The sequence below is a fragment of the Ovis canadensis genome, chromosome 15 (assembly GCF_042477335.2).
Source record: "Ovis canadensis isolate MfBH-ARS-UI-01 breed Bighorn chromosome 15, ARS-UI_OviCan_v2, whole genome shotgun sequence".
Lineage (NCBI taxonomy): Eukaryota > Metazoa > Chordata > Mammalia > Artiodactyla > Bovidae > Ovis > Ovis canadensis.
This window is the reverse complement of record NC_091259.1, coordinates 11,186,436-11,258,524: the sequence shown is the minus strand read 5'-3', so window position 1 is coordinate 11,258,524 and position 72,089 is coordinate 11,186,436.

Here is a 72,089-nt window from a genome sequence, read left to right as displayed (position 1 = left end):
ACCTTCAGAAAACTAAAATCATGTCATCTGGTCCCATCACTTCATGGCAAATAGATGGGAAATGTCTGGAAACAGTAGTAGACTTTGTTTTCCTGGGCTCCAAAGTCACTGCAGATGACTGCAGCCATGAAATTCAAAGACATTTGCTCCTTGGAAGAAAAACTGTGACAAACCTAGACAGAATATTAAAAACACAGACATTACTTTACCTACAAAGGTCATATAGTCAAAGCTATGTTTTTTCCAGTAGTCATGTATGTATGGTTGTGAGAGTTGGACATTAAAGAAAGCTGAGTGCTGAAGAATTGATACTTCTGAACTGTGGTGTTGGAGAAGACTCTTGAGAGACCCTTGGACTGCAAGGACATCCAATTAGTCCATCCTAAAGGAAATCAGTCCTGAATATTCACTGGAAGGACTGTTGCTGACACTCCAATACTTTTTGCACCTGATGTGAAGAACTGAATCATTGGAAAAGACCCTGATCCTGGAAAAGATTGAAGGCAGGAGGAGAGGCGGGGAACAGATGATATGATTGTTGTATAACATCACCTACTCGATGGACATGAGTTTGAAGAAGTTCTGTAAATTGGTGATGGACAGAGAAGTCTGCCATGCTGCAGTCTATGGGGTCACAGAGAATCAGACATGCTTGAGAGACAGAAGTGGACTGAGAAAAATGTCTTTGTCACTGGAGGTATCTCTGAGAATTATCCCTGCTCAAATTTAAAGGTTTATGACTGATTGGCTTCCCTGGTGGGTCAAGCAGTAAAGAACCTGCCTCATTGCAGGAGAACTGGGTTTGACCCCTAGTCAGGAAGATCACCTGTAGAAGGGAATGACAACCCACTCTAGTATTCTTGCCTGGAGAATTCCATGTAGAGAGGAGCCTGGTGGCAACAGTCCATGGGATCTCAATGAATCAGAGTCCACTGAATAACTAACACACATATGTGACTGACACAGAAATGAAAGTTTAGGAATGCTTAGTGTTTAAAGATTTAGTCATATAGAGTGTTGTGCATATAGGTATACTATATACCTATATAGTATACATATAGGTATATATATACCTATATGATATGCATATAGGTATACAGAGGAAAAAGACAGTGTTTTTCACAAGAATATATAAAACAAAAAATGTGCCTGGCTGAAGATAAAAATTCTGATAAAAAATTCCAGGAAAAAAAGTTTTAAACTTTTAGAATTAAATAACCATTAAGAGCTAGAGAGTTGAATGAATTGGGGCAGCAATTATTCCTCGGTTAAGTAAATTAAAGCGTTGTTCCAGAATAGGACCACTGCAGAAAATAGGCCTGAGAAAGACTGTTTTATTGATTAATCTTTATGTTTTGAATCCTCACAAGATTACTATGTTAAACAGAATACAATTCAATTTTGTATTTGCATCTTTAGAGATTCAGTCTAGTTACAATATTGCAGAACTAGAGAGTTTTATTGGGTCATCATTAGATCCACTGAATTTTGTCCTGTTGAATCAATGTACACCTCTGTCCTTTGATCAGTTTTCTCTCCTATGGCATTACATGGAACCATATGCTCCATATTCCATATGACAAGCCTTGGGTATTGAATCAGAATCAGACATGGGTATTGGAGATTCTCCCATATCTCCTCTTTTCCAAATATAATATTATTTCTCTTAATTTTTAATTGTAGTATAGATGATTTATAATATTTTGTTAGTTTCTGGTATACAACAAAGTGATTCAAATATGTATTTTCATATTCTTTCCTTTATAGATTATTACAAGATATTGACTATATATAGTTCCCTGCACTATGCAGTAGAGAATTGTCATTTATCTATTTTATATATAGTGATTTGCATCTTCAATTACTGTGGGAGACTAATATAAGAAAACATTGCTGTGATTTATGCCAGAGAATGTTTTGCCTATGTTCCCTTCTAGGAGTTTTATGGTATCATATGAATATTTAAACCTTTAAGAAATTTTGAGTTTATTTTTGTGTTTGGTGTAATGGCATGTCCTAATTTCATTAATTTACATGCAACAGTCCAACTTTCCTGACACCACTTACTGAAGAGACTGTTTTCTCTCCATTGTATATTCTTGCTTGCTGTGTCATAGATTAATTGACCATAGGTGTGTGGGTTTATTTTAATATTATCTATTCTGTTCAATTGATCCATATGTCTGTTTTTATGCAATATCACATTATTTTGATTAGTGTTACTTTGCAATATTTTCTGAAGTCTGGAAGGTTATACTTCCAACTTTGTCCCTTTTCCTCAGCTTTGCTTTAGTGTTTCTGGAATTTTTATGGTTGCATATAAACTTTAGGGGCTTCCCTGTTCGCTCAGACAGTAAAGATACTACCTGCAATGCAGGAGATTTGGGTTTGATCCCTGGGTCAGCAAGATCTCCTGGAGAAGGAAATGGCAACCCACTCTTGTAATTTTGCCTGAGAAATCTCATGGAGAGAGGAGCCTGGTGGGCTACAGTCCATGGGGTTGCAAGAGTCAGACATGACTTAGGATTACTTGTTTTAGTTTTATGAAAGCTAAAAAATTTAGGATTATTTGTTCTAGTTCTATGAAAAATGTCATGATAACTTGATAAGGGTCATATTAAATATGTAGAGTGCTTGGATTAGTACATACATTTCAACAACATTAATTCTTCCAAACAAGATTATGGGATGTCTTTTCATTAATTTGAATCATCTAGTTCAATCATATAGTTCTCAGCATATAAATCTTTAATACCTTTATTTAGGTTTGTTTCTAGGTATGTTAATTTTGGGGGGTGAAGTAAGCCAGAAAGAAAAACACCAATACAGTATACTAACACATATATATGGAATTTAGGAAGATGGCAATGACGACCCTGTATGCAAGACAGGAAAAAAGACACAGATGTATATAATGGACCTTTGGACTCAGAGGGAGAGTGAGAGGGTGGGATGATTTGGGAGAATGGCATTCTAACATGTACACTATCATGTAAGAATTGAATCGCCAGTCTATGTCTGATGCAGGGTGCAGCATGCTTGGGGCTGGTGCATGGGGATGACCCAGAGAGATGTTGTGGGGAGGGAGGTGGGAGGGGGGGTTCATGTTTGGGAACGCATGTAAGAATTAAAGATTTTAAAATTTAAAAAATAAAAAAACTAAAAAAAAATAAAAAAATAAAAATATTCCCTTTCTAATATCTCATTGTTTGTATAAAGAAATCCAACAGATTTCTGTGTGTTAATCGTCTATCCTGCTACCTTGCTGAATTTGTTTATCTGTATTAATAGTTTTTGTGTGAAGTCTTTAGGGTTTTCTATATACACTATTTTGTCACCTTCATATAATGACAATTTTACCTCTTCTCTTTAAACCTCTTCTCTTCGGATGGTTTTATTTATTTTTCTTCTCTTATTACTGTGGCTAAGACTTCCAATATTATATGTAATACAAGTTGTGAAAGTGGACATCATTGTCTTTTTTTCATATTTTAGCAAGAAGATTTTTAGCTTTTGAACATTGAATAATAGACTGGCTGTTGGTTTGTCATGAATACTATTTATGATGTTGAGATATACTGACTTTGGTGGTGCTAGGGGTAAAGAATCTGCCTGCTAGTGCAGGAGACATAAGAGACTTGTGTTTGATCCGTGGGTTGGGAGGATCCCCTGGAGAAGGAATTCTTGCATGAGTAATCCCATGGACAGAAGAGCCTGATGGGCTATAGTCCATGCAGTCACAGAGAGTTAGACATGACTGACTAAGTAGCAACATACTGACCTTGGTAAGTTTTTTTTTTTTTTCTTGTTTTTGACACTAATGGATGTTAAATTTTATCAAAGTATTTTATGCATCTTTTGAGAGGATCATGTGGTTTTTGTCTTTTATTGAAGTGGTATATCACATTGATTCATTTGCAAATGTTGAAATATTCTTGTGATCCTGGGAGGAATCTAACTTGATCAGGTGTAAGATCTTTCCTTTTTTTTTAAATTTTTTAAAATATTTTTAAAATTTTTTAATGTTATATTGTCATGTTAATATTTTTGTTGTGAATGTGCTTAGTCACTCAGTTGTGTCTGACTCTTTGTGACCCAATGGACTGAAGCCCTCTTGGCTCCTCTGTCTGCGGGGTTCTCAGGCAAGAATACTGGAAGGGATTGCTATGCCCTCCTCCAGGGTATCTTCCCAACCTAGGGATCAAACGTAGGTCTCCCTCATTTCAGGCAGATTCTTTACTGTTTAAGCGACCAGGGAAGTCCTTTGCTGAGAATATTGCCTCTGTATTCTTCAGAGTTACTGACATGTGACATGTCTTTGCCTGGCTTTGGCACCAAGGTGATGATAGCTTCATAGAATGACTTTGGGAGTGTTTCTCCTTTTAAAAGATTTTGAGAAGGATTGGTATAAATTATTCTATTTATGGTTGGTAGAATTCATTAATGAAACTATCATGGTGATAGTTTCCATTGGCCTGGAATTTTTATTGCAAGTTGTTTATTTTTCTTTTTAATTAGGGATTGTATTTCACTTCTGAAGATGTCTATTCAAATTATTTCATACTTCTTGATTCAGTTTTCATGAGCTATATTTGTCTGGAAACTTGATCGGGCCATTAGGGTGTCAAATTTCTTAGCATGAAATTGTTTCTAGTATTCTCTTATGATTTTTGTTTTCCTGTAGTATCAGTTGTTATTCCTTCTCTTTCCCTTATCATTTTGTTTATCTGGGCCCCCATTTTTATTTTCCTTCTTGGTGAGCTTGGCCAAAGGTTTGTTGACTTTGTTTACCCTGTTAAACAGAGACCTCTTGGTTTTATTAAGGTTTTATTGCTTTTTGAAAATTTTATTTTGTCTCAGATTTTCATCATTTCCTTCTGTTAGGTAGTTAAAATAGGAAAAAGGGGTCCCGAATGGCAGTGGCTAAAATACAAGGAAGGGAAAAGCCTGGAAAAATAGAACAAAGGAAGGTGTGAGGACCAGAGTGAGGACCTCAGGTAGAACAAACAGCACCCCTGATTAGCCTAATTTATATATGGCAGGCCCAGGGGAAGAGGAAAGAAAAAAAAAAAAAGAAGAGCTAAAGGGTGGGGGTCTCTTCTCTGCACCTTTTGGGTTGCCATGCCCTCACGCCTTGAGGATGTAGTTCCTTTATTTTCTAAATACAACTGAGCTGAAACACGGAGCTGTAACACTGATCCATCTGAGAGCTGTAACACTGGTATGTCAGAGGGCTGTAACACTGGTCCCTTGCTTCAAATTTTTGTTGTGATGAGACAGAACCAAGGAAATTACAAATTCCCCTGACACTTCTGTCTGATAATTTTAGGTTTGTGTCTTTCTAATTTTTTCAAGCGATAGTTCAAGTTGTCTATTTGAGATTTTTTTCTTTTCTTTTTTCTTTTTTTTTTTTGTGAACCTCTATCACTATGAAATTCCTACTTAGGACTGCTTTAGCTGCATCCCAAAGATTTTGTGTGATTGTGTTTTCATTGTCATTTGTCTTTTAATGTCCTTTTTGATGTCATCATGAGCCATTGGGTATTTATTAGCATGTTGTTTATTTTCCATGTAATTATTTTTCCTCGTTTCTCTTTTTGTGGTTGATTTCGTGTTTCATGCTGTTGTTGTTAGAACAGATACTTGAAGTAATTTCTATCCTCTTAAACTTCCTGAGGCTTGTTTTTTATACTAGTGTGTTGTCTATTCCAGAGAATGCTCGAATGTTCCTTGTGATTTGGAAAACACTGTGTATTATTATTATTTTTAATATAGTGTTCTGAAAGTATAAATTAAGTGTAACTGTTATAGTGTCAATCATGTCAATTAGGATCACTGTTGTTTTATTGATTTTCTGTCTGAAATATTTGTTCATTGATTTTAATAAGGTGCTAAAGTTTCCTACTGTAATTTCATACTGGTCAATTCATCACTTTATTTCTACTAATATTTGTCTATATATTTTGGTTCTCAAATATTGGGTGTTAACAAGTTTAATATCTTCTTGTATGGATGAATTTATCATTAACATGGTATCCTTTTTCTTTCTTTAATGTATATTTTTAAAGTATATCTTGTGTGATATAAGTATTGTTATCTCTATTTTCCTGTCATTTCCATTTCCTTAAATATCTGTCTCATCCTCACACTTTCAATATAAGTGTTTCTTTTGCCCTGAAGTGAGTCTTTTATTGACAGCATACTTCAGGTTATTGAATGTTTTATCCATTCTGTCATGCTATATATTTTTTATCAGAGAATTTAATCCATTGTACTGCAAGGTAATTATTGACAGATATGCACTTATTATCATTTTAAATTTTGTTTTTGAGATTAATTTGTACTTTTTCTTTGTTGCTTTTTTTTATCCTTTTGTGTTTTGATGATTGTCTTTTTACTATGCTTGAGATCTTTTATTTTTGGATTTTATGAGTCTATTGTGTATTTTTGATTTCTGATTATCCTATTTTTCACGAATGTTGACCCATTACTATATCTACTTGCTTCAGACTGGTAGTCATATAGGCATAAACATATTCTTAAAATAATCTCCATTTTTCTCACTCCATTCTCCCATATTTTATGATTTTGATGTCTTCTTTTACATTTTCATGTCTACCTTTTTTTTTAATTATAGTTATCCTCTCACAATTTAAACAAAAAAATTTTGCAGTGGTTTATTTAGTAACTTACTTTCCAATTGTGGTTTTCTCTTTCCTGTAGATGCTTGCTTCTTTCCTTTTTAGAGACTAGCTATCAATATTTCTTTTGCCCAAAGAAAGGCAATGCCAAAGAATGCTCAAACTACCACACAGTTGCAGTCATCTCACATGCTAGTAAAGTAATGCTCAAGATTCTCCAAGCCAGGCTTCAACAATATGTGAACCGTGAACTTCCTGATGTTCAAGCTGGTTTTAGAAAAGGCAGAGCAACCAGAGACCAAATTGCCAACATCAACTGAATCATGGAAAAAGCAAGAGAGTTCCAGAAAAACATCTATTTCTGCTTTATTGACTATGTCAAAGCCTTTGACTGTGTGGATCACAATAAACTGTGGAAAATTCTGAGAGAGATGGGAATACCAGATCACCTGACCTGCCTCTTGAGAAACCTGTATGCAGGTAAGGAAGCAACAGTTAGAAATGAATTTGGAACAACAAACTGGTTCCAAATATGAAAAGGAGTACATCAAGGCTGTATATTGTCACCCTGCTTATTTAACTTATATGCAGAGTACATCATGAGAAACGCTGGACTGGAAAAAACACAAGCTGGAATCAAGATTGGTGGGAGAAATATCAGTAATCTCAGATATGCAGATGACACCACTCTTATGGCAGAAAGTGAAGAGGAACTAAAAAGCCTCTTAATGAAAGTGAAAGAGGAGACTGAAAAAGTTGGCTTAAAGCTAAACATTCAGAAAATGAAGATCATGGCACCCGGTCCCATCACTTCATGGGAAATAGATGGGGAAACAGTGGAAACAGTGTCAGACTTTCTATTTTGGGGCTCCCAAATCACTGCAGATGGTGACTGCAGCCATGAAATTAAAAGACGCTTACTCCTTGGAAGAAAAGTTATGACCAACCTAGACAGCATATTCAAAAGCAGAGACATTACTTTGCCAACTGAGGTCCGTCTAGTCAAGGCTACGGTTTTTCGAGTAGTCATGTATGGATGTGAGAGTTGGACTGAGAAGAAGGCTGAGCGCCAAAGCATTGATGCTTTTGAAGTGTGGTGTTGGAGAAGACTCTTGAGAGTCCCTTGGCCTGCAAGGAGATCCAACCAGTCCATTCTGAAGGAGATCAGCCCTGGGATTTCTTTGGAAGGAATGATGCTAAATCTGAAACTCCAGTACGTTGGCCACCTCATGCAAAGAGTTGACTCATTGGAAAAAACTCTGATGCTGGGAGGGATTGTGGTCAGGAGGAGAAGGGGATGACAGAGGATGAGATGGCTGGATGGCATCACTGACTCGCTGGCCGTGAGTCTGAGTGAACTCCGGGAGTTGGTGATGGACAGGGAGGCCTGGCGTGCTGCGATTCATCGGGTCGCAAAGAGTCGGACACGACTGAGAGACTGAACTGAACTGAACTAATCAATTTTTATTTTAGGGTAATTTAATATTGCTGTATTTTCTAAACTTTTGCTTGTTTGAGAAATTCTTTATCTCTCCTTCTATGCTGAATGATTATCTTTCTGGGTAGAGTTTCTAGATTGCAGGCTTTTCCCTTTTATGACTTTGGATTCATTTTGGCACTCCCTCTGATCTACATTTCTGTGGAGAAATCAGATGATCACCTTATTTGTCCCATAGAACAAATAAACTATATTTATCGCTTGCTGCCTTTAAAACTCTCCTTATCTTTAAATTGAGGTATTTTAATTGCAATATCTTTGTGTGGGTCTGTTTGGGTTTATCTTGTTTGAGATATTCTGTCTTTTCTATACGGGGTTGTACAGTTCTGTCTTTAGGTTTAGGAAGTTTTCAGACATAAATTCTTCAAATATCTTTTCAAATCCCCTTTTATTTTTCTTCTCCTTCTGGAATCTTTATTATGAATAAATTGGTATACTTTGTATTATATTATGTCTTTTATATTTTTTTTTAATTTAACTTTCTGTCTGCTGTTCAGGTTAAGTAATTTCAGTTATTTTATCTTCTAGACCACTAATTTGTTTCTCTACATTATTTATTTTGCTATTTATTGCCATTAACTTGTTTTTTCTCAATCTAAAGACAATAAATTAGCTTCTCTTTATATTTTCTAGTTCCTTGTTTTAGTGATCTGCATTTCCATCAGTTTCCTTTATGAAACTCTTCAGCATTTTTATTAACTCCTTTTGAACTCTGTGTCTGGCAGATCAGAGACATTTATCTCTTTGCTTATTCTTTCAAGATATTTTTGTTGTTGTTCTTTTATTTGGGTGTGGCTCTTCTGCTTCTTCATTTTACATATATTTCTCTGACTCTATGAACTTAGGAGAAATAATTATCTGTTTTTGTCTCAAAGGTTTATCTTCTATGTGGGACCTTTCCTGTATAGCATGCCTAAGTCTAATAGCTTTAGTTCAATAAAAATATGGATGTTTGCCATGACCTCGCTTGATGTGTACTTGCTGTTATCTCTTTGATAGGGGCATGATTGATGTTGTGGTGACTAAAGTCTACACTAGATATTGAGTGGGACCTCCTCTTTTTTATGTGGTTGTCACAGTACTGCACACACAAGTTAAAGCATACCTCAGGCTAGGGTGTACTGTGAGATGTCCAGGACTGTCTGTGCTTGTCTTTTTCTATTTTGCCTACAGCAAGCTGACTGTTGCACCCTTCTCAGAGTCTCTGAAACTGTCTACCCTTCCTGGTTGATCTCCCAGCTGGTGAGAGGAGTTCCAAGGGTGAGGGAACCTTTCCTCTTTCACCACTCTCTCCCATGGGGCAGGTCTCAAAAATAGCAGGCATGGGTAGATAAAAAGTTTTTAAATAGCTATAGAAGACATAAAAAGGAATCAAGTTAAAATAAAAGAAACTACTGATCAAAATGTCCTTTGAGAAAGTCATTAGTAGATTCAAGGAAGATGAAGAAGGAATTTGTGAACTTGAAGAACTATCCAAAAAAAAAAAAAAAAAGAAATACAAAAAGAAAACAAGTTCAATAAAACAGAACAAAGAATATACAGTTAGAATAATACTGTGAAAGAAGTCAGAGAAAACTATTATTGTTTTAAAACCCACCCTAGGATTATAGTAGATTGGTTGTCAGAAACTACATAAGACAGAAGGTAGTTAAATAGCACTTTTAAAGTGTTGGGGGAAAAAATCATAAAATAAAACAAATATGCATGTAAACAAATAAAAGCAAATAACCCAGAATTCTGTGCTAATGAAAATGTCTTTGAAAACTTAAGGTGAAAACTATCTGGCCAGACAAAGAAAACTAATAAACTTCATTGTGCCATAAGAAATATTCAAGGAAAAAGTTCTGCAGGCAGAATGAACATGAAATCATACAAATAAAGGAATAACTCCAATAATGGTAAAATGAATCTATATATGAAAGATATTTTTTACTCCTTGGAAGGAAAGTTATGACCAACCTAGAATGCATATTCAAAAGCAGAGACATTACTTTGCCAACAAAGGTCTGTCTAGTCAAGGCTATGGTTTTTCCAGTGGTTGTGTATGAGTGTGAGAGTTGGACTGTGAAGAAAGCTGATCACAGAAGAATTGATGCTTTTGAACTGTGGTGTTAGAGAAGACTCTTGAGAGTCCCTTGCACTGCAAGGAGATCCAACTAGTCCATTCTAAAGGAGATCAGTCTTGGGTGTTCTTTGGGAAGAATGATGCTAAAGCTGAAATTCCAATACTTTGGCCACCTCAAGTGAAGAGTTGACTCATTGGAAAAGACTCGGATGCTGGGAGGGATTGGGAGCAGGAGGAGAAGGGGATGACAGAGGATGAGATGGCTGGATGACATCAGTTACCCGATGGACATGAGTTTGAGTAAACTCTGGGAGTTGTTGAGGGACAGGGAAGCCTAGTATGCTCCAATTCATGGAGTTGCAGAGTTGGACATCACTGAGTGATTGAACTGAACGGAACTGAACTGAATCCCTTGAAATGACTACACAATGTTTTAAAAAATAAGAATAATGTACTTTGGAGTTTATAAACTAGTAAAACCTAAAGTGTGTGACCAAAATGATACACAGAATGGCAGGGACAATTTGGAAGTATGTTTTTATACAGTTTTGCAACTCTGTAAGAAATTTGGTATGTCCTATAAACTTGTTATAAGTTATGTATGTATACTGAAGACCATAAAGTCATCTCTAAATTAAAGAAAAATTTTAAAACATAGTAAAATAAATAAACCAAGGGTGTAAATACATTTAAGTCTATAACTTTGTGTTTTCCAGGTGGCACTACTGGTAAAGAACCCTCTTACCAATGCAGGAGACATAAAAGATACAGGTTTTACCCTTGGGTCAGGAAGATCCCCTAGAAGAGATGACAACTCACTCCAGTAAGCTTGCCTGGAGAATTCCATGGATGGAGCCGCTTGGCAGGCAACAGTCCATAAGGTTTCAGAGTCAGATATGACTGAAGCAACTTAGCATATATGCATGCATGCTATAATTTTGGTGGGCAAACCAGAAATAGGAGAATAATTACTATTTTCAATTGAAGTTTAGTCAATGTATAATATATAAATTATAGACATAAAATATAGTGATTCATGAGAATATATTCTATTACAGAGTTTCTCTCAAAGGAATCAGAAGTTCAAGCTTCACATTTGGCTCCCCAGCATGGGGCTCCCAAACTTGAAAATTAAACCCCAGAACATTAGGCTTCAAAGGACAGCTGGGTTACTTTCTAGATTCTCAGAGAGCTGGAAGAAAGAGATTTCATTCTTAAAAAGTGGACAAAAAAACCTCACGTACTCTGGAAACCAGATAGGCTAATGATCTGATAGGAGCCAGAGTCAGACCTTTGTTCACATTAATGGTTCCTACTTCTTCCCAGTGGTCATATATGATTGTGAGAGCTGGACTGTAAAGAGGCTTCACTGGTCTTCCCAGCAGTCATGTACAGTTGTGAGAGATGGCTATAAAGAAGGTGGAGTGCCAAAGAATTGATGCCTTCAAATTGTTGTACTGGAGACAGCTCCTGAGAGCCCCTTGGACAGCAAGGAGCTCAAAAGAGTCAATCTTAAGGGAAATCAACCATGAGTACTCATTGGAAGAACTGATGCTGAAGCTGGAATTCCACTATTGGTCTTTTGATGTGAACAGCTGACTCATTGGAAAAGTCCCTGATCTTGTGAAAGATTGAGGGCAGAAGGAGAAAAAGGCATCAGAGGATGAGATGGCTGGATGGCATCACAGATGCACTGGACATGAACTTGGACAAACTTCAGGAGGAGTGAGGGACAGAGAGACCTTGAATGTTGCAGTCCATGGGGTCAAAAAGAGTCGGACACAACCAGGGAACTGAACAATAGCAATGCTTCCTATGGCCAACCTGACTTCACACTCCAGGATGTCTATCATTAGGTGAGTGGCCACACCAATATGGTTATTTGGGTCATTAATTTTTTAAAAAATATAGTTCTTTTGTGTATTTTTGTTACCTCTTCTTAATGTTTTCTGTTTCTGTCAGGTCCTTTCCATTTCTGTCCTTTATTGTGCCCATCCTTTTAAAATCTTCCCTTGATCTTTCCAATTTTCTTGAAATTTCTAGCCTTTCCAATTCTATTATTTCAAAATTGGAAAATAAGTATGACAAGGCTATATATTGTCAGCCTGCTTATTTAACTTGTATGCATGGTACATCATGCAACATGCCTGGCTAGATGACTCACAAGTTACAATAAAGATTGCCAGGGGAAATATCAATAATATCATACAGGCAGGCAATACCACCCTAATGACAGAAAGTGAAGAGAAACTAAAGAGCTCTTGATGAAAGATAAAGAGTAGAATGAGAACATAGGCTTGAAACTCACCTATATAAAAACTAAGATTACGACATCTGATTCCATCACTTTGTGGCAAATAGTAGAGAAAAAAGTGGAAGCAGTGACATATTTTATTCTCTAGGGCTCCAAAATCACTGCAATGGTGACTGCAGCCATGAAAACAAAAGTTGCCTGCTCCTTGGAAAGAAAGCTATGACAAACCTAGAAAGCATATTAAAAAGCAGAGACATCTTTTTGCCGACAAAGTCTGCATAATCAAAGCTATGGTGTTTCCATTAGTCATGTTTGGATGTGAGATTTAGACCACAAAGAAGCAAAAAGCACTGAAAACTTTATGCAACCTATGGTGCTGGAGTCCCTTGGACTGCCAGGAGATCAAACTAATCCATATTAAAGGAAATCAACCCTGAATATTCATTGAAAGGACTGATAAACAGGATCCTCTATGACCCACTGCCCAGAATATTGGAAATAAAAGCAAAAATAAACAAATGGTATCTAATTAAAATTAAAAGCTTCTGCACAACAAAAGAAATTATAAGCAAGGTGGGAAGACAGCCTTTGGAATGGGAGAAAATAATAGCAAATGAAGCAACTAACGAACAACAAATCTCAAAAATATACAAGCAACTCCTACAGCTCAATTCCAGAAAAATAAACGACCCAATCAAAAAATGGGCCAAAGAACTAAATAGACATTTCTCCAGAGAAGACATACAGATGGCTAACAAACACATGAAAAGATGCTCAACATCACTCATTATCAGAGAAATGCAAATCAAAACCACAATGAGGTACAAGTTCACACCGGTCAGAATGGCTGCGATCCAAAAGTCTATAAGCAAATGCTGCAGAGAATGTGGAGATAATGGAACCCTCTTACGCTCTTGGTGGGAATGCAATCTAGTACAGCCACTATGGAGAACATTGTGGAGATTCCTTAAAAAACTGGAAATAGAACTGCCTTATGACGCAGCAATCCCACTGCTGGGGATACACACCAAGGAAACCAGAATTGAAGAAGACACGTGTACCCCAATGTTCATCGCAGCACTGTTTCTAATAGCCAGGACATGGAAACAACCTAGATGTCCATCAGCAGATGATTGGATAAGAAAGCAGTGGTACATATACACAATGGAGTATTACTCAGACATTGAAAAGAATACATTTGAATCAGTTCTAATGAGGTGGATGAAACTGGATCCTATTATACAGAGTGAAGTAAGCCAGAAAGAAAAACACCAGTAAAGAAAAACTACAGTATACTAACATATATATATATATAGAATTTAGAAAGATGGTGACTATAAAACTGTATGCGAGAGAGCAAAAGAGACACAGATGTATACAACAGTCTTTTGCACTCTGTGGGAGAGGGAGAGGGTGGGATGATTTGGGAGAATGACATTGAAATATGTATAATATCATATAAGAAACGAATCGCCAGTTTAGGTTCGATGCAGGATACAGGATGCTTGGGGCTGGTGCACTGGGATGACCCAGAGAGATGGTAAGGGGAGGGAGGTGGGAAGGGGGTTCAGGATTGGGAACACGTGTACACCCGTGGTGGATTCATGTTGATGTATGGCAAAACCAATACAGTATTGTAAAGTAAAATTTAAAAAAAGGAAAAAAAATAACAATTTTTTTAAAAAAGAAAGAAAGGACTGATACTAAAGCTCAAGCTCCAATATTTCAACTAATTGATGTGAAGAGCTGACTCAGTGGAAAAAACCCTGATGATGGCAATGATTGTCAGCAGAAGGGGAAGAGGGCAGTGGAGGATGAAATGTTTAGGTAGCATCGCCGACTCAATGGGCATGAATTTCAGCAAATTCTGGGCAGTAGTGGAAGGCAGAGGAGCCTGGCATGCTGTAATCCAGGGATCTGCAAAGTGTCAGACAGGACTTAGTGACCAAACAATAACAAAAACAAGAGTTAGACCTACTTTTTCATATTGGAGTTCCTCCCAGAAAGGCAGTAGGCAAGTGCAGACACAAGCGGTATCCATTTAAGGGAGCTCCTTTGACTGTGTGGACACTGATACTGGTGAGTGCCAGTCCACCAAAGGGCCAAGGACCCTGCCCCATACACTACTGTGCAGGCCCCATACTTGGGGCTCTCAAAGACTTCCAGTCAGAGACTCTGGGGAAGAGTCCACAGAGGCCAGGTGCCAGGCACCAGCCTCAGAATCACCTGGCCTTTGCCTTGCCCACCAATGAGCCTGATCTAGCATTGGGTCCAGCCTTCCCCACAAGAGGGTATGTACTGTTGCTGCTGCTGCTGATAAGTCACTTCAGTCGTGTCCAACTCTGTGCAATCCCATAGATGGCAGCCCACCAGGCTCCTCTGTCCCTGGGATTCACCAGGCAAGAATACTGGAGTGGGTTGCCATTTCCTTGTCCAATGCATGCATGCATGCTAAGTCACTTCAGTCGTGTCTGACTCTGTGCAGCCCCATGGACAACAGCACACCAGGCTCCTCCATCCACAGAATTCTCCAGGCAAGAGTACTGGAGTATGTTGCCATTCCCTTCTCCAAGGGTATGTACTAGCAGCAAGAAAATCACAGTCCCATAACCTACAGTTTTGACCCAAACACTAGCAGGCCAGATCCTGTCTTGGGACTATTTTGGCCCCGAATCTTCCCATTAGTAGGTCAACAGAGCCCAGACACCATAGCCAACTGTGTCAAGAACCATTTCCATCCACAAGTGATCTGAAACCAGTTTTGGGATCTCTGGACCCAGCAACAAAACTCCAGGACCTGAGTAATCAATAGACCACCACTGGCCTCAGGGACTGGCTTCATCCACCAGTGGGCAAGGAACAACTTCAGTATCTCTTGGATGTTGACTTCATCCACCACTAAGTTAGCATTAGTTCCAGAGCCCTCCAGTTCCTGTAGTCAGCTGCTTCCTGACGTGGTCCCACCGATCAGTAACTAGCATCCACCACATGAGGCAGGGCCTAACAGTCAGCTGGACTGAGTGCTAACCAAGCCTATTAGACTGCCTACATAGTTAACTGATCATGGTAGAAAGACCCATGCAGTCATCATAGGTGGAAGCCCTAGGGCATATACCACTCTTAATAAGAGAGAAGTGCTAGAACACATAGGATATCTCCTACAAAACATCACTTGTCTAAGGTCAGGAAACATAACTCATCTATAGAGTAATTTAGGCAAAATGAGGCAAAACAAGAAACAAGTTCCAGATGAAGGAACAGTATAAAACCAATGAAGAAGAACTAAGTCAGGTGAAGAAAACCACTCTACCCAAGAAAGAGTCAGGTTAATTATTGTAAAGATGGTCAGAGAAATTGAATGGTTTGAAAAGTGAATGGATGCACAGACCAAGAAGTTAGATGTTTTAACAGAGTTAGTATATATAAAGAACAAGGAAACAGAGATAAAGAATACAATAATTGAAATGAAAAAAATAAACTAGAAGGAATCAATAGTAGACTAAATAATTCAAAGGAATTAACCAATGAGCTAGAAGACAGAGTAAGAACTGTGAAGAGAAAAAAAGAAAGAATAATGAAAATAAATGAGGTCAGTTTAAGAGAAATATGAGATAAAATTAAGTGCACAGATATTTCCATTATAAATGTTCCAGAAAGAAGAGATAGAGGGACTGAAAACATAATTAAAGACATAGAAGCTGAAAATTTCCCTAACCTGGAAAAGGAAATAAAACTTTCAAGTTCAGCAAATATAGAGCCCCAGATAAGATCAACCCAAAGAGAAGCACACTAAAAGCCACATAGTAATTAAAGTGGAAAAAGCTAAAAATAAGGAGAATATCAAAAGCAGCAAAGGAAAAGTGACAAGTTACATAAATGTGATACCAGAAACAATTAGCTTGAAAGTAGAGAGCACACAATTAAGATTGTTAATGAATTTGGAGAAAAGAGATTAGCAATTTAAAACAATTAAATATATGTATAGTTTGCTATAAATGAACTTCATGGTAACCACATATCAAAAATTCCATAGTAGAGAATGCTAAAACCTATCCTTTTTAAAATAGCCCAAAAATAGTGGAGGAAGAAATGCTTCTTAATGCATTCTGTAAGGCCAGTGTCACCCTGATATCAAAATCAAATAAAATATAACAAAAAAATGGAAAATATCAGTGATGATCATAGATGAAAAAATCCTCAACAAAATATTAATAAGCTAAATTCAACAACATATTAAAAGGATCATACTCCAGGATAAACTGCAATTTATCTCTGGAAGGTAAGGATTTTTCAATATCCACAAATCTTTCAATGTGATACATTAACAAATAAAGTGAAAGCCAGTCCTCTCCAACTGTTTGTGACCCCATGGACTATACAGTCCATGGAATTCTCCAGGCCAGAATACGGAAGTGGGTAGCCTTTTCCTTCTCCAGCAATCTCTCTGATCGAGGAATTGAACCCAGGCTCTCCTGCATTGTAGATGGATTTGAGCTATGAGGAATGTCCTCATAGCTCAAAAAGAATAAAGCTATATGATTTTCTTAATATACACAGAAAATATTTTGACAAAACTCAACATCCATTTATAATAAAAAATCTCTAGAATGTTGGCATATAGGGAGTAAAATTCAATTCGATAAGGGTCTTATATGCAAGCCCACAGCTAAAATCATACTCAAGCAGATATACCATGTTCATGTATTGGAAGAATAAATATTGTTAAAATGATCATACTACCCAACGTAATCTACAGATTGAATGCAACCCCTGTCAAAAGACCAAGAACAATTTCACAAAACTAGAAAAATTTTGATTATATAAAACTACTTCCTGAAATAAAGATTATATCTTTTACTTGAAAAGATATCTCAAGGATTTTGACGACAAATACAGACTGATAATATTTCTTAAGTTAGGAATAAAAATATAGCTATACAATCAGAGAAATTGGGAAAAAATGGGTGATGTATAAGAAAAAATAATTGGGCTTTCTTCAGACATCTACAGCACAGTGAAATTAATGCCGAACATGTATACTATCATGTGAATTGAATCGCCAGTCTATGTCTGACGCAGGATGCAGCATGCTTGGGGCTGGTGCATGGGGATGATCCAGAAAGATGTTATGGGGAGGGAGGTGGGAGGGGGGTTCATGTTTGGGAATGCATGTAAGAATTAAAGATTTTAAAATTTAAAAAATAAAAAACTAAAATTTATAAAAAAAAAAAACCAAAAATGTCTGCAGATTTCTGAAATACAAAAACTGTGTCATATACATAATATATATAAATATGTATATATTATATATATTAATATATAAAATATATATAAATATACCAATGCTGATTCATGTTGCTGTATGCCTTGCATACATATGTTCGCCTCCCGCTTGAACCCCTTTCCTACCTCCCTTCCTATTCCAACCCTCTAGGTTTTCACAGCACTGGCTTTGGATTCCCTGCTTTTACACTGAACTCCCACTGGATATAAAAAAGAAAAGATCATTCAAAGAGACAATATCTTTAATACATTCAAGGGAATTTGAGTTTGGGGTTTGTGATTTCAGCTATTTCTTTAAGGTGCTATGCTCAGTCACTCAGTCATGTCCAACTCTTTGTGCCAATATGGAATGTAACCCTCCAGGCTCCTCTGTCCATGGGATTTTCAGGCAAGAATACTGGAATGGGTTTCCATTTTTCTCTCCAGGGGATCTTCCTGACCCAGGGATCAAACCCATGTCTCTTGCATTGGCAGGCAGGCTCTTTACCACTGAGCCACCAGGGAAGTCCCATTTTTTAAGGTAAGTGTGTCTAAACACACACACACACACATACACATGTGCAAACAAGTATCAGTAGAAACAAAAGCTACAGATAAATGTGAAAGGAAGAGGATGGGGAGCTTCTTGACAATGTGATAGACTGACATCCTTACTTAGGAGGCTTAACAGGATGAGATAGAAATTTTAAAAATTAGTCTAGAAAGAATAAAGATAATTTTAGAAAAAAAAAAAAAACAACAACTTTTTTCCCCCCCTGAGGCAGGAAGAAATTTGGGAGTATCTTGATATGACATAAAGATACAGAAAATTGAGGGAAATAACACAGGTAAGGTTTACAAATGACCTAATTATTATTATTATTATTATTATTTACAAATGACCTAATTATTTTAAGAGAGAAGGATGTGGACTTGTGTTGGAAAAAAATTGTTTTGAAGAAGTTTTATAAACTGAAGGATTTGCATATGGAATCTGGAAAGATGATACTAATGAACTTATTTGCAGGATAGCAATGGATATATAGATATAGAGAACAGACTTGTGGACACAGTGGAGAGGGGAGGGTGGAGCAATATAAGGAAGGGGAGGGTGGAGCAATATAAGGAAGGAGAGGGTGGAACAAATTGAGAGCAACACTGCAACATATACATTACCCATGTAAAATAGAGAGCTACTGTAAATTTGTTGTATGATGCAGGAAACTCAAACCCAGTGCTCTGTGACAACCTAGAGGGCTGGGAAGGAGTGGACAGTGGGAGGAAAGTTCAAGTGCGAGGAAAGTTCAAGTGGGAGGAAAGTTCAAGTGGGAGGAGGCACAAGTATGCTTATGGATTCATGGTGATATATGGCAGAAGCCAACACAATATCATAAAACGATTATACTCCAACTAAAAATAAACATTTGCAAAATATTTAATAAAAATAAAAACAAAGGATTTGTTATTTGCAGTGAAATCCATTTTGTAGTTAATATTATTGTGAGTCTCCTTGAAAATGCTCCGATTATATCACACAGAAGTAACTACTCAAGAAAAAGAAAATCCTTCTATAAAAATCCACTCTTCTGAGTAATCAGTTCCATCTGTCAACTAGTTATAACTTTAAATTTACCAACCCACTTTTGCAGAAGTTTTCTAAGTTCTTTTTCTCTTTCTTTTTACTTAGTTATTTCAAAATTAGAGAAGTTAAAGAATAAAACAAGGAGCTCCTATATATATACCTCCCCAGACTTACCAAAAATTTAGTGTGTATAAGAATTTTTTTTCTTTTTTATCAATTAACCCTTTTCTTTTAAATTAATTTATTCATTTTAATTGGAGGCTAATTATTTTACAATATTTTGCTGGTTTTGGCCATACATTGACATGAATCATCCATGGCTATACACATGCCCTCAATCCTGACTGCCCTCCCAATTCCCTCCCCATCCCATCCCTCAGTGTTATCCCGGTGCACCTGATTTGAATGTCCTATTTTCATGCATCAAACTTGGACCTTACATCTATTTCACATATGGTAGTGTACAGGTTTCAATGCTATTCTCTCAGATCATCCAACCCTAGCCTTCTCCCACAGAGTCTAAAAGTCTATTCTTTATATCTGTGTTTCTTTTCTTGTCTCGCATATAGGGTCATCATTACCATCTTTCTAAATTCCATACATATGTGTTAATATACTGTATTGGTGTTTTTCTTTATGACTTCTTTCATTCTGTATAATAGGCCTCAGTTTCACTCACCTCATTAGAACTGATTCAAATGCATTCTTTTTAATAGCTGAGTCACCAGCTCAATGGACATGAGTTTGAGTGAACTCCCTGGGAGTTGGTGATGGACAGGGTGGCCTGGGGTGCTGTGATTCATGGGGTCGCAAATAGTTGGACACAACTGAGCGACTGAACTGAACTGAATATTTCATTGTTTATATGTGCCACAACTTGCTTATCCATTCATCTGCCAATGGACATCTAGGTTAGTTCCATGGCGAGCTATTGTAAACAGTGCTGTAATGAACACTGGAGTACATACATGTGTCTCTTTCAATTCTGGTTTCCTCAGTGCGTATGCCCAGCAGTGGGATTCCTGAGTTGTATGGCAGTTCTATTTTCATATCTCTAAGGAATCTCCACACTGTTATTCATAATGGCTGTACTAGTTTGCATTCTGACCAATGGTGTAAGAGGGTTCCCTTTTCTTCACACCCTCTCCAGCATTTATTGTTTGTAGACTTTTTGATAGTATCCATTCTGACCCACGTGTGGTTTTGATTTGCATTTCTCTGATAGTGAGTGATGTTGAGCATCTTTTCATGTGTTTGATAGCCATTTGTATGTCTTCTTTGGAGAAATGTCTGTTTAGTTCTTTGGCCCATTTTTTAAATTGGGTTGTTTATTTTCTGGTATTGAGCTGCATGAGCTGCTTGTATACATTTGAAATTAATTCTTTGTCAGTTGCTTAATTTGTGATTATTTCCTCCCATGCTGAAGGCTGTCTTTTAACCTTGATTATAGTTTCTTTCATTGTACAAAAGCTTTTAAGTTTAATTAGGTCCTATTTATCTTTGCTTTTATTTCCATTGCTCTACGAGGTGGTCATAGAGGATCCTGCTCTGATTTATATCAGAGAGTGTTTTGCCTCTGTTTTCCTCTAGGAGTATTATAATTTCTGGTCTTACATTTAGATCTTTAATCCATTTTGAGTTTATTTTTGTGTATGGTGTTAGAAAGTGTTCTAGTTTCATTCTTTTACATATGATGGACCAGTTTTCCCAGCACCACTTGCTAATGAGATTGTCTTTTCTTCATTGTATATTTTTGCCTACTTTGTCAAAGATAAGGTGTACATAGGTGGGGAGATTTATCTCTGGGCTTTCTATTTTGATCCGTTGATCTATATTTCTGTCTTTGTGCCAGTACCATACTGTCTTGATGACTATAGCTTTGTAGTAGAGTCTGAAGTCAGGTAGGTTGATTCCTCCAGTTCTATTCTTCTTTCTCAATATTGCTTTGCCTATTTGAGTTTTTTTTTTAAATATATATTTCCATACAAATTATGAAATTATTTGTTCTAGTTCTGTGAAAAATACTACTGGTAGTTTGGCAGGGATTGCATTGAATCTATAGATTGCTTTGGGTAGTATACTCATTTTCACTATATTGATTCTTCCAATCCATGAACATGGTATATTTCTCCATCTATTTGTGTGATCTTTGATTTCTTTCATCAGTGTTTTATAGTTTTCTAAATTTAGGTCTTTTGTTTCTTTAGGCAGATTTATTCCTAAGTTTTTTATTCTTTTTGTTACAATGGTGAATGGAGTTGTTTCCTTAATTTCTCTTTCTGTTTTCTCACTGTTAGTGTATAGGAATGCAAGAGATTTCTATGTATTAATTTTATATCCTGAAACTTTACTATATTTATTCATTAGCTCTAGTAATTTTCTGGTGGTATTTTTAGGGTTCTCTATACAGAGGATCAAGTCATCTGCAGTGACAGTTTTACTTCTTTTCCACTCTGGATTCCTTTTCTTTCTTTTTCTTCTCTGATTGCCATGGCTAAAATGTCCAAAACTATGTTGAATAGTAGTGGTGAGAGTGAGCACCCATGTCTTGTTACTAACTTTAGGGAAAATGCCTTCAATATTTCTCCATTGTGGATAGTGTTTGCTGTGGGTTTATCATATATCACTTTTATTATATTGAGGTAAGTTCCTTATATGCTTGGTTTCTGGAGTGTTTTTTTTTTTTTAATCATAAATGAATGCTGAAGTTCGTCAAAGGTTTTCTATGCATCTATTGAGATAATCATATATTTTTTATCTTTCAGTTTGTTAATGTGGTATGTCATATTGATTGATTTGCAAATATTAAAGAACTTTTGCATCCCTGGGATGAAGTCCACTTTTTCATGGTGTATGATCTTTTTAATATGCTGTTGTATTCTGTTTGCTAGAATTTTCTTGAGGATTTTTGCATCTATGTTCATCAGTGATATTGGCCTTCAGTTTTCCTTTTTATGTGTCATGATTATTTATTTTCTTGTTAAGCTTATTCCAGATGTCATCAGAGAAAGTCCTTTCAAAAGGGCTGGTTTTCCCAGGTCCTTTTAGGTTTCCGTGCACTACCTTACTTTCTGGTATAAGATAATCCAGGCTTTTCTTGAAATTTTCCTTTCCCAGACCTATAAGCAAACATTCCTACCAAGAGTTGGTTCCTTTCTGGGTTGAATATTATGTACAAAATAAGATGTGTGTCCCTAATGTGCTCATGACCATGGTTGTGCCACTGCTTCCAAGTCTTCTCATATAAGAGAACAAACATATGTTCATTTCAGTTCAGTCACTCAGTCATGTCCAACTCCTTGCAACCACAAGGACTGTAGCAGGCCAGGCTTCCCTGTCCATCACAAATTCCCAGAGCTTACTCTGATGTCCATATACTATTCATGTTCACTCTAGTATTCTGGCCTAGAGAATTCCGTGGATAGAGGAGCCTGACAGGCTACAGTCCATGGGGTTGGAAAAAGCCAGACAAGACTAGTGACTTTTATTTTCACTTTCACCCAAGCTTTAAGCTTTTCTTTCTTTCTTTCTTTCTTTTTACCAATTTATGCCAGATAGAACTTCCAGTGCATTTTTGGTTTTATTTTGATTTGTTTTTGCTGTTGTTGTTGTTATTTTTGTAAGAAAGTGAAAGTGAAATCACTCAGGTATGTCCAACTCTTTGCAACCCCCTGGACTGTAGCCTACTAGGCTCCTCTCTTCATGGGATTCTCCAAGCAAGAATACTGGAGTGGATTGCCATTTCCTTCTCCAGGGGATCTTCTCAACCCAGGGATCGAACCTGGGTCTCCCGCATTGCAAGCAGATGCTTTAACCTCTAGGCCACCAGAGAAGCCCTTTTTTGTTAGAAGAATTGCTGAATACTAACAATCTTACTTCATTCCAGATATTACCGGGGAAAAATTCAATATTTCACCAATAATTATTTCTCTTAGCTTCAATTCTTCTTTGATTCCCTTTAGTAGATCAAAATTTTGTTCCTAGTTTCCTAAGACATTTTCTCTCCTTCAGCATTAAAACAAACAAACAAACAAACAAAAACTATTAGTTCAGTTTAGTTTAGTCGATCATTCGTGTCCAACTCTTTGTGATTCCAAGGACTGTAGCAGGCAAGGCTTCCCTGTCCATCACCAATTCCTGGGGCTTGATTAAACTCCTGTCCATTGAGTTGGTGATGTTATCCAAACTTCTTGTCCTCTGTCATCCCTTTCTCCTCCCACATTCAATCTTTCCCAGCATCAGGGTCTTTCCCAATGAGTCAGTTATTTGTGAAAGAGGGACAAAGTATTGGAGTTTCAACTTCAACATCAGTCCTCCCAATGAATAATCAGGACTGATTTCCTTTAGGATTGACAGGTTGGATCTCCTTGGTGTCCAAGGGACTCTCAAGAATCTTCTCCAACACCACAGTTAAAAAGCATCAGTTCTTCAGTGCTCAGCTTTCTTTATAGTCCAACACTCACATCCATACATGACTACTGGAAAAACCAAAGCTTAGACTAGATGGACCTTTGTTGACAAAGTAATGTCTCTGCTTTTTAATATGCTCTTTGGATTGGTCATAACTTTCCTTCCACGGAGTAATCATCTTTTAATTTCATGACTGCAGTCATTATCTGAGATGATTTTGGAGCCTAAAAGTATAGTCTATCATTGTTTCCACTGTTTACCCATCTCTTTGCCATGAAGTGATGGGACCAGATGACATGATTTATTTTTATGAACGTTGGATTTTAAGCCAACTTTTTCACTCTCCTTATTACTTTCATCAAGAAGCACTTTAGTCCTTCTGCGTTTTTGCCATAAGGGTGGTATCATCTGTGTATCTGAGGTTATTGATATTTCTCCCAGCAATCTTGATTCCAGCTTGTGCTTCATCCTGTCCAGCATTTCTCATGATGTACTCTGCCTATAAGTTAAATAAGCAGGGTAAGGATATAAAGCCTTGTCATACTCCTTTCCCAACTTGGAACCAGTCTGTTGTACCATGTCCAGTTTTAACTGTTCGTTTTTGAATCTGCATACAGATTTATCAGGAGGCAGGTCAGGTGATCTGGTATTTCCATCTCTTTAAGAATTTTCCACAGTTATTTTGTGAGCCACACAGTCAAAGGCTTTTGCAAAGTCAATAAAGCAGAAGTAAATGTTTTTCTGGAACTCTCATGCCTTTTTGATGATCCAACGGCTGTTGCTATTTCATCTCTACTTCCTCTGCCTTTTCTAAATCCAGCTTGAACATTTGGAAGTTCACAGTTAGCATACTATTGAATCATGGTTTGGAGAATATTGAGCATTCCTTTGCTGGTGTGTGAAATGAGTACAATTGTGCAGTAGTTTGAGCGTTCTTTGGCATTGCCTCTCTTGGGATTGGAATGAAAACTGATCTTTTCTAGTCCTGTCTCCACTGATGAGTTTTTCAAATTTGCTGGCATATTGAGTGCAGCACTTTCACAGCATCATCTTTTAGGATTTGAAATAGCTCAACTGGAATTCCATCATCTCCACTAGCTTTGTTTGTAGTGATGCTTCCTAAGGCCCACTTGACTTCACATTCCAGGATGTCTGGCTCTAGGGGAGTGATCATACTATTGTGGTTATCTAGATTGTGAAGATATTTTCTGTACAGTTCTTCTGTGTATTCTTGTCACCTCTTCTTAATAGTTTCTGATTCTGTTAGGTGCATATCATTTCTGTCCTTTATTGAGCTCATCTTTGCATGAAAATTTCCCCTGGAATGTATAATTTTCTTATAAAGATCTCTAGTCTTTCCCATTTTGTTGTTTTCCTCTATTTCTTTGCAGGGATCACTGGGGAAGACTTTCTTTTTTCTCCTTGCTATTCTTTGGAATTCTGCATTCAAATGGGTATATCTTTCCTTTTCTCCTTTTCATAGCTATTTGTAAGGCCTCCTCAGACAATCATTTTGCCTTTTTGCATTTCTGTTTCTTGAGGATTTTCTTGATCCCTGTCTCCTGTACAATGTCATGAACCTCTATCCATAGTTCCTCAAGCACTCTATCAGATCTAATCCCTTGAATCTATTTGTCACTTCCACTGTATAATTGTAAGGGATCTGATTTAAGTCACGCCTGAATGGTTTTCTCTACTTTCTTCAACTTAAGTCTGAATCTGGCAATAAGGTTTTCATGATCTGAGCCACAGTCATCTCCTGGTCTTGTTTTGCTCACTATATAGACCTTCTCCATCTTTGGTTGCAAAGAATATAATCAATCTGATTTCGGTGTTGACCATCTGGTGATGTCCATATGTAGAGTCTTCTCTTGTGTTGTTGGAAGACGATTTTTGCTATGACCAGTGTGTTTTTTGGCAAAATTCTTCATTCTGTACTCTAAGGCCAAATTTGCCGGTTACTCCAGGTATTTGTTGACTTCCTAGTTTTGCATTCCTGTCCCCTATAATGATAAGGACATCTTTTTTGGGGGTGTGAGTTCTAGAATATTTTGTAGGTCTTCATAGAACCATTCAGCATCATCTTCTCTGACATTAGTTGTCGGGGCATCAACTTGGATTACTGTGATATTGAACGGTGTGCCTTGGAAACGAACAGAGATCATTCTTTCATTTTTGAGATTATATCCAAGTACTGCATTTTGGACTTTTTTGCTGACTATCATAGCTACTCCTTTTCCTCTAAGGGATTCTTGCCCACAGTAGTAGATATAGTGGCCATCTGAGCCAAATTCACTCTTCCCAGTCCACTTTAGTTCTCTGTTTCCTAAAATGTTGATGTTCACCCTTGTCATCTCCTGTTTGACAACTTCGAATTGTTCCTGATTCATTGACCTAACATTCCAGGTTTCTATGCAATATTGCTCTTTACAGAATCGGACTTTACTTCCATCACTAGTCAAATCCACAACTTATAGACACTGCATTTTCTCAAATCTTTTGTTCTTCTTCTATTGAGATGATTTGGCATGTACTTTTCACCTTTATTATATTAATGTGTTAATTAACTTTTAATAGGTTTAATTAAGCTCTGATCCGGTAAGCTCTGATCAAAGGAGGCTGACAAGCACCCTTTTGCCCCTCCTCAGGACCCACCTGTTGCTGCTGCTGCCAGAGAGCTATTGAAGCCAGGCCACACCCAGAACTTACAGTGGATGATCACTTCCTGATGGTAGACTGGTGGAAAAGGAGTCAGGAGGGCTTGTTTCCCTTTAACATCTGTTTTGTGAAGTTTGTTAAATGTAAAGAAAGCTTAAAGTCTTTTTTCTTTGAAAGAGAAACTCTTATTTAACTCTTGTATTTTAGATTTACTTATATACAGAATCTAGTGCTCAGTTTTCGTTTTCATATTATTTAAATATTAAAAGACTCTTATAACCTTATTCTTTTTTCTCCTGCTGGAAAAAAAAATCATATAAAAATGGTTTTGTTTTAAAACTTTCTCATAATTTTTTACATGCTTATAAGGTCTAATTCGTAACAATGAATGAGTCTATTATATATTATTGTATTTTAGTTGCTAATATTTTCTTAAAGATTTCTAAACCTATATTTTTTTTTAGAGAGAACTTTACCTTCTTCACAAATGGTATGGACCTAACAGAAGCAGGAGATATTATGAACAGGTGATAAGAATACACAGAAGAACTATACCAAAAAGATCTTAATTAATCAGCCACAAAGGTGTGATCACTCACCTAGAGCCAGACATCCTGGAGTGTGAAGTCAAATGGGCCTTAGGAAGCAAGTGGAGGCAATAGAGTTCCAGTTGAGATATTTCAAACCCCCAAAGATGATGCTATTAAAGTGCCTCACTCAATATGCCAACAAATTTGGAAAACTCAGCAATGGCCACAGGACTGGGAGAGGTCAGTTTTCATTCCAAACCCAAAGAAAGACAATGCCAAAGAATGTTCAAACTACCATGCATATGCATATCTTACATGCTAGCAAAATAATTCTCAAAATTCTCCCAGTTAGGCTTCAACAGTACATAAACTGAGAACTTTCAGTTGTTCAAGCTGGATTTAGGAAAGGCAGAAACACCAGAGATCAAAATGCCAACATCCTTTGGATCATAGGAAAAGCAAGAGAATTTCAGAAAAACAACAACAACATCTGTATTTCTGCTTCATTGACTCTGCTAAAGCCTTTTACTGAGATGAATGGATAAGAAAGTTGTGGTACATATACACAATGAAGTATTATGTAGTCATTAAAAAGAATACATTTGAATCAGTTCTAATGAGGTGGATGAAACTGGAGCCTCTTATACAAAGTGAAGCAAGCCAGAAAGAAAAACACCAATACAGTATACAAACTGTGGAAAGTTCGTTAAGAGGTGGGAATACCAGACCACCTTATCTGCCTCTTGAGAAACTGTTGCAAACCAAGAAACATCGGGAACATTTTTGCATGTTCCTGACATGGAACAACGGACTGATCGAAAATTGATAAAGGAGGATGTCAAGGCTGTATATAGTCACCTTGCTTATTTAAGTTATATGCAGAGTACATCATATGAAATGCCTGGCTGGATGAAGCACAAGCTGGAGTCAAGGTTGCTTGGAGAAATATCAATAACCTCAGATATGCAGATGTTACCATACTTATGGCAGAAAGTGAAGAGGGACTAAGAGCTTCTTGATGAAAATAAGGATGAGAGGGAAAAAACTGGCTTAAAACTCAACATTCAGAAAACTAAGATCATGGCATCTGGTCCAATCACTTCATGGCAGATAGACAGAAAAACAATGGAAACAGTGGCAGACTTTATTTTCTTAAGCTCCCAAATCACCTCAGATTGTGACAGTAGCAATGAAATTCTAAGACACTTGCTCCTTGGAAGAAAAACTATGACAAACCTAGACAACATAGCAAAAAGCAGTGACATTACTTAGCAAAGATTCAAATAATCAAAGCTATGGTTTTTCCATATAAAGACAGGAGAGCTGGACCATAAGGATGCCCGAGTACTGAAAAACTGATGCTCTCAAACTCTGGTATTGGGGAAGACTCTTAGAATTCCTTGGACTGCAAGGAGATAGGTTCAATCAATCCTAAAGAAAATCAACCAGAATATTCACTGGAGGGACTGATGCTTAAGCTCAAGCACCAGTAACCAATGACGTGAGTTTGAACAAGCCCAAGAGATGGTGAAAGACAGGGAAGCATGGCATGATGTAGTCCATGGGGTCACAAAAATTGGACATGACTGAGAGACAACAACTACAGAGTACTCAAAACTAGTCAAGATCCTATCAGAAAACATCAGACTAAGGAAAATGTTCTCACTCACTATTACATGGTGAGAATTTTCTTTGCACACTGTTTACATAATTATATATCTTTGTTGTTCAGTCCCTTCGTCAGGAGAAACTCTTTCAGAACCCATGGACGGTATCACGCCAGGCTTTCTGTCCTTCACTCACTTATGGATTTGGCACAAATTCATGTCCGTTGAGTTTCTGATACTATCTAACCATCTCATCCTCTGCTGCATCCTTCTCTTTTTGCTTTCAATATTTCCCAGCATCAGGACCTTTTCCAATGCATTGAGTCTTCTCATCAGGTGGCCAAAATAATGGAGCTTCTGCTTCAGCATCAGTCTTTCCAAGAACATTAGGAGTTGATTTCCTCTAGAATTGACTCATTTTATCTCATCGCAGTCCAAGGTACTCTCAAGAGTCTTCTCCAGCACCACAATTCAAAAGTATCAGTTCTTTGGTGCTCAGCCTTCTTTATGGTCCAAATCACATTCATACATGACCTTGTAAAAATGTAGCTTTGACCATTGGGATGCTGTCAATAAATTGATGTCTCTGTTTTATAATACACTGTCTAGGTTTGGTGTAGCTTTACTTCCAATGAGCAAGTGTATTTTAATTTCATGACTACATTCATTGTCTGCAATGGTTTGGGAGCCCAAGAAAATAAAATCTGTCACTGTTTACACTTTTCCCCTTCTATTTTCCCTGAGGTGATGAGATCAGATGCTGTGATTTTAGTTTTTTTAAGCGCTGAGTTTTAAGCCAGCTTTTTCACTGTTCTCTTTCACCATCATCAAAATGCTTTTCAGTTCTTTTTCATTTTCTGCCATTAGAATGGTATCATCTACATATCAGAGACAGTTTATATTTTTCACAGAAATTTTGATTCTAGTTTGTAATTCTTGCAGCCTGCCATTTCACATGATGTACTCTGTGTATAAGTTAAGTAAACAGGGTGACAAGACATAATCCTTTTCCAATTTTGAACCAGTTCATTATTCCATGTTCAGTTCTACCTGTTGCTTCTTGACCTTGACATAGCTTTCTCAGGAGAAAGGTAAGGTATTCCCATCTCTAAGAATTATCCAGTTTGTTTTGATCCACACGAAGACTGGTTTTATCAATGAAGTAGATGTTTTCTGAAATTTTCTTGCTTTCTCTATGATGCAAATAATGTTGGCAATTTGGTCTTTGTTCCTCTGTGTTTTCTAAATCTAGCTTGTATATCTGGCAATTCTAGGTTCACATACTACTGAAGCCTAGCTTGAAGATTTTTGAGCGTAGCCTTGATAGCATGTTAAATGAGTGCAGCTCTATGACAATTTGAACATTCTTTGGCATTGTCCTTTTTGAGATTGAAATGAAAACTGACCTTTTCCAGTACTGTGGCCATTGATAAGTTATCTACATTTGCTGACATATTGAGTACTGTACTGTTATAATATAATCTTTTAGGATTAGAATTAGTTTAGCTAGAATTTCATCACCTCTACTAACTTTGTTTGCAGTAATGCTTCCTAAGGCCAACTTGACTTCACACTGCAGGATGTCAGGCTCTAGGTGAATGGCCACAACATTAAGGTTATCTGAATCACTCACACCTTTTTCATATAGTTCTTTGGTGTATTCTTGACATTTCTTCCTAATCTTTTCTTCTGTTATGTTGTTAGAAAGGACATTTCTATCCTTTATTGTACCCGTCCTTACATAAAATATTTCCTTGATCTCTGCAATCTTCTGGAAGAGATCTCTGGTCTTTCCCATTCTATTGTTTTCCTCTATGCTTGTGCATTATGTTCTTTATAAAGTCTTTTTATCTATACTTGTTATTCTCTGGATCTCTTTATTTAGTTGGGTATACCGTCCCCTTTCTCCCTTCCTTTTGCTTCTCTTCTTTTCTCAGCTATTTGTAAGACTTCCTCAGAAAATCTCTTTTCCTTCTTGCACATATTTTACTTTGGGGTAGTTTTGGTCACTGCATTTTCTACAATGTTATGAACCTCTGTCCATATTTCTTCAAGTACTCTGTCTACCACATCTAATCCCTTGAATCAGTTCATCACTTCTACCACAGAATCACAAGGATTTGATTTAGGCCATACATGAATGGCTTATTGCTTTTCCTTACTTTGTTCATTTTAAACCTGAATTTTGCAATCTGAGCCACAATCAACTCCAGATCTTGCTTCTGATAACTATAAAGATTCTCCATTTTTGGCTGCAAATAATAGAATCAGTTTCAAGTGTTGACCATCTGTTAATGTCCATGTATAGAACCATCTCTCATATTGTTGGAAGAGGATGCTAGCTATGAACAGTATGTTCTCTTGCCAAAACTCTGTTAGCCTTTGCCCTGCTTCATTTTGTACTCCATGGCCAAATTTGCTTGTTACTCCAGATATCTCTTGACTTAGTGTTTTTTCATTTCAATCCCTTATGAGAATCAGAAAAGGAGATCTTTTTTTGTTAGTTCTAGAAAGTCTTGTAGGTCTTCAATGTAGGTCAACTTCAGTTTCTTTGGCATTAATGAAGGGTCATATACTTGGATTACTATAAAATTGAATGGTTTGCCTTAGAAACAAACCTAGATCATTCTGTCATTTTTAAGATAGCACCCAAGTGCTGAATTTGGACTTTCTATTAACTATTATGACTACCTCATTTCCTCTAAGTGATTCTTGCACACAATAGTACATATAATGGTCATCTGAATTAAATTCACCCATTCCTATCCATTTTAGTTCAGTGATTCCTAAACTGTTGATGTTCATGCTTGCCATCTCCTGCTTGACCACTGCCAATTTATCTTGATTCATAGACTAACAGATTCCTATGCAATATTGTTCTTTTCAACATTGGACTTTACCTTTACCAGCAGTTATTGTTATAGAATCACCCAGTTGTGTCAGATTCTTCACGACCCCATGGACTGCATGCCAGGCCTCCCTATTTCTCACCATCTCGTAGATTTTGCCCAAGTTCATCTCCATTGCATCAGTGATGTAATCCAGCCATCTTATCTTCTGCTTTCTCATCCAGCACTCTTCTCCTTCTACTTTCAATCTTTCCCAGCATTAGGGTCTCTTCCAATGAGTCAACAATTCATATCAGATGACCAAAATATTGTTTCTCCAGTCTCAGCATCAGTCCTTCCAATGACTATTCAGGGTTGACTTCCTTTAAGATTGATTGGTTTGATCTCCTTGCTGTCCAAGGGACTCTCAAAACTTTTATCCAGTACCGCAGTTTGAAGGAATCAATTCTTCAAGACTTTATCTTCTTTTTGGTCCAGCTCTCACAACTGTATATGACTACTGAAAAGGCCGTAGTCTTGACTGTATAGACCTTTGTCGGTAAAGTGATGTTTTTGCTTTTTAACACACTTGTCTAGGTTTGTTATACCGTTCCTGCCGAGAAGTAATTGTCTTCTAATACCATGGCTGCAGTCACCATTTGCAGTGATTTTACAGCCCAAGAAGAAGAAATCACTCACTGCTTCCACTTTTTACCCTTCCATTTGCCAATGATGCCATGATCTTATTTTTTCTTTTTTTAATATTTAGTTTTAAGCCAACTTTTTCCCTCTCCTCCTTCACCCTCAGCAAGAGGTTCTTTAGTTCCTCTTCACTTTCTGCCATCTGCATATGTAAGGCTGTTGATGTTTTTCCTGCCAATCCTGATTCCAGCTTTTAACTCATCCATCCCAGTATTTCTCATGATGTGATCAGCATATAAGTTAGAGAGTGACAGCAAACAGCCTTGATGTACTCGTTTCTCAATCCTGAACCAGACACATCCACAACTGAGCATCATTTTCAGTTTGACCCAGTCTCTTCATTTTTTCTGAAATTATTAGTAATTGCCTTCAACTCTTCCCCAGTAGTATATTGGACACCTTCCAACCTGAGAGGCTCACTTTCCTCATATCTTTTTGGCTTTTCATACTGGTCATGGGGTTCTTAGGACAAGAATACTGAAATGGGTCTCCATTCCCTCCTCCAGTGAACCACACCATGTTTTATCAGCACTCTTCACTATGACCCATTCTTCTTGGATGGTGTTGCACAGCATGTTTCATAGCTTCACTGAGTTATGCAAGCCCCTTCACCATGAGAACATTTTGATCCATGAGGGGATATTATAATCTATGTAATACAATTGTCAGTAAATTGTATGAAGAGAAAATTTAAGAGACCTGGAAGGGCTCTACAAAATTACCTAATCCAACTTACAATTATGTATTGTTAGTGTGAAGACAAAAATTAAGTCCTTTGATATTTAGTCCAGGTGCTTTCCCGCTGTACCATCCTACCTTTGCTTTTTGCTTTGCATAATGCTATATATGATTATATACATGCATATGTATATATATTTCTGAATCAGCTTAAATATCATTCTGGCAATATTTTGTCAAAACAGAATTATTTCAATGCATTGTTCTTTTCACTTTGAAACATACTCCCTCACTGCTGGTTTATTTTCTCATTTTTTTCTGAATGTACAGTTTTATTATATTGTAGCTAGTCCCCAAAGAATATGTCTTTGATAGCACAGCAGTAAATTCCATCATGCTGGAAATGATGATTTTTATGGTTTGAATTATATACATGAATATTCTTCATCATAATTAGGCTTTGAATTAAAAACAATGTTCCCAATAAGACACAAATCAAAAACATAAAACTATTAAAGCAGCTAAATTCATGCTGGAGATTTGCCTACTTGTACCGTTAGATTATCTTTTTGGATTCACTAATTTTGTGGTTCAGAACCAAAAATAAATAAATAAATAAACAAACATATAAGTGGATTATCACATGAATGAGATAAAGCCTAAGAATTTGTTTGAATTTCCAAGATTAACATGGCAAATCTTACTTAAGATTTAATAAGATACACAGACATATCAGATGCTTCTATTTTTCAACAAGGACATGATGACACTCTTTGACCAAATATAGCTGCATTTATATAGCTTATGCTGGCATTTTGAATCATCAATCATTTTGGAACAAAAGGCTGAAGAAAGTGTTCAAATGACCATTTTCAAAAATCTACCACCAAGTACCGAGACTGTTATAAATATTTTTTATGAACCAAGTGACTTTTAAAGTGAAAAAATATTACCTCCAGTAGTCTGGGGTATAAATAAATAAAATGAGAGTTTACTTATCTTAAACAATTTTATAAGGAGCCAGTTACACACATGTGCACACACACACAGTTTTTAAAATGGCACTGTACAGAGAAAGAGATGTACATTTCCCAGAGGTTAGACTATGTGCAAAAGTACAGACAAGGTGAGTAGAAAGGGTGATTAGGGTTAGCATCCATCTAAGGATTTAGAATAGGGATTGACAAACTTTTTATGTATAGGTCTAGGCAGTAAATATTTTAGGCTGTTTGGTTTTTGAAAATGCTCAACCCTTCCATTATAATGCCACAGATAATGCACAAAAAAATTTATTAACTGCATTTCAAAAAAACTTTATTTACAAAACATGCTGTGGACCTGGTTTGCCTTATGAGCCTAGTTTGCGGGCCCACCTTGATAAATAGCCTAAGGGCCAGAGGACTTTAAGTGAGAACATGTGGATTCAAATCAATCATATTTAAGTTTTTTGAGCTGAGCCAAACACGTTGTGTGCATATGTGCTAAGTTGCTTTAGTTGTGTCCAATTCTTTGAGACCCTATGGACTGTAGTCTGCCAGGCTCCTCTGTCCGTGGGATTTTCCAGGGAAGAATGCTGGAGTGGGATGCCCTGCCTTCCTCTAGGGGATTTTACCAATCTAGGGACTGAACCTGATTTTTTTGTGTCTCCTGCATTGGCAGGCAGCTTTCTTACCACCAGCACCACCTAGGAAACAGAAGCCAAACACGTTATATTTCTAAATTTCCCATTTTAGTTTATTGCAATATAATCAGTTAAGGGACAGAATTGCTACAAAGATAAAAGGAATGAACCTAGACATCTTAGCAATAACCATATAATGCCTAATTTATAAAAATCCATCCCGTCACATGTCCACCCCCTACTGAAATGTGAAATAATGGAAATGAAAAGTGTAAATTCATGAGGGGAAAAAAAATGGTAGGAGAAAATATGCCAGAGACAAGAAAAATTGACACAGAAAAAAAATTAATTTGGAAAGCTGGAATTTGAGTAGCAACGTTTTTATTATAATTAAAACGTTAAAATTAAGTATCTACAGGAGTAGGGCTAAGAAGGAAGCTGATTTGTGTTCCCAAAAACTTCAGAAAATTTTGGGAATTGGTGGTACATCCAAAGGTGAGGAAGCTGGGTGATGCTAAACATGGAAAAATTGATACTTGGGGCATTTAAATTGCTACATCCCACACACCAACTAGCAGAGATTTCCTTCTCTGCCCCTTCTGTATGAAACAGATGGGAGATTTAATCTCTAAACATGTCGATGCCAAGCTTTTGAGTTTAGGGACCTTAAGCTGACTTAAGATGGGTATTTAGTCTTACTGAATACAAAGAAGTTTAAATAAGATCTGTATTCTGAATGATGATTGCCCCTCAACCGTCCCCAAAATTCACTAGAATACTGACAACTTTTTGCTTTTTAAGGCTGGTAAAAATTGATTGATGATCTAAGGAAAAAAAAAATAAACCTTCACATATTGATATGATAAGGCCAGATAATCACCTCATCTCAATTTCAGTCAACTCAAAAGCTGCCACTCAACTTTTTATTGTTTCACTTTAAAAATGAATAGTGAAAATTACCAGATATTTGGAAACCAACTGTACCGTGAATGACAGAAACAAAAGCAAATGAACATACTAAAGAAATTTAGAGAAAGAGAGACCATGCAAAAACAGAGGAAAATATTCAGAATGTCTAATTATATCATCAGAGAGATGAGATAGCTTTACTTTATTAAAAAAAAAAAAAACAAGTAAAGAACGCTATTAAAAAGTAATATCCAGAGAACAAAAAAGAAAGGTAAATAAAATGTGACAGCAGAAATTTAAAATTAAACATAATGATTGAAGCACATATTGAAAATTATTCTGGAGCAGTGCATCTCAAATTTTAGTGTACATACATATCACTTAGATAAATTGACAAAATGAAAATTGTGATTTAGTATCTCTGGTGTTGGACCTGAGATTGTTCATTTTGAATAGGCTTTCAGATGATGCTGCTGTTGCCAGTTTCACTCTTCGAACAACAAGACTTTCTAGTGCATAAGGTAAACAAAGAGATGGGAAAATAGAAAGCAAATAAAAAATTAGCACCCAGGGGATTTCATATCTGTCCAAGAGCAGACGTAGAAAGAGATAGAAAGAAGAAATTGGATGGGAAATAAATAAATGGAAAATTTCCCAGAAGATTAGTTTTTAAATTGAAAAGACTACTACTAAGTGTCCAGCACATTAAGTGAAAAATGATCTATATCACCACATAGTAAGAAAATTTCAGAATATCAGGTAATGCTAAAAATATCATAAAAATTTCCAGAATACAATCAATCATACACAGCTCACCAATGCCCCCAGACACATATGCTTACATGCATACTCATACACATGCACAAACACACACCCCTTATAGCAAATATTCAAAACTTATATAGCCATGTAGACGACATAGTATTACAGTCAATTTTCCAAATCTAGATCTTAATACCCACAATCTAGAATGAGCAAAAAGTAAACATGTATTCATATAGGCATAGTATGCAAGTATAGATACTTTGTAGTCAAGAATTTTTAAAAGGCTAATGTATTCATTCTCAGATGGAAATGTGCCATTGAAAATGACACAAGCCTCCTAAGATCCACAAAGCTGGGAATCTTACAACAGAGAAAGGCAAAAGAGTTTCTATAATGTAGGTAAAGTCAAAGTTGACAGTTGTTTGGTAGCTCTATATAATAACTAGTAAAGACTGAAGCAGAGAAGATGAAAAGATATTTCTAAGGGTCACTGTATTAAAGGTGTCAGAGAGAGTCTCAGGACCCATCCAGCAAATGAATAAAAAATGCTAACTGACTCACTAGGGGAGAAGCACTTTAAGTCAACCTAAATTCAAATGAATATTTTAAGGAAAAATCAGAGATCCTTAGTGGTAAGATATCCAAAGAACTCATGCTTACTGCATAGGAATATCTATTTCAATAACTAAAATGAGACTGTTAGTAGGAAAAAAAAAATATATAACAGAAGGATGTTTTAATGTCGCAAAGATCCCAGAGAAACCTGGAAACCTGACTTAGCCTTACAGAGTAGCTTTAACTATTTGTGAGAAAAAAATAAAAATAAAGGTTATTTCTCATTCCATTTTACAACCCTGGCTTGTTTCATGTAAAGGCTACAGTAGAATTTCTGTATGCTACAGAGTGTTACAAATAGAGTGAAACTCCTCATACATGCCATTTTGAGGTCAGAAATTAGAAGCATGACTGAATCAGTCGAAGAGAATGAGGTGACAGGCATTTGATGACAGGGTTTGTAGGAACTGTTGCCCACTTCTTGAGAGAGTTAGATTACTTTTACTATCTGTATTTTTGAAAATCATTCAAATCAAGGGACCAGAATTGCAGTAGGGTTACATCATCCCTAGTGGCTCAGATGGTAAAGTGTCTGCCTGCAGTGCGGGAGACCTAGGTTCAATCTCTGGGGTTGGGAAGGTCCCCTGGAGAAGGAAATGGCAACCCACTTCAGTATTCTTGCCTGGAAAATTTCATGGACAGAAGAGACTTGTAGGCTACAGTCCATGGGTTCGCAAAGAGTCAGACACGACTGAGTGACTTCACTTTAAACTTTAAACTTTACTATACACTAACCTCAAAAAGGGCCTCCATTATCACTCTTTGCTCCTGAAACAATGGACATAAATTTAAAGCAAATTGAAAAGGACAACAACACATTTTTATAAATTAGGCAACCAATGTGGAGACTCAGGACTACAACAGGAGGCAGTCCAGTGGTTAAGAATTCACACTTCCAATTCAGTGGGTATGAGTTTGATAACTGACCAGGGAATTAAGATCTCACATGCTGCACAGTGTGGTCAAATAAACAAATAAGAGACCCAATGATAAAGTACAAGTTGAAGAAATTTTGTGGGGTTAGGGGTTTTTTGAGCTTCCCAAGTGGCACTAGTGGTAAACAATCAACTTGCCAATGCAGAATACATAAGAGACTCAGGTTCAGTCCCTGGGTTAGGCAGATCTCCTGGAGAAGGGCAATGCAACCCACTCCAGTAATCTTGCCTGGAGAATCCCATGGACAGAGGAGCCTGGCAGGCTACAGTTATAGAGTCACAAAAAGTCAGAAACAACTGAAGCGACTTAGCACACGCACAGGGGTGTTTTAGCCACAGGAGGTGCTAGAGGTAAGTAAGAAATTCTGGGGACATGGCTAAACTTCAAGATTGTTGTTAAGTTCATAATCTTTTGCACACTTCTCTTTATGCCATTTTCTGTATTAATAGATGAAGGCCTACAAATAAGTTTGTGTAATTGATATTTGGTCAAGATAAAAAATTATGTATGTATGTATGTGGGGCTTCCCTGATGGCTCATAGTATGTTATTTTTTATGAAATTTTGTGTGTCAAAATAATGTATAATATCTAATATTCCATTAACATTTGTATAATATATTTATACCTGTATCTATAAATTTTAAATAATCCTATAGAAGCCTGTCATATCAACCAGTCAATCCTAAAGAAGCCTGAAGATCAAACCAGTCAATCCTAAACGGAATCAATTCTGAATATTCATTGGAAGGACTGATGATGAAACTGAAGCTCCAATCCTTTGGCCACCTGTGAAGAGCTGAATCACAGAAAAAGGCGGGAGGAGAAGGGCATGACAGAGGAAGAGATGATTGAATGGCATCACTGACTCAACAGGCATGAGTTTACGCAAACTCCAGGAGTTGGTGATGGACAGGGAAGCCTGGACTGCTGTAGTCCATGGAGTTGCAGAGTCAGACACAATTGAGCTGCTGAACTGAACTGATAGTAGCCTGAGATTTTATACTGTTCAGTAATGTTGATATCAGTTGAAATATAAGAGTAGAAAGATGCATAATAGTAAACAATCTAATGGATGAAATAAAACTGACACATGATTACATAAATGCTGTACTTAAATATTATCCACAAAAGTGTTTCAAATAAGATTTTACTTTATAAGGATCTATTCTGTGCCTGACCCACATTTTTATAAGTTTTCTATACATACTTATTTGCTATAATTTAGGAAGAAATATATATACATATATCAGCAAGTGTTAAGCAGCAATATGATAAAAATAAATAATGATTATAAAGGGCTTTATGAAGTCTTGTATCCCATGCCCTGCTTCCATGGAGGCCCCCGCTTTTCAGACCCAACTTCCCTTCCATCCACAGGAGAGTCATTCAGTAGAACTTTAAAAAGCCCTGGATAGAGAACCTGTTGTCTCTCCTCTGGGATACTTAGGACTCTCTCCCTGTGAATATAATCCCAATATCTCCCAAATGTGACCCCCTTTGGGGGGGGGGGTCAACGTTTTGGAAAGTTTTGCCTTGTGCAGGACATTGATTTTCGTCAATTTTCATGGAGCTTATGTAAGCTAAACGAGATATTTTTACTGCTGTTGTTCAGTTCCCCAGTTATGTCTGACTCTTCATGATCCCATGAACTGCAGCACACCAGGTTCCCTGTCCTTCGCTATGGCCTACAGTTCGCTCAAACTCATGTCACTTAGGTTGGTGATGCCATTCAACTATTTCATCCTCTGTCATCCACTTTTCTTTCTGCCCTCAATCTTTCTCAACAATGAGTCAGCTCTTCACATCAGGTGGCCAAAGTATTGACATTGCAGGTTCAGCATCAGTCCTTCCAGTGAATATTCAGGGTTGACTTCCCTTAGGATTGACTGGTTCGATTTCCTTGCAATCCAAGAGACTCTTCAGACTCATCTCCAGCACCACAATTTGGGAGCATCAATATTCAGTTATCAGCTTTCTTTATTGTCCAACTTTCACAACTGTACATAGCTACTAGAAAAAAAGAACATAGATTTGACTATATGTATCTGTTGGCAAAGTGATGTCTCTGCTTTTTAATACACTGTCTAGGTTTGTCATAGCTTTTCCTCCAAGGGGTAAAAGTCTTTTAATTTAGTGGCTGCAGTCACAGGCTTCAATGATTTTGGAGTCCAAGAAAATAAAATCTGCCACTATTTTCACTCTTTTCCCAACTATTTGCCATGAAGTGATGGAACCAGACTGCATCATCTTAGTTCACTGAATGTTGATTTTTAAACCAGCTTTTTCACTATCCTTTTTAACGCTCCACAAGAGACTCTTTAGTTACTCTTCACTTTCTGCCATAAGTGTGTTGTCATCCATATATTTGAAATTATTGATATTACTCCTGGCAAGCTTGATTCCAGCTTGAGCTCCATCCAGCCTGGCATTTGGCATGATGTACTCTGCATATAAGTTAAATAAGCAAGGTGACAATATACTCCTTACCCAATTTGGAACCAGTCTGTTGTTGTTCCATGTTCAGTTCTGTTACTTCTCCTACATACAGGTCTCTCAGGACACAGATAAGGTGGTCTGTTATTTCAATCTGTTTAAGAATTTTCCAGTTTGTTGTGATCCACATAATCAAAGACTTCAGCATCACCAATTAAGTAGAATTAGATATATTTCTGGAATTTCCTTGCTTTCTTTATATTCCAAAAGATGTTGGCAACTTGATCTCTGGTTCCTCTTTCTTTTCTAAATCCAGCCTGCACATCTGAAAATTCTTGGTTCATGTGCTGTTGAAGCATAGCTTGTAGGACTTTGAGCTTTTCCTTGCTAGCGTGTGAAATGATTACAACTATATGGTAGTATGAACATTCTTTGGCATTGCCATCTGGGGGAATGTAATGAAAATTGGCCTTTACCAGTCCTGTGACCACTGGTGAGTTTTCCAAATTTGATGGGATATTGAGTACAGCACTTTTACAGCATCATCTTTTAGCATTTTAAATAGCTCAGCTGAAATTCCATCACCTCCACTAGCTTTGTTTGCAGTAATGATTTCTAAGGCCCTATTTGACTTCACACTCCAAGATGTCTGGCTCTAGGTGAATGACCACACCATCATGGTTATCCAGGTCATTAAGAGCCTTTTGGTATAGTTCTTCTCTGTATTCTTGCCACCTCTCCTTAATCTGTTCTGCTTCTGTTAGGTCATTTCCTTTTCTTCCCTTATTGTGCCCATCTTTGCATTAAATATTCCCTCAATATCTCTGATTGTCTTGAAGATATATATAGTCTTTTTCATTCTATTTTTTCCCTCTATTTCTTTTCATTGTTCATATAAGAAGGCTTTCTTTTCTCCCCTTGCTAGTTTCTGGAACTCTGCATTCAGTTGTGTTTCTCTTTCTCTTTTAACTTTTGCTTCTCTTCTTTTCTCAGCTATTTGTAAGGCCTCCTCAGACAATCACTTTGCTTTCTTGCATTTGTTTGTCTTGGGCATGACTTTGTCAATGCCTCCTGTACAATGTTATGAACCTCCATCCATAGTTCTTCAGGCACTCTGTCTATTAGATCTAGTCCCTTGAATATATTTTTCACTTCCATTGTATAATCATATGGGATTTGATTTAAGTCATACCTGATTGGCCTAGTGGTGTCCCCTATTGTCTACAATTTAAGTCTGATGTTTGCAATTAGGAGTTCATAAGCTGAGCCACAGTCAGCTCCAGGTCTTGTTTTTGCTGAATCTTTGGAGCTTCTCCATCTTCAGCTGCAAAGAATATAATCAATATGATTTTGGTGATGATTATCTGGTGATGTTCATGTGTAAAGTCATCCCTTGTGTCGTTGGAAGAGAGCATTTGCTATGAGCAGTATGTTCTATTGGCAAAACTCTGTTAGCTTTTGCTCTGCTTCATTTTATAATCAAAAACCAAACTTGCCTGTTGCCCCAGGTATCTCTTGACTTCCTAGTTTTTCATTCCAATTTCATTCCAGTTGGAATTTCATTCCAATAGTGAAGTGAAGTGAAGTGAAGTGAAGTTGCTCAGTCATGTCCGACTCTTTGTGACCCCATGATGTAAAGGACATCTTTTTTTGTTCTTGTTGTTATTTGTTCTAGAAAATCTTGTAGTTTTTCATAGAATGGTTCAACTTCAGTTTCTTTGGCATTATTGGTTGGGGCATAGACTGGATTACTATGGTGTTGAATGCTTTTCCTTGGAAACAAACCTAGATCATTCTGTCATTAGACTGTATTCCAGTACTGCATTTCCGACTCTTTTGTTGGCTATAAGGGCATCTATTTCTTTGACTTCCCTGGTGGCTCAGATGGTAAAGCGTCTGTCTACAATGCAGGAGACACAGGTTCGATCCCTGGGTTGGGAAGATCCCCTGGAGAAGGAAATGGCAATCCACTCCAGGACTATTGCCTGGAAAATCCCATGGACAGAGGAGCCTGGTAGGCTACAGTCCATGGGGTCACAAAGAGTCAGACACGACTGAGTGACTTCACTTCACTTCATTTCTTTGAAAGGATTCTTGCCTACAGTAGCAGATATAATGATCATCTGAATTAATTTGCCAATCCCTTCCATTTTAGTTCACTGATTCTTAAAATGTTGATGTTCACTCTTGCCATCTCCTACTTGACCACTCCCAATTTACCTTGATTCATGGACATAACATTCCAGGTCTATGCAATATTGCTCTTTACAGCATTACCACCAGGCACATCCACAACTGAGCATAGTTTCTGCTTTGGCTCAGCCTCTTCATTCTTTCTGGAGTGTTTCTCCATTCTACCCCAGTGGCATATGGGACACCCACAGACCTGGGGGGCTTATTTCCAAGTCTCTCTCTCTCTCTCTCTCTCTTAACCTTTTCATAGTGTTCATGGTGTTTTCAAGTCAAGAATATTGAAGTGGTTTGCCATTCCCTTCTCCAGTGGACCACGTTTTTAATCAGCAATCTCCACCATGGCCCATCTCTTCTCACTGGCCCTGCATAGTGTGGGTCATAGCCTCATTCAGTTACACAAAGCTATAATCCATGTGATTGTTTTGGTTAGCCTTCTGCAACGTGGTTTTCATTCTGGAGGCTGTGGGATTATGGTTCTTGATTCTTCTGTCTGCCCACTGGTGAATGAAGATAAGAGATCTTTTTAAAAGCATGTAAAGTATCTCTTTGGTTGACTACTGAGGAAAATACACAACAGTCTCCTCAGTATTGCCTAGACCCAGAAATATTTCACTGATACTTTGCTGTGGCCTTCCCTTACATGTTAACTCTACAGATCTCTACATTTGAATCAACCTTTGACTCTCTTCCCTCTTCCTTATTTGTAGATCTTAAATATTAATTCAAACTACCTCCTCATGTGAATAATCACAATAGGATCCTTACTGGCCTCCATTTCCAGTCTCTTTATAATGCTTGTTTTGGCTTGTATCAATAAAACCTGTCAACTGAAAAAAAAATCAAATATGGTAAGATAAAAGTCTGATTATGTTCCTCTACTACTGAAAATAACCATGGCCTATGGAATTAAACAAATCTTAGGCTTTGCTCAAGCTCTCCTCTCATGATATGAATTTTATCTAATATCTCACCAGTTTCTTAACCATATCCTCTATCTAACTTCTGTAAACTAGTCAGTATTTACCAAACATATAGAACATTCCTAATCATCCCTAACATTCTTATATTTAGAATTTCCTTAAGTCTACTGTTCAGTTGTATCTTCTAAAGATGGCCTCCACATAATATATGCTTGTCTGCTATGTGACCTTGCAGCTCCTCCATCAAGCAAGGGATTCTATATCACCACCTAGTCTATCTAGCTGTTAAAACAGCCTAATCTTTGACAACTTTGACAAACAGAATATGGCAGAATTAAATTTTCTAATACCCTAGAGGGCTTCCCTGGTGGCTTAAATTGTAAAGAATCTGACTGCAATGCGGGAGACCCAGCTTTGATCCCTGGGTTGGGAAAATGCCATGAAGATGGAAATGGCTACCCACTCCATCATTCTTGCCTGGAGAATTCTGTGGACAGAGGAACCCAGTTTATGGAGTGGCAAAGAGTCAGGATGCCTGGGCAACTAATACTATGGGTCTTTGTTAGCCTCTCTTGTATTGTTAAATGTACCAAATGCTACAATTACATATATTTGTCTTATTTACCTAATAGAGTGAAAACTTCTTGAGAACAGGGACTATAACATTCATCTTTGCATATTTCAAGGAATATAGCAAAATGTCTTGGTTTTATTAGGTTCTAAATGGACATTTATCACATGAATTAGTGAATTTTGACCCATGTGATATTGTTCTTTATTGTTTATATTGTTCTTTATTGTTCATTTATTCTTTTCACAGACAGACTTTTTTTTTTAAGTTTTAGTTTTTCTTTTGACAGCAAATAGTTGTTAATATTTTGGTACTATTAGGAGGAAGGCTGCTATGAACAATTGCATGCCTTTTATAGCTAAATGTGCAAACTTATTTTTTGATCTATAAATAAGAATGAAATTACTGACTCATAGAAAAGGAAAATGCTTGGGTTCTGTAGGCAATAACCAAGAGATTCCCAAAGTGTTTTCTTAAATCAATTTATTCTCCCACTTGTAAAGTACAAGTCTTCCATATTTATTGTAATGCATAAAATTGTCAATTTTTAAATTTTTATCCATCCTGGTATATGTAGCAATATTTCACTGTGATAAGACTGATTTTATAACTTTATTTCCCATTTGGAGATTTTCTTTAGTTAGTATATTTTCCAGAGTTGTGTATACTATGTAAATTATGTATTTTCTTTCCTTCTTTGTTTGTGGTGGTTCTTTACATGTTTGGATATTAATCTTTTCTCACATATAAATTTGAAATTTTTTTTTCCCAGTCTGTGACTTGCTGATTTCCAAGAACTGTATTTTGATGAATTCAAATTTTTAATTCTTTAATTTATTTCAAGTTGGAGCATAATTGCTTTATAATGTTGTATTGTTTCTGCTATAGAGCAACATGAGTATTTTTCATCTCAAATTTATACCTTTCATGAAGTACTTTTAAAGTTTTTACTTTAATTGATTTTCTTTATTTTGCTTTATCATTATTTTATGATATCTTTATTTACCAAAATATATAAATTATTTGAATAAGAGCTAAATATTTTTATACATGTAACTATATTTAATGTGAGGTAATATCTTCATCTCTGATTGGGCCATAATTAATGAATAAGATCAACTCAATTCAAGCAAGCAACTTAGATTGATTATATTTCTCTAGTGCTAAATATTGGAGAAGGAAATGGCAACCCACTCCAGTATTCCTGCCTAGAGAATCCTGTGGACTGAGGAGCCTGGTGGGCTGCTGTCCATAGGGTCACATGGAGTCGGACACGACTGAAGCGACTTAGCATGCTTGCATGCATTGGGGAAGGAAATGGCAAACCACTTCAGTATTCTTGCCTGGAAAATCCCAGGGCAGAGGAGCCTGGTAGGCTGTCGTCTGTAGGATCAGAGAGTCGGACATGACTGAACCGACTTAGCAGCAGCAGCAGCAGCAGCAGCAACAGCAGTGCTAAATACATATACATTACTTAGTAAATAGCAAGTTAATGTTTCCTTTAATAATTTCTTTCGTTATGTTAGATATAGCATTTCATGTTTTCACCCTAGTTTTGTTTTTAGCAGTAAATTTTCCTTGTGGTCTCAGATTCCCTTCTTCATTCTGCTTGGATATAGTTGTAGTGGATTCTGTTCTCTACAGCTGTTGCTCATTAAATAGATCTGCAGTGGAACTTTCTTTTCTCTTCCCCAAATGGTAATGTTTTGATCTTGGCACTTCCTACAGGGTGAACTAGATGCCTATTTGTTGAACATATAATATACTGATATTACTTTTGATAATAAGAAACATTTTAAATGTTGGTTACATTTTCAGTATAGATCAAACTAATTTTAGATCAAAAAAGGTATATCTATTAATTTTTCTCAGAATTCATCAATTTATGTTAAGTGTATATTGAGTTAGAGTGGGTTATATAAGGATGTATCAGATGTTTTTATAAACTATTTTAATGCTTATGAGACATACATCTATTACACATTAATTTTTTTTCCTAAAATTTCAAAAGGTGGCCAGAATGGCTTAATCTATCTACCTATATTAGGAAACTATTCAATAATGCACAATTGGGAGGAACTCAGACTCTTATGATTCTACTCATGGTCCCAGCATGCATCCCTAAATCTTGGGCCCTGGTAGGAATAGGTCTATTATAGATTGTGACTTTGCTATTTCACTAAAATTACATTAAGGTATCTCTTGACCTTAGAATATTGGAAAGGCTTGTCTATTAGCCATATCATTCTGTGCTAACACTTCCATTTTTTTCAATAAAAGTATCAGAATTCCAAGAAAAAGCTCTATCAACATTTTTCTTTTGAATGATTTTTATGCAATCTTGAGGAAAGAATCAATGTATCAGGTCTGTATCATCCATTTCTTGCCTCTGCCATAACCATGATGGTGACTATGTCAAACTTTGAGAACTAAACCATGGGAATGCTCACATCACTGGGTAGTGATATTATTCTATATACTGGCAAGGGGTAGGTCAGAATGAAAGATGGTGTCACCATACTGAAAGGAAACATTACATTTCATGATATACACCTACTGCCTGACTTGAGGACTGTATCATCTATAATCATATGGTTGGTTTGTGACCAACCACCTTTAAGGTCTTTCCGGGACAATAATATCTCTTGAATGACCCTGAGGTTTACAGCCGAAGAAAAAGCCTGTTTGTTCAATACATGCTAAATGACAAGAGATCCTGTAACTGACATTTCTAGCCTTCTAATTTTCCTGTTATTTTTGCCCTATATCCCTTGCTGTAATAAAGCTTATCCATGAGTATAATTTTACATTAAGCCATGTAGGTCCTTCCAGCTAGTCACCAAAGTAGTAGTTAGGATTGCCAAAAACTGCTGATAGCAATAGGTTTTTTAATGCATACATTTTTAATATTTTATTACAATTTCAATTTTAATACATTAAGAAAACTAAGTACATTTAAGTTTCTATAGTAATTAAATGTTTTTTCTCTTTTTCATTTTGCTGATTCTATTTTACTGCTTCTAAGTGAATCAATGTCCATTTTGCCCTATAACATCTGTCTATAATGAATAAAATTAATTTGAAATATATAAATTTTGCCAATTGCTAACTATGGAAACACATTTTGCCAAACTGCTAACAATTTGAGCCTATTGATAACTATGGAAAAATGATTCATTAGAACATTAGTGGACCAACAGCATAGTTTATATCTTTTCCCAAGATGTATATTTAAAACAAGATGAGCTTAGCATCTCTCAACATGGAGTTTACCTCCATTTCTATTAGATAAGTAAAATAAACAAAATTATCTAACTTAAAAGTTATTGTCAGGATTAAATTAGGCCATGTATAAAATAATGCCCAAAATACAACATGAATGTAGACTATCAAGAAAGAATATCCTTGGTATTTTTAAATAAAAAAGTTCTAAATAATGTATGTCTCATGAGACAATTGTAAATGGATTTTAAATTTCAGTTTTAGTTTTGAAATTTTTGCTGCTATCATCGTTTTAAAAATTGTCTTTTACCATATTAACCTTGCATCCTATGACCTTGATGAATTCACATAGTATGTCCAATAGATGTTTATCAATGCCTTAGGATTTTTCACATAAACAAACCTCTAGTTCAGTGTTGAACAAGAGTTGTGACAATGAGAATCCTTGACTTACTTCTGATCTTATCAGGAAAGAGTTCAATATTTCACCATTAAATATGATGCTAAAGATAACTTTATCTTAAAATGCCCCTTATTGTATTGAAGAAGTTCCATCTCTTCCTAGTCTGTTCAAAGTATTTCTCAGGAATAGGTATTGATTTTTTTTTTTTTTCCGAAGGGGAGGGTGCTATTAGGATGATCATAAGGTATTTCTTCTTTATCCCGTTAATAGGGTGAATTACATAGATTGATTTTTTTAGAGTTAGTTCAGCTTTTCATTCTCTAGACAGAGACTACTGGGGAAATGCATCATAATTTTCTATATATTGCTGCTGCAATTTATATGAAACTCCTTTTCTTTAGGATAGAACTACTTCACAAGAATATTTATTTTCTGACAAGTATATGTCGATTTCAGAGCTCCAAGTGACAGCATTATCTTTCACACAGTCTGTTAGTTTAATTTCGTATATTTTCCAGCATAAAGCTGACTATCTTTTCTAGGAGGTAAATTGGTTTCTATAAAGTAGCTTAAGAGGTTCCTTACAGATTTGTAGAAAACTTTAGTTTGAAGCTGCTATGTTGACATTAGAAATTAAGCTCACTGCAAGTGCTATTTCAGTGCTATCCCAAGCCAAATTATGGGCTTGGGATTTATGAAGATACTGGTAACTGAATAATGTCACCTGATAATATGGGTCTTTAAAGAGTAGTGCTGCCTTTTTCAATGAGATTGCAGTTTATTTGTATACTCCACATTTTTCATTAAAAATAAAAATTATTTATTGCCACTGGATAAACTTTATTCCCATATTTTAATCAATTTATTTTGGCAAGTCAAATACCTTTAACTACTTGTGAAAACAACACCAAATATTATTTTTTATTAAAGATATAAGATTATAGTCTTGTGATAAAAATGAAATTTATCTATCTCATCAAACATGTATTAAGCATATATAATGTGCAACACACTGGATGAAGACCTCTAAGGAGCAATAAACAATGGAAAATACATAAAGAACCCCTGGTGGTATTTTTTTTAAACACATCTATATTAAAGTATAATTTTCACAAGATTAAAAACATGACTTATGAACATACAAAATGTACAAATGTCGAAATTTTAATTTAACTCATTAATTAATGAGAAAACTGGTAAGATGCTTCAAAAAGTATTTCTGAAGTAATGACATACAGGTAATTTTATGTTAAGATCACTACATTAGAGAAACAAAAAACAGTTAAAATTCAAAGGGGAAATAATATTTTGGGGGTTATCTTTCCCCCAAAATAGAAATTGATTTTTCTTAAGAAAATCTACAAGTTAAATTATACTGTACTGAAGCCTAGGATCATGGGTAAACAGTGAATTTAACCATTTACATTCCTATAGATAATGCTTTGCTTTCATATGAAAAATGCGCTCGCCACATTTTTCCTCACTTTCAAGGTTTAGATAGTTTCCCATACGTAGATAAAAACAATGGATGTATATCATACTTCCCTACTGCTAAACCATGAAAAAGCATTTAAAGTGAAATTTTGTGGAATATTCAGATGAGGAAAGCATAATTAGAGTAGGCATTTAGGAATAATATAATACTAATTGGCATAAATGTGGGATGGGTAGAGAAGAAAACCAAAAAAGGAAAAGAATTGACTCAAAAATACAGAAACAGGAAGGCATGGATATATTTCAAAGCCGTAAGGACTCAAATTTGCTTGTTGCCCGGGAGGCCTGGAAGAGAATAACAGGTTATAAAGGATGAGTAGACAACTTTTGAGATTAGAATCTGTCAGGTTAAATATTTTTTACTTTTCTTGGTAGGTCAGGAGGATCCTCGAAAGTTTTATCACCTGGATAAGATGATGTGTTCTTTAGGAAGAAAGAACTAGCAATACCATGTTTTCTAGGACCTGAGAGACTATACAAATGGTCAAGGCCAGACCATGTATGGTAATAGAACTCTGATCCACAATTGGCAGCAACCAATACAGTGAGCCAACCGATTTTCTCTAGTAACAGACCCAGGAAGCCAACCTGCTATCTGTAAGTCAGATGTAATAAATTAAATAATAATAATAATAATAATAATTCCTCTAACAACTAGCTCCAAAGTGGCAAGGACTTTACAATTTCCCTTATTTTTGCCTCTCGTTCCAACTTAGGAAGAGAAACTAGAGAAAGCCAAAAATGCACTCCTAATCAATCACACAGAATATTTCATTTCTAGTTGTCCTCATATACCTGCCCCATACTAACAGCAAACTTTCAGGACATTTGTGAAACCTTCCTCTTTTATCCACTATAAAGCTTTCGCACTCCTCTGCCTGCCTTTGATTATCTGCTAAAATTCTAGTGATGGTGGCTGACTTGTATACTATTAAAAACTGGAGAAATAGATTCTGCTTGTTCTCATTTGAGTGTTCTTTATTTCCACAAAATGTGCAATTAAAATTAAGGATTCATTTTAAAATAATCAGTTTATTGAAATAGAATACTTTTGTCCACCTAATGAGTTGGGTGTCTCAGTAAGCCAGGCACTTTGTCACACAATACAGATTAAAAAAAAAAAAAAAAAAAAAAAGTACACTCTTGTTCACAGAAAGCCTCCATCTTGTGTGAGGAAGAAGCAAGTGGATATACATTACACTATTGTCAAAGGCAAAACTGAGCGCGAGACAAATTCAACCCATAATAAAATAAAATGTTCTTTCATAAGCATCAAGGGACACTTCCACCATCATTTTCATTTCAGTAGAAATTATGGGTATTAAAAAGGAGAGTAAATTGTATAGAGTAAAAAGAATACTGAAACCATCTATTTATGTGGAATGTAGAAGTGGAGGAGACTTATTAATGTGTAATTGACAGTCCTTGGTTGCTGGAAGGGGTAAGCCAGAAGTTTAGGGATACTTCAAAGGAGGAAGTTCAGTGTTAGGGACTGAGGGTTTTCTGTAACTGGCCATTCTCCTGTAATAAGTCTAGTTGATGGAGTGTTTTCACAGAGTCTGTCATAATTTTATGATGGGTTGGAAGTGATGAGGGGACTGCTTTGGCAGGCAATTTCTCATCACTATTTATTATGAGCTAAGTCCCTGATAGCTTTATAGAAAGAACTAATATGAATTTAAGATAAAATAAATTTAGTACTGCTAAGTAACATTACAAAAGGATGAAACTACAAAAGTGATCACTCCCAAAATTCTTAAAGACCAGAACACTTTCTTGTGTGTGAGTTAAAAGGTTTTTTTTGTGTATATCTATGTATGTGAATTGTTAAAAATAAACTGAGACATATTGCAAATATTAAGAATTTATTTGAGTGAAATTGATTCAAATTGGGCAGCACTCAGTCTAGCAGGTAGTAAAGAGCTCTAGGATTTGAACAAAATGACAAACATTTATAGGCATAAAGAAGCAGAACAAGGACATTATACCAGGCAAAAACTTGGTCATTTATGAAGAATTACTTTCCTTTCGGGAATAGCAGGAGTCTATTAAGCAGATTATATGCCTAGTCCTGATCAGGCAACTCCTGATTGATTATTAGAGATCTCATTTCTGGGAGAGCTGAAACTATAATTAAGTTTTGGCTTGGTGACATGAGGTTTAGTATAACTGACTCCATTTTGGACTTGTTTTCTTTTTTAACAATTTCCCCTTTCGATCATACTCTCAGCCTGACTGAGAGATGCTATAAAATTTAAAGCTTTAGTACTACTCCCAGCTATGACTCTGGAATTCTTGCTTTTTTTTTTAAATTTTTTTTTACTCAGTATTTGCAAGTCATAATTTCAGATTCACATCTTCTTTCTTTTTCTGACTTTCTAGTCTTAGAATGATTGTTTAGTGGTCAGTGGCTGAAAATGTGCATGTAAAGCTTTTGAGAGAAAACAGCACACCAGGGAGACTACTATGATTATTATCAACAAGATTATTCTCAATGTTTAGAGTGCACTTCAGAGCCAAGGTCCCTGAGACCCAAACCAATCAGAATCAAATATGAAAGACCTCTCTCAAGCCAAAAAATATTTTTTAGTGATTATATATATATATACAGTGTCTCAACCTCCCCAGCAATATTAATCCCAGTGCAGCAAATGGTGCTAATTACAAACACCTCCTTGCTCATATAAAAGATGATCAAAACCTATTCCATTATCAAGAAAGAATTTAACCAAATAATCCTCGGATTTTTGTGAGGTGGCTATTGTTTAAGCAGCCGATTCTGCAATAGCTTCAGGAGTAAGGAGACAATCCTGGATGTCTCATTTGCCCTTATTCATAACCAGGGGACTAGGAACCTGACAGTGGAAGCTAATTTTGACTCATAAGTACTTCCTGTACTCCCTATTTGAGTCTATAGCGTGGGGCTGGAAAAGTGACAGTGGAGGCTATCATTCTTTTTTTTTTTTTAATTGAGGTATAGTTGGACATAAAATTCATAACAGAAAATTATGTTATTTTCAGGTGTGTAGCATACTGATTCAACTCTTTTATAGATTATACTATTTAAAGCTATTATAAAATAATGTATTAATGAATGTATTTTCCTGTACCATAAAACATGTCCTTATTGCTTATATATTTTCTGTGTGGTAGCTTGTATCTCTTAATTCCATACCCCATTCTGTCCTTCCCCTTCTTCTCAGTGGTAGTCTCTAGCTCATTTTCTATTTGTGAGTCTGTTTCTGTTTGGTTATATACAATATGTTTTTGTTTTGTTATATATTAATTTTGACATATCTCCTCACACTTATCACCATGGCTATCATTAAAAAGTCTACAAATAACAAATGTTAGAGAGGGTGTGAAGAAAAGTAACCATTATGCAGCATTGGTGAGATAATAAGTTGACGCAGCCACTATGAAAAAAGTATGGAATTTCCTCAAAAAAACTGATGCAGCAATTTCACTCATATATATGTATTTGAAAAAAAAAGAAAACACTAATTCAAAAAGATGCATGTTTTCCAATGTTTGTATTATTTAAAGCAACTTATGTATCCATCAACATATGAACAGATTAAGAAGATACACAGCAATGGAATATTAATCATAAAAAAAGGAAAATTTCAAAGGAAAATTAACAACATCTATGAACCTAGAGGGTATTATTCTTAGTGAAATAAGTTAGAGTAATACAAATACTATATGTTGTGACTTACATGAGACTAGTGAAATTTAGCTGTCTGTAGACACACAGGTGGTTTGTGATTACCCTTGTCTTTTGTTCCTTTCTTTGTATAGTGGCTGAATATGAGGTTCCCTGGGTTTGGAATTGTTAAGCAGAGGTAGAGAAATGGACTCCCAGGGTTAGAGAGGTTGACACAATAGAGACAGGGCTGAGTTATCTTCCAGAGAAACTGAGACATTGGGAATCAAGGGGACTTTTGTGACAGGCAGAACTATAAAATCATGGCAAATTCAACAGTCATTTGGAGGTTGAATTACTCTCCACTACACACAATGTCCTGAAATATATCAAAGGTATCATTATTTTTCCAAACCAGAGCAAGGCAAAAAGTGAACCAAAGAATCATAAAGATCTTCATGGTTTAAGAATTAGGAAAAATTATTCAGAAAGGGAAGGAAGGCTAGAAAGAAATGTTCTTGATAAAACATCCTGAAAGAAAGCAACATACCTCATTGTGAGCTACTGCTGTTCTTTATCAATTTAACTTCAAGGTTTCTAGCATTTACACAGACCAGATGCATTAGTGACAGATCCAATGAGAGTTTGTTAAAATAGACTTGACAAGGAAATTGGATTATTCCTATGATTTGTAACATTTTTAAAGATAATAACTGGAATTATGACTGACCTGTGGTGGATTCATGTCAATGTATGGCAAAACCAATACAGTATTGTAAAGTAAAAAAAAAAAAAAAAAAGAAAAGAAAAGAAAATAATAATATTAAAAAAATGTCAGGACATATTACATTTTTAAGGAATTTTATAAAATTTCTAGAATTCCATTGTTAATAATATTTATATATTTAAATGTAACCTAAGTGTGCTTGCCATCACATATTTGACAATGCTTCCCATGTAATTTAACATACAATAAGTTTAATTAGCTTAATATTTCTCTTTTATATGGTGAGAGACAAATACTTTGAAACTTTCCACAGGCCTTCTGGGAAAACTTAAAATTGCTTGGAAGTAAAAAATTTTAAGAAGCTGTCAAGGCATCAAAGAGCTTGAATATTTGATTAAATGGTATAGATTATTAGTAAATAATACTTCATAATCTATTAAAAGTGACAAAAGAAGATGTTAAAGGCAAATACAGAAGATTACGCAGTTGTGAACACAACATAGCTCTCTTAATAGTGAGAAGACTTGGATTTTATAAGTAATCAAAAACCTGCTCATGACAAATGAAGTAGAGAAAATTATTTTGATGAAACATAAAATCTTTGCTTACAAGTTTCCTAAAAGATTAAAAACAAACAAAAAAAAAAACACAAAAATTACTTTCACAATCTCTTATCAAGAGAAGATTAATAGTCAAATAATACCTTGTCCTTTTAACAAAGAGAAAACCAACCCTAAAATTTATTCTTTAAAAACAAATAAATTCATTTCTATCTTATCCAGGTTGACCATACATAAATTTCATTTGCACAAGTCTTCTATAGTCTTTTATGTAAGATTTTACCCTAGTTTTATTGTATTTTTTATTATTTCAGAACAGTTATTTTGCTTTCCTTCTCTACTTTTCATATATAATTATTTTCTTTAATTATTTCTGTCATTTTCATTACATTTATCAAGTGGAATCTTTAACTTTTAAAATCATTATTCCTAGTGAAGACTAAAAAGTAAGCAATTGTGGAATGTCTATTAAAACTACTATCTCTTAAATGGAAAAATTTTTAATATGTTTTTATAATTTCTAGCTGCATATTATTTCTCATGGTAAGTTTTGAAATGTGATACAAAATATGCTAATTAATAAACCCAAAAGTCTTTAGCTCCTTTATAAGACAAAAGTAGATACATTTGTGTTAAATAGTTAATGTTTCAGTATTTTATCTTATTTGGAAGTAATCTAGGTTTTTGATAAGTATCCATCATTTAGTCTATCTCAGTATAACTTTTATTTATTTTTATATAACTTTATTTATTTTAATTGGAGGTTAATTACTTTACAATATTGTATTGGTTTTGCCATGCATCATACGAGTTGTCAGTATAACTTTTAATTTTCAAATTACCTAAAAAAATTGGTGTTTTAAAGTAGACATATTGTAAGGTACAATTATGGTTAAAAAGTTCATTTAGAAAAGAGCAATATGTTGGAGTAGGAGGATGTGGAATTCACCTCCCCCCATGAACACAACAAAAATACATCTATATGTGGGAGGATTCTCACTGAAAACTAACTGGAGCTACTGGCAGAAGGACTTCTGTACAACCAAGGCTGTAAGAAAGATCCATACAGAACTGTGTAGAAAGGGAAGAAAAGAAATCAAGTTGGAACCCATGTCCCTGGGAAGGGACTCAGAAGTAAAGGAAGGTACACAGGTAGACATCCTCCCTGAGAAGTGAGCTGTTTAAGGCACATATAGGGCATCCCAGCCGTATTCAACACAGGGAACACTACTTCCCTTGGCTAGTTGGGAGAGAAAACAGGATTAACAGAAGGCTGTGGGAAGCCTGGACGCCCCCCTGTGAAGAATGCATGCCAATTTGCTTGATCCTGAAGCAGAGAAGAGAGGGTAAGTTGAGATGGCACAAGTGGCTGATCAGTTTCTCATAATTTACTTGGTGTGTGGCTCAGCCTGAGACAAGCAACTGCTCCAGCACCACCTGTTTCAAGATGCAACTCTGCACTGAGAAGAGGTCTGACCAACACTGCATCTGAGCAGGGCAGGGGCAGCTTATATACTGTTACTTATACAGAAAGCAAATCAGAAACGGTACCAGTCTCTGTCTGGGGCTGGACTACCACAGTCCATGTCCCAACCTATGCTGAGGCCAGCACAGGTCCCTCCTGCCCTGTGGTGCACCTCCATATCAGGAAGAGTGACAGAGGGGAGGGGAAAGCTCAGCTATTAGGGACAAAGAAAGCTCAGACCTGAGGGAGCATCTGAGCAGGGTAGGGACATTTATAACTCATGTTGCACAGGTATCACATCAAGAATCCAGGTCTCTGACCCCAGCTAGGTTGGAATGAGTTCATGCTCAGACCCATGCCCAGTGACAACATCAGTTCCTCTTGCTCCAGGATCACTCCCCTTTGGAGTGAAGGTGCAAGGGCTGAGAGTGGGGAGAGAACACACACTAAAGTGGAAAGAAGCCAGTTTGGGCCCAACCCTCACGGCTTCTGACCCAGCAACTTAGGACCTGATTCCACCCACAGTCAAATTGCTGACATGGTTAGATCATAGAAAAAAACAAGGGAATTAAAGAAAAAAAAAATCTTCTGCTTCATTAACTACACTAAAGCCTTTGACAGTGTGAATCACAAAAAGCTGTGGAAAATTCTTAAAGAGATGGAATATAAGACCACTTTACCTGTCTCCTGAGAAACCTGTATGTGGGTCACTAAGTAACAGTTAGAACTGGACATAGAAGAACAGACCCTGCTTATTGAACTTATATGCAGAAATGCATATAAGTACGTTTCATATATCATGCAAAATGTTGGTCTGGATGAAGCACAAGCTAGAATCAAGATTACAGGGAGAAATAGTAATAACTTCAGATATGCAGATGATACCACCCTTAAGGCAGAAAGTGAAGACGAACTAAAGAGTCTCTTGATGAAGGTGAAAGAGGAGAGTGAAAAACCTGGCTTAAAACTCAACATTCTATGTAGATGATCCTATCATCTGCAAACAGTGAGAGTTTTACTTCTTCTCTTTCAATCTGGATTTCTTTTATTTCTTTTTCTTCTCATACTACCATGGCTAAAACTTCCAAAACTATGTTGGAAAGTAGTGGTGAGAGTGTGCACTTCTGTCTTTTTCCTGACTTTAGGGGAAATGCTTTCAACTTTCACCATTGAGGAATTGAGAATAATGTTTGTCTACTTTATTTATCTTCTCAAAAAAACAGCTTTTAGTTTTGTTGATTTTTGCTATAATCTCCTTTGTTTCTTTTTCATTTATTTCTGCCCTAATTTTTGTAATTGATTTCTTTCCTTCTACTAACCCTGGGGTTCTTCATTTGTTCTTTTTCTAGTTGCTTTAGGTATAAAATTAGGTTATTTGTTTGATTTTTCATGTTTCTTTTTTTAATATAAATTTATTTATTTTAATTGGAGGTTAATCTCAATATTGTATTGGTTTTACCATACATCAACATGAATCAGCCACAGGTATACACGTGTTCCCCATCCTGAACCCCCCTCCCTCGTCCCTCCCTGTACCATCCCTCTGGGTCGTCTCAGTATACCAGCCCCAAGCATCCAGTACAATGCATCAAATCTGGACTGGCTATTCGTTTCATATGTGATATTATACAAGTTTCAATGCCACTCTTCTGAATCATCCCACCCTTGCCTTCTCCCACAGAGTCCAAAAAACTGTTCTATACATCTGTGTCTCTTTTGCTGTCTCACATACAGGGTTATCGTTACCATCTTTCTAAATTCCATATATATGCATTAGTATACTGTATTGGTGTTTTTCTTTCTGGCTTACTTCACTCTGTATAATAGGCTCCAGTTTCATCCACCTCATTAGAACTGATTCAAATCTATTCTTTTTAATGGCTGAGTAATACTCCATTGTGTATATGTACCACAGCTTTCTTATCCATTCATCTGCTGATGGACATCTAGGTTGCTTCCATGTCCTGGCTATTATAAACAGTGCTACGATGAACACTGGGGTACACGTGTCTCTTTCAACTCTGGTTTCCTCGGTGTGTATGTTTCTTGAGGTAAGCTTCCAGTGCTATGAACCTTCCTCTTAGCACTGCTTTTACTGAATCCCATAGGTTTTGGGTTGTTGTGTTTTCATTTTCATTTGTTTCTATGCATATTTTGATTTCCTTTTGGATTTCTTCCTTTTTTTTTTTTTTTTGGTTATTCAGAAGTGTGTTATCTAGCCTCCATATGTTTGTATTTTTAAAAGATTTTTTTTTTCCTGCAGTTGACCTCTCATCTTGCCACATTGTGATCAGAAAATGTGCTTGAAATTATTTCATTAAAAAAAAATTAAGGCTAAATTTATGGCCCAGAATGTGATCTATACTGGAGAATGTTCCATATGCACTTGAGAGAAAGGTGAAATTCACTGTTTTGGGGTGAAATGTCCTATAGATATCAATTAGGTCTAACTGGTCCATTGGATCTTTTTTTGGGGAGCAGGGACTTAATTGATATTTATAGACCATTTCATTCAAGTTTGTGTTTCCTTGCTAATTTTCTGTTTGGTTGATCTATCCATGGGTGTGAATGGGGTATAAAAGTCCCTCACTATTATTGCATTACTGGCAATTTCCCCTTTCATACTTATTAGCATTTGCCTTATGTATTGAGGAGCTCCTATGTTGAGTGTATATATATTTATAATTGTTTTATCTTCTTCTTGGATTGATCGTTCGATCATTATGTAGTGTTCTTTGTCTCTTTCAGTTCAGTTCAGTTCAGTTCAGTTCAGTCTCTCAGTTGTGTCTGACTCTGTCTCTTTACACAGGCTTTATTTCAAAGTCTATTTTATCTGATATGAGCATTGCTACTCCTGCTTCCTTTTGGTCTCTATTTGCATGAAATGTCTTTTCCAGACCTTCACTTTCAGTTTCTATGTGTTCCTTGGTTTGAGGTGGGCCCCTTGTAGACAGCATATATAGGGGTGTTGTTTTCATATACATTCAGCCAGTCTTTGTCTTTTGGTTGGGGCATTCAGCCCACTTACATTTAACATAATTATTGATAAGTATGATCCCATTGCCTTTTACTTTGTTGTTTTGGGTTTAAATTTGTAAATCTTTTCTGTGTTTCCTGTGTAGAGAAGATCCTTTAGCATTTGTTGGAGGGCTGGTTTGGTGGTGCTGAATTCTCTCAGCTTTTACTTGTCTGTAAAGCTTTTGATTTCTCCTTCATATCTGAATGACATCCTTGCTGGGTACAGTAATCTGGGTTGTAGGTTTTTCTTTTTCATCACTTTAAATATGTCCTGCCATTCTCTTTTGGCCTGAAGAGTTTCCATTGAAAGATCAGCTATTATTCTTATGTGGATTCCCTTGTGTATTATTTGTTGCTTTTCCCTTGCTGCATTTAATATTTTCTCTTTGTGTTTGATCTTTGATAGTTTGATTAATATGTGTCTGGGGGTGTTTTGCATTGGATTTATCCTGTTTGGGACTCTCTGTGTTTTTTTTGACTTGAGTGGCTATTTCCTTCCCCATTTTAGGGAAGTTTTCAAATAGTAGTGCCTTAAATATTTTCTCATGACCTTTTTTTTTTTCTCCTGGGACTCCCATGATTTGAATGTTGGGGCATTTAACATTGTCCCAGAGGTCTCTGAGGTTGTCCTCCTTTCTTTATATTCTTTTTTCCTCTCTGCTTCATTTATTACCACAATTCTATTTTCCACCTCACTTATCCTATTTTCTGCCTCAGTTATTCTACAGTTGGTTCCCTCCAGAGTGATTTTGTTCTCAGTTATTTCATTATTCATTATTGATTGACTCTTCTTTATTACTTCTGGCAATCAGAGAAGAAAAATAAATAAAAGGGATGCATATTGGAAGTAAAACTCTCACTGTTTGCAGATGACATGATTCCCTACATAGAAAACACTAAAGACATCAGCAGAAAGTTACTAGAGCTAAACAATGAATATAATAAACTTGCAGGATATAAAATTAATACTCAGAATTCCCTTGCATTCCTATACACTAACAATGAGAAAACAGAAAGAGAAATAAAGGAAACAATCCCATTCCCCATTATGATAAAAAGAATAAAATACTTCAGAATAAATCGATCTAAAGAAACAAAAAGTCTTTATTTAGAAAACTATATAACACTGATGAAAGAAATCAAAGATGACACAAATAGATAGAGAAATATACCATGTTATGGATTGGAAGAATCAATATAGTGAAAATGAGTGTACTACCCAAAGCAACCTACAGTTTCAATGCAATCCCTACCAAGCTACCAATGGTATTTTTCACAGAGCTAGAACAAATAATTTCACGATTTGGATGGAAAAAAAAAAATCTTGAATAAGCAAAGCAATCTTGAGAAAGAAGGATGGAATTGGAGGAATCAACCTGCCTGACTTCAGACTATACTAAAAGCTACAGTCACGAAGACAGTATGGTACTGGCACAAAGATAGACATATAGATCAATGGATTAAAATAGAAAGCACAGATATAAATCCTCGCACCTTTGGACATCTCATCTTTGATAAAGCAAGCAAAAATATACAATGGAGAAAAGACAATCTCTTTAGCAAGTGGTGCTAGGAAAACTGGTCAATCACATGTAAAAGAATGAAACTAGAACACTTTCTAACACCGTGCACAAAAATAAACTTAAAATGGATTAAAGATCTAAATGTAAAACCAGAAACTATAAAACACCCAGAGGAAAACATAGGCAAAACACTCTCTGACATAAATCACAGCAAGATCCTCTATGACCCACCTCACAGATTAATGGAAATAAAAGTAAAAATAAGCAAGTGGGACCTAAATAAAGTTAAAAGCTTTTGCACAATGAAGGAAACTATAAGCAAGGTTAGAAGACAGCCTTCAGAATGGGAAAATATAAGCACACGTGAAGCAACTGAGCAACAATTAATCTCAAAAATATAAAAATAGCTTGTACAGCTCAATATCAGAAAAATAAACAACCCAACCGAAAAATGGGCCAAATAACTAAACAGACATTTCTCCAAAGAAGACATACAGATGGCTAATAAACACATGAAAGAATGCTCAACATTACTCATTATCAGAGAAAGGCAAATCAAAACCACAGTGAGGTACCATCTCACATGGGTCAGAATGACTGTCATCAAAAAATCTACAAACAATAAATGCTGGAGAGTGTGTGGAGAAAAGGAAACCCTCCTACACTGCTGGTGGGAATGCAAACTAGTACAGCCACTATGGAAAACAGTGTAGAGATTCTTTCAAAAACTGGAAATAGAACTGCCATACGACCCAGCCATCACACTGCTGAGCATCCACACTGAGGAAACCAGAATTGAAAGAGACACATGTGTTCCAGTGTTCATCACAGCACTGTTTACAATAGTTAGCCATGGAAGCAACCTACATGTCCATTGGTAGATGAGTGGATAAGCAAGTTGTGGTACATATACACAATGGAATGTTACTCAGCTATTAAAAAGAACACATTTAAATCAGTTTTAATGAGGTGGATGAAACTGGAGCCTATTTTACAAAGTGAAGTCAGTCAGAAAGAAAAACATCAATAGAGTATACTAACTCATATATATGGAATTTAGAAAGATGGTAATGATGACCCTATATGTGAAACAGCAAAAGAGACACAGATATAAACAACATACTTTTGGACTCTGTGGGAGAAGGCAAGGGTGGGATGATTTGAGAGAATAGCACTGAAACATATATATTACCGTATGTGAAATCAATATAAGGTTCAACTTCAATGCATGAAACAGGGTACTCAAAGCCGGTAAACTGGGCCATCCCTGAGGGATGAGATTGGGAAGGAGGTGGGTGGGGGTTTCAGGATGTGGGACACATGTACACTCATGGCTGATTCATGTCTGTGTATGGCAAAAATCACGACAATATTGTAAAGTAATTAGTCACCAATTAGAATAAATAAATTAATTAAAAAATAAACATTCTAAAAACAAAGATCGTGGTATCCAGTCCCATCACTTCATGGCAAATAGATGGAGAAACAATGGAAATAATGAGAGACTTATTCTTGGGCTCCAAAATCACTGCAGATTGTTACTGTAGTTATGAAATTAAAACACATTGCTTTATGGAGGAAAAACTATGACACAACAAGATAGTGTATTAAAAAGCAGATGCATCACTTTGCTAGCAAAGCTATAGTTTTTCCAGCAGTCATGTATGGATGTGAGACTTGGACCATAAAGTAGGCTGAGTGCCAAAGAATTGATGCTTTCAAATTGTGGTGCTGGCGAAGACTCTTGAGAGTTCTTTAGACTTCAAAGAGATCAAACCAGTCAGTCCTACAGGAAATCAGTCCAGAATGTTCACTGGAAGTCTCTCAAGCATTTATCTATCTCCTTCTCTTGCTGTATGATATTAACCTATCTTTCTTAGGCAAATGCTACCAATTCCTGGATGCTGTTACCTCCACAGCCAGAAATGACTATGTCTAAACCATAATTGCACCAAATTTGTATTACATTTTCACAGTTATTCACTGTGTAATTGCTGAATGCCAGCTATATTTGGAAAATATACTAAGAAATTCTCTAGGACAGAATATTGGCATGAGTAGCCTTTCCTTTCTCCAGGGGATCTTCCCAACTCAGTGAGTGATCCCAGGTCTCCCACATTGCAGGTGGATTCTTTACCAGCTGAGCCACTAGTGAAGCCCAAGAGTACGGGGCTGGGTAGCCTATCCCTTCTCCAGGGGATCTTCCTGACCCAGGAATCCAACAAGGTCTCCTTCATTACTGGCGGATTCTTTACCAACTGAGCTATTGAGGAATCCCAAGAACTAGGAACCAGTGCTAAATAAGTTCAGATCTCTCTGACTTTATAGAACATATGGCATTAACTGGCAGTTTTCATAGGCTAAAGTGTACCAGTCTTTCTCTCCTCCAACTGCTCAAAATAAGGACTAGTGTCTTATCTATTTCACATGATTATAGCACTTTGCATGATATTGGGAATATAGTAGGTAGACCATCAATAAAATGATGCTACAGTGTGGAGAAAACCTGTTGTATTCTAGGAAGATATCTTTGAAAATGCAGGTGTCCCTGATTCACTCTCTTCTATTTTTTCTCTCTGATTTGGCTCCTTCTGAATTTTAACCTTAACTCAGACTATGTTCAGAGAAGGCAACGGTAATCCACTCCAGTACTCTTGCCTGGAAAATCACATGGATGGAGGAGTGTGGTAGGCTGCAATCCATGGGGTAGCTAAGAGTCAGAGACGACTAAGCAACTTCACTTTCACTTTTCACTTTCATGAATTGGAGAAGGAAATGGCAACCCACTCCAGTGTTCTTGCCTGGAGAATTCCAGGGACAGGGGACCCTGGTGGGTTGCCATCTATGGGGTCGCACAGGGTCAGACACGACTGAAGCAACTTAGCAGCAGCAGCAGACTACGTTACCAAAGGTTCATAAGTTGTTGTAAAATTATTAGGAGATTTTAAAGTTGTTAGGGTGAGATACTTTGAGAAGCTCTAGGGGAAGCTGGAAACCTAATAGTTAAAAGATATTGAATCTTATGAAATAAAATCTGAATACTGCAGTCAAAATAAGTATTCTGAAATACAAATCTGAATACTCCCTCTTCATCTTTACAACTATTTACAGACAGTATTTCCTAAGATAAAACATAAACCAATTAACGTACCTGACCAAGTTGTGCATAAAATAGACTGCTGATTTTTTTCTATTTCTTTTCTCCTTTTCCCTGCGCATGTCTGATTAATTCCTGCTTAGTGTTTTGGTCAACCCAATATATATAGATAACATTTACCCATGGCCATTTGAGTTGCTTCCACTGTTATTCTGAATAATTCTGCAATGTACAGTCATGCATGACTTTTATGTATGTATTTGGTCTCAGTTCTCTTGAGTATGCTGGTTTATATTATAACTTTATATTTAAAACTTTTTTTTTTTAACCACACCTTGCAGTTTGTGGAATCTCAGCTCCCTGACCAGGGATTGAACCCAAGCCTTCAGCAGTAAAAGCACATGGAGTCCTAACCACTGTAACACCTGGAAATTCCCCTAGTTTAAGTTTTTAAGCGACTTCTAAACTCAGTTTTCCGAAGTGTGTTACCATTTAATATTACCACTGCTGCTGCTGGTACTGCTAAGTCGCTTCAGTCATGTCTGGCTCCCCCCTCCCTGGGATTCTCCAGGCGAGAACACTGGGGTGGGTAATATTACCACTAACAATGTATAAATGTTCTAATTTCCCCACATCTCTCTCTTATTTCTTGTTAGCATTTGCTATTATCTGTCTTTTATTATTATTATTGCCATTCTAGTGAGTACAAATTGAAATCTTATGGGTTTGACTGGCATTTCTCTAATGACTAATGATGTTGAACATCTTTTGTGTTATTTAATATTTGTATTATTAAATATTTGTAGAAGTTCTTTGGGGAAGTTTCTATTCAGATCATTTGTCCATTTTCAATTTTTATACCTAATTTAATTTCTGAAATTTAATTTATTTTTATTATATTCAAGTGTTTTTTATATATTCTAGATAAAAATCTCTCATCATATATGTGACTTACAAGCAGTATGAAGGGTTCTCAAAATAAAACAATAAAAATAGATCTGCCATATGATCCAGCAATCCCACTCCTGAGTTTATATCCAGAGAAAACCATAATTTCAAAAATATACATGTTCATTGGAGCACTATTTACAGTAGCCAGGATGTTATGGGAGCAACATAAATGTCCATAGATAGCGGAATGGATATAGAAGATGTGATACATATATATAATGGAATATTACTTAGCCATTAAATTAGACACTGTTCTTCATAGTGGCTGTACCAATTTACATTCCCATCAACCTTGTAGAAGGGTTCCCTTTCCTCCACACCCTCTCTGGCATTTATTCTTTATAGATTTTTTCATGATGGCCATTCTGAGAGGTGTAAGGTGATATCTCATCGTAGTTCGACAATGGCACCCCACTCCAGTACTCTTGCCTGGAAAATCCCATGGATGGAGGAGCCTGGAAGGCTGCAGTCCATGGGGTCACTAAGAGTCGGACACGACTGAGCGACTTCACTTTGCCTTTTCACTTTCATGCTTTGGAGAAGGAAATGGCACCCCACTCCAGTACTCTTGCCTGGAGAATCCCAGGGATGGCAGAGCCTGGTGGGCTGCCGTCTATGGGGTCGCACAGAGTCAGACACGACTGAAGCGACTTAGCAGTAGCAGTAGCAGTAGCAGTTGTAGCAACAATTTGTGGTGTTAAGCATCTTATGTGGCTTTTGGCCTTCTGCATGTCCTCCCTGGAGAAATAATAGTGTTAAATCTTCTCATTCATAAACATGGATTGTCTATCTATAAGGTTTTCTGTAATTTCTTTCAAAAGTGTTTTACAATTTTCAGGATATAAGTTTAAAAACTTACATTAAGTTGCTGCTGCAAATAGAATTGCTTACTTAATTGCATTTTTACATGATTTGCTGATCGCTAATAGAAATACAATTTTTTAAAACATTGGTATTGGACATTTCAATCTCACTCATCTGATTTATTTGTTCTAATAGTTTTTAGAAGATTTATTAGGATATCTATATACAATTCCATGTCATCTGCAAATAGATATAGCTTTTTTTTATCTTTCCAATCTGACCATATCATCTACATAGACAGCTTTTCTTCTCTTTCCAACCCATATGCATTTATTTCACTTTATTGCCCCAATGTCCTGACTAGAACTTCTAGTACAAGGTTAAATAGACAAGGTGAGAACAGGCATCTTTGTCTTGTTCACATTCTTAAACAGTAAGTCTTTCAACATAGTGTGATATTAGCAAGATTTTTATGTATTTTATCTAGTTGTGGAAATAGATTCCATTTCTAATTTTTAAATGTTTTTACCTTTAAAAGATGTTGGATTCAGTCAAAGGCTTTTTTGTGTGTCTATTCAAAAGATCATAAAGTTTCGTCCTTTTTATATTGACATGGTGGACTACATCAGTTGATTTTATATTAAATCAATACAAAATTCCTGGAATAAATGCTATTGGATTGTAGTATATAATCTCTCTTTTATGTTACTGGATGCTTGTTGTTGTTGTTGTTGTTGTTGTTGTTGTTAATACTTTGCTGAGGTTTTTCATATCTATATTCATAATAAATAATTGGTCTATAACTTTCTTGCTAAGCATTTATCTGTCTGGATTCAGGGTAATACAATCCTCATAAAATGAGTTATGAAGCGTTATCTCCTCATCCTACGAGTTTTGGATGTAATTATAAAGGATTTGTATTAATTTTTCCTTAACTGCTTGGTTGTTGTCCAGTCACTATGCTGCGTCTGACTCATTGCGACCCCATGGACTGCAGCACATCAGCCTTTAAATCTTCCACTCACACTGCCTTAGCTGCATCCTACAGTTTGATATGTTGCTGGTTTTCACTTTTATTCATCTTAAAGTATCTTTTTTATTTCCTTTTGTGATTTCTTCTTTGATTCATTGATAACTTAGGAGTATGTTTTAAATTTCCAAATGTACACGAGGCTTCTTTCTGTAATTGAGTTTTTCTATGTGTTTCATGTGCACTTAAGAATATATATTCTGCTGTTGGTAGGTGGAGTGTTTTATAGATGTCAATTAGGTTTAGTTGATTAATAGTGTTGTTCAAGTCTACCATTTCCTTACTGATCATCCATTTAGTTTTTCTGTCCATTACTGAATATGATTATTATTGTCTTTGACTATCATTGTTGAATTGTGTGTGTTCCTCAATTTTTGATCATTTTTGTTGCATGTATTTTGAGTTCTGTTTTTAAATGCATGGTTATGGTGTGCACATGTGCTCAGTCATGTTCAGCTCTTTGAGACCCTATGGACTGTAGCCTGCCAGTTTCCTCTGTTAATGGGATTTTTCAGGAAAGAATACTGGAGCGGGTTGTCATTTCCTTCTTCAGGGGACCTTCCCTACCCAAGGAATGAATCCATGTCTCCTATGCCTCCTGTATTGCAGACGAATTCTTGACCACTTAGCCACCAGGGAACCCCTTTTAAATGCATATATGTTTATAATTGTTGTATCTTTTTGATGGATTGATCATTTTATCATTATAAAATGTCCCTCTTACCTCTAGTCATATTTTTTGCTTAAAATCTATTTTTCCTAATATTAGTACAGACATTTCATCTGTCTTATGCTTGCCATTTGTGTGATATATCTTTTTCTTCCCTTTTAAACTTCTCTTTCAAGCTCTTTACATATTTGAATTTAAAATATGACCCCTATTGATAGCATCGAGTAGAATCTTGGCTTTTGTCTAGACTGTCAATCTTTTCCTTTTAATAACATTTAATCCATTCATGTTTGATATTGTTAATGATATATGTACTTTATATGTGACATTTTACCTTTTCTTTTTTTTCTGTTTCCACTTGTGTTTTGATTAAGTGAGTATTTGCTAGCATAACCTTTTAACTCCTTTCATGATTTTTCAGTCCTTTGATTATTTTCTTAGTGGTTGCTCTAGGGCTTACCATATACACCTCAACTTATCAGGACTTCCTTCAGATTTACACTCAATTCCATTGAAATAAAGAAGTGTTAATTTCATAGAACTCTATTCCCTCTTCCCCCTTTTTGTACTATTGTTGTTACATAATATACATTTCTATAATATATATGTATACATATTGTCATATATAGTTACTGTATAAATTAGTGAAAAAAGAAGATATAGATATTAATACTATATTTTACAATATTTACTTTTATTATTTTATTTTCTTTAATGTGGATTCAAGTTATTTTCTGGTGTCACTTTCTTTCAGTCTGAAGAGTTTCTTTACATCTTTTTCATCAGGTGCCTGATAGCAATAAATTCACTCAATTTTTGTTCATGATTTTGTTTTCTGTAACTTTCACCAGTTATGGGTGATTCACTGAGATGTATATACACAGAGCTTTTTATAACACTATCCTTCAGTAATACATTTTTAATATCTAGAAATGTTTATATTTTCTTGAATGCAAACATGAAGTATTGGATCAGAGGATATTATTACCCAGAACAATAATTGTATCATTTCAGCATATTCCACTTTATCCACCTTACTGAAGTGCTAAGAGCCAAAAGGTTAGGCCTGCAGCTACAGGGTTTCTACCACTGGAAAAGAACCTCACAATTATGAATCTATGTGCTTATATAATTTGGCTTGCACAGCTGGTCTCTATTCTGAGAGAGGAATAGAATTAGAATAACTTAGCTAAAGAAACCAAAGTCTCCATAGAAAGTAAAAATTAAGGTCCCTTAGTTTTTGTCCTTTGGAATGAAAATAAATCTCTTCAGTAGGGCAGATAAGATATTTGTCCCTGGTTTACAATCACTGGAATGCCCCAGTGTTCTGGGCTTTATCCCTCTTTGAAATGTAAATGTAAATACATAGACGTAAATCTCTCTGGAGTTCTCTTTCTATTCAGTCATTTTTTTTTTTTTAACATTCAAAGTTTTGCCTTTCACCTCAGATTTTAGTTTTCATTGCTCAAAAATTCTCTCCATGCAGAAAATTTTGATATTGTTTATAATAGGCAGTAATATATGTTTATTTTACTGATTATTAATATGAGGTCCAGGAATACATTTAGATAAAATTAGGATGAATCTTCTTCATTTTGCTTTTTATTGTTCTACATGGTTCCTAGCTGCCAGGAATAACTACTCCAATATCACTCTATAATATTATCTTTGTTGTTGTTCAGTCACTAAGTTGTGTCTGGCTCTTTGTGTCCCCAGGAACTGCAGCAAGCCAGGCTTCCCTGTCCATCACTATGTCCTGGAGTTTGCTCAAACTCATGTCCACTGAGTCAGTGATACCATCCAACCATCTCAGGCTCTGTCTCCCCTCTTCTTCTCCTGTTCTCAATCTTTCCAAGCATCAGGGTCCTTTCCAGTGAGTCAGCTGTTTGCATTAGGTGGCCAAACTATTTTGAATTTTCCAAACATTATCTTGGGGAATTACAAAACCCTCAGGAACTCAGAGTCTTTCCTTGGGAGTTAGATGGCTGTCTGGATCGTCAAAATCCTCTGTTTTTGTTGTTGTTTTGTCTCTAAGTCATGCCTGATTCTTTGCAGCCTCATGGACTGCAGCATGCCAGACTCCCCTGTCCTTCACTATCTCCTGGAATTTGCTCAGATTTATGTCCATTTGGGTTGGTGATGCTATCTAACCATTTATCCTCTGCTGCCCTGTTCTTTTGCCTTCAATCTTTCCCAGCATCAGCATCTTTTCCAATGAGTCAGCTCTTAGCATCAGGTGGCCAAAGTATTGGAACTTCAGCTTCAGCATCAGTCCTTCCAATGAATATTCAGGATTGCTTTCCTTTAAGATTGACAAATTTGATTTCTTTGCAGTTCAAGAGACTCTCAGGAGTCCTCTCCAACAACACAATTAAAAAGCATTAATTCTTTGATGTTCAGCTTTCTTTATGGTCTGAGTGTCACATCAGTACATGGCTATTGGAAAAATCATAGCTTTGACTATACAGACCTCTGTCAGCATTGTGATGTCTTTCATTTTTAATGTGCTTTTCTTGGTTTTCCATAGCTTTTCTTCCAAGCAGCAATCATCTTATAATCTCATGGCTGCAGTCACCATCAGCAGTGATTTTGGAGCCCAAGAAAATATAATCTTTTACTGCTTCCACTTTTTCTTCATCTATTTGCCATGAAGTGATGGGTCTGGGTACCATGATCTTAGTTGTTGTTGTTGTTTTAGTGTTGAAAATCCCCTTCCTGGATCACAGCCTTCTTGTGGTGAAGGGGTTTGTGTAACTCAATGAAAGTATCAGTCACACTGTGCAGGGTCACCCAAGACAGACAGGTTGTAATGAAGAGTTCTGAAATAATGTGATCCATTGGAGGAAGGCATGGGAAACCATTCTAGCACTCTTGCTTTGAGAACCCCATGAAGAGTATGAAGATGGCAAATCCTTTCTTGTTAACATTTTATGTCTTGTTAAATATAAAAGCAGGATCTTAAAAAAAAACAACAAGATAAAACAAAACGAAGTGGACAGTCCACTATTCCTAGCATTATTACTGTGGAGAACAAAAATATTCACATTTCCAATATGGTGTCAACTGGAAAAAAAACAAAAAACAAACAAAAAAAGCACAACATAAAAGTTGAGAGTTATATTTTATTTAGTGGGCCAAACGGAGGACATAAGCCTCAGACACATCATCTCAGATAACTGAGAGACTGCTCCAAAGTGACAAGGGAGGGGCCAGGATATACAGGAGCTTTTGCAACAAAGACAAGGTAGTCAAGACATAAAATAATTACTATTAAAGAAAACCAGATATCATAATGTAAGAAATGTAGTGTTTTTCTGTGCATGGGAAGATGTAACAGCCTGGGTTCATTTAAATTATTTATCTGCTATGCATCTCAGCTATCTGTGACCAGTATCCTATTCTTTTTAATTTTGAGTTTTCTGTCTGGGAACAGGGGTTGGGGGGCACTCCAGGTTTGATTGCTAAATGGCAGGCATCTTGTTTCTATCTTGTTCCCTTAGGGCTCATTGTAGGGTGACTGTAATGTGATGGCTTGATGGCTGCAAGAACTTTTGCTTATTGATGTGACAGGCAACATTTTTCATTCACACAAAGCTTAAACCAATTTTTGTAACATATTTCATAACTCATAATTTATCTCATTTAATAATTCAACTCAGTGATGTGCTAATGAGAAAAAAATAAAATCTAGACAATTTTGTATTATTTTCTAGTTCAAAATTGGCTTATCAAATTATCTCTCACAAAAATTTGGAGAAATTATTCTCTACAATAGTCAGTCTCTTCTGCTTACCTAATCTGACAGGCTGAAGGGAGGCCATCTTTTTCATGTACTTGTTAGGAACAAAATATCCATCAATAAAAATAAACACATAAACAAAACAATGAACAGGCTTGTAGGAAGAATATAAAAGGGATAATTTGGCCCTGCAGAAATGAGAGTAATACCTCTCTTTGTGTCTCAGAGATTTTAGAATCCAGTGAGGAAAATAATGTTCAAAATTCTCCAAGCCAGGCTTCAGCAATACATGAACGGTGAACTTCCTGATGCTCAAGCTGGTTTTAGAAAAGGCAGAGGAACCAGAGATCAAATTGCCAACATCCGCTGGATCATCAAAAAAGCAACAGAGTTCCAGAAAAACATGTATTTCTGCTTTATTGACTATGCCAAAGCCTTTGACTGTGTGGATCACAATAAATTGTGGAACATTCTGAAAGAGATGGGAATCCCAGACTACCTGACCTGCCTCTTGAGAAATCTGTATGCAGGTCAGGAAGCAACAATTAGAACTTAACATGGAAAAACAGACTGATTCCAAATAGGAAAAGGAGTAAGGCAAGGCTGTATATTGTCACCCTGCTCATTTAACTTATATACAGAGTACATCATGAGAAACGCTGGACTGGAAGAAATACAAGCTGGAACCAAGATTGCCAGGAGAAATATCAATAACCTCAGATATGCAGATGACACCACTCTTATGGCAGAAAGTGAAGAGGAACTCAAAAGCCTCTTGATGGAAGTGAAAGAAGAGAGTGAAAAAATTGTTTTAAGCTCAACGTTCAGAAAACGAAGATCATGGCATCCAGTCCCATCACTCCATGGGAAATAGATGGGGAAACAGTGGAAACAGTGTCAGACTTTATTTTTCTGGGCTCCAAAATTACTGCAGATGGTGACTGCAGCCATGAAATTAAAAGACGCTTACTCCTTGGAAGAAAGGTTATGACCAATCTAGATAGTATATTCAAAAGCAGAGACATTACTTTGCCGACTAAGGTCCGTCTAGTCAAGGCTATGGTTTTTCCTGTGGTCATGTATGAATGTGAGAGTTGGACTGTGAAGAAGGCTGAGTGCCAAGAATTGATGCTTTTGAACTGTGGTGTTGGAGAAGACTCTTGAGAGTCCCTTGGACTGGAAGGAGATCCAACCAGTCCATTCTGAAGGAAGTCAACCTGGGATTTCTTTGGAAGGAATGATGCTAAAACTGAAACTCCAGTACTTTGGCCACCTCATGTGAAGAGCTGACTCATTGGAAAAGACTCTGATGCTGGAAGGGATTGGGGGCAGGAGGAGAAGGGGACGACCAAGGATGAGATGGCTGGATGGCATCACTGACTCGATGGACGTGAGTCTGAGTGAACTCTGGGAGTTGGTGATGGACAGGGAGGCCTGGCATGCTGTGATTCATGGGGTCACGAAGAGTCAGACACGACTGAGAAACTGAACTGAACTGAACTGAGGATGCCTCCTGAGTCCTTATTACACTTCCTGGTTTCGGCTGTGTGAGAAACGGGTAATTCCTTTCTTTTTTGTGTAATCTCTCTCGAATGACTTCCTGTTATGGCTACTTCACTGTAATGCAACATATGGATTACTAAAAATAATTGCAGTATGCAAAATCATCAATAAAAAAAGGAACTGATGGTAAGTGTGAAGTTAGAAGCAAAACTCCTCAAAAACCTCATCAACAACACAAAAAGAAAAGTAGGAACTAAAAAAATAAATAATTCCCTGTTTTATACGTGCTAAACAGTCAAGAAAATGTCATAATAGATACTGCAATTACCTTGTGGAAAAAGAAAAGAATTTTCTGTAAAGGGACATAAGATGGATTAAATCTTGTGATTTATTGTTAAATGACAGAAACAATACACAAAGTGTAATGTTTTACAGACTTAAAGCCTGAAGCTTCTTTGTTTTTTTTTTGTTTGTTTGTTTTTGTTTGTTTGTTTGTTTTGCCTGTGAGGGACAGGTCCTTCAAGGGTTCTCTTTATAGGAGATATTTTCTTCATAAAA